The following is a 72,089-nucleotide window of genomic DNA, read 5'->3' as shown; positions in this document are numbered from 1 at the left end:
GAGGTTCATGGCTATCATGGTGTTGTATTTTATTATTGCATGAAAATGTAACAATGATAGCACAACACAAGCATAATAAAATAAAGGAAATACAAAATGATGACCAAAATGGTGGAGTACAATTATGATCAATCACGACAAGGAAGTGATGGGGTCAGAACTAATGAATAAGAGAGATCAGTTGGCCAAGGGGGTGGGAATCACTCTCGAGACTAGATGGACACCTTGGGAAGGTTGAGGGCTGAGGTGAGAAGGTTTAAGGCCAATAATGAGAGGCTAGTAAGAGCCCAATAAAGGAAAGAGGAGGTCAATGTAGTAATCCTGCAAAGTCTCTCAGATTGGAAGAAGCAAAGGAAATCTGAGATGAGGGCCAGTCAAAGAGACTGGAAAAGACTTCATGAGTGAGAAGGAAACATCAAAAAAGAAGATGGTGGTAGGTCCAAAAAGAGGCATAGATGAGGAAATGAGTACATTATGCCAGGAGATGCGCATTTGAGCACTCCGAGGAGAGGAATGAACACACAGGTGCATTATTCTAGCAAACCATCTAGTTTTGTGCCCAGAGGCACAATCCTCATTCTCACCATTACCACTAATGAGCCTTGGTATTGCACCAAGGATGTTGCAACTCCCAAGGGATTCTTAACTTAAATTACCAACTTTAGGTTTGTACAAACTTAGAGGTGACAGTGCTATATGCGCAAAATGTTAAGTTCTACTCATGTCAGCTTCATTCATGAAATTAGATCAACGTGTTCAAAGATCACTGCAACTAATTATAGTGAAAAATTCTTATGAAATCATAATTGAACATGATTCTAACTACAAAGGTGAAAATTCCATTCATTACATGTAAATGCTAATTGAAATTTCATGAAAGGAAAAGGTTGATCTATTTGCAGAAGTAAATCATGCTACTTTACATGAACACTTAATCAAATCAATAACCTACTTGCATGCATCATTTATCTACTCACACTTTCTTGAAAATCACGGATCCAATCTTCAACATACCTATGAAGAAAAATACTAATTCTAACTCTGTTTTTCTATTTGATGGTTCTAGTGAGGAAATAATGAGGTTGGAGTGGTCCTAGAGTCTTCACTAATCATCAAATCATAGTGTGGGGGGCATTATTAAACTTAACTATGGCAGATTCAAAGTATTGGGAAAAACTGGTTGAAGAAAATAATGTTACATGTCTACTACAAGAGGTGCTAAAGGAGGTCCTGTATTGCTACATGAGGCATTGTCTTGCTACAGAAGGAGGGTCTGAGAGTGTTTTGAGGATAGAAATGGTGTCTTGAAGGTAGAGAAAGGTGGATGAAGGTAGAAGTAGGTGAATGAAGGGTGTGGGAGTGCCTTAGCCAAGCCTAGTACCCCTCAAAGGTCTATCTTGCACCAAAGTTGATGCCCACGGTGTCCTTCATTTACCATAACATAGTGAATTCAAAGACATAATTTGGAAGCAAGGTGAGGTGCCTAGGGTGAAGATAGAAAGGTCCAGGTGGATGTGGAATGTTTTTGCCACCCCTATAAATCAGTACAGTTCTTGCAACTAGCAAAATGCATGCATCAAATGATCATTACTGTAGAAAAGTAAATAATCTTGGAAAATATGAGTTGAATTTTATTGAAGTCTACTCTTAACCTACAACACAACTCCAATTGTCAAACCAATGCTGCTAACTCCTAATTTCCATAGATTAAACATGTAGAAAGACTGCAATCTAATACTTAACACTTTCTAAGAAATCATAAGCAAATATTTTTAAGTTGTTAGTGTGGATCTTTCCAATCACTCTCCCCACAAGAGAGGTGTCAGGAAAGCCTATGATTACACATTTTTATGATATAACATCTACTGAAACAAGGAAATAATTACAATACTCTGAAACAAGAATAAGAAATAAATACAACAGAGGGATTAAAGCCTATAGATTGGGCCCAAACCCAAGGGTTTCAGCCCTCCAAAACAAACTCAGATGCAAACCAATGGTAAAATTATCACTAACAAAAAATTATAGTCACATACATCATATGAAAAATAAGACTAACAATGTCAAGAACTAGGCTCTCAGTAGTTACTCCTAGATGCAACAAAATTTCGAATCCTAATGAGCCTCTTGGTGGGTTTATTTATACAAAAAGGTAGCTGATGGAAGCTCCCTTGAAAAGAGGATTGATTCCCTCTAAGATCTCGAGATCTGTGGATCTGGTATTCCTTGATATTCACATGTACTTGGTGTCCCTCATCTGCTAGTGAATTTGAGTTATGAGTGAGGATTCTATGATCTCAAGTCGAGTTAGAGAGTTAATGAGGTGGAAAAGCCCCCTATATTTTCTCTTGGTTGTCTCCATAAAACCCCTGCATAGTAAATGCCTCAAAAAATGCTTATTTTCCTTAAAATTAATCACATTAGGCTATACAATATGGAAAGCACCCTTTAATCTTCCTACTAAGCATATTATGTCTAAAAATGAGAATTAATGTGTGAAAAGGAGAGTTTTAAGGGTTGGAGGATAGCAAAATGAACCTTACAATATATATATATTGATGGGACCCATTATCACCCCCCTACTGAAGGTGTTGCTCACCCTATGAGCAACTAATTCACTAATATGAAGCTTATTCATGGCCTTGGTGGCCTCTTTGACATCCCAAGGCACCTCAGGTAGTGTGACCTCTTGTGGATAGAAACCTGCATTTACCTCTATGTTTGTCCATTATTTATGTTCCTCTATCTGGTTTCTTCCTTCTTATAGGTCTAATAGTAATGGATGTCTGATTTTGTGTTCTATCCATCTAATCTTCAGCCTTTGCATGATTCTTTTGTATAGTGGGGTTCTATCCAAGGCATTCCTTAGTCTTTGTGGGGAGTGATATTATCTTATTTGTAAACTATGAGGCAGGTCCTACCATCTTCTTTTGCAAGCCTAAAAACCTTTTGTCCCCACCATCCTAAAATTGTTCTCAAAATTTAGGATGGATTTATTTGTGGTTCTATGTACTTGGGTGCCAATTCCAGATCAGAGGAGATGAGATTGTGGTTTCTGATGATAGCCTTAGGGCTCGCTAGTTCTGTTATGATATATAAGGGAACCTTCTCTTCTTTTGTCATCACCTTTTTCACTTCTTTAGCCCTTGTCTCCTCATGGGTCAACAAAGAGGCTAATTCCATCAATTTCATGTCTCCCAATCTCGAGTTAGGGTCCCATAAATTCATGTATATGAGGATCAGATTATGCATGTAAAACTCAACCAGTTTGGCTATATCCTCAATACTTCCCCCTTTGCAAAATTCAATGAATTTCTTGTAGTCTTGGAAAAACAGGGATCCATATTGTGCCAATGTGTTAATTTTGAACTATAGCCACTTCTCCTTGAGGAAAATGGCATAGGATTTGGATGGCTACCTGCATTGTATGGCTTCCATAAATAGACTTGCCATAGTAGCAAGTTGTGTCTCTTTTTCTTGCAGATTCTCTCTTAGCATTGTGTTTTATTCCTATCGCTTCTCTTTCATTATTGACTCCTTTAGTTTCATATCATTCGATTATTTTCCCATTTCATTTATTTTCTCCTCCACGAGGCCCACATCTTCTACATTTTTGGATTTTTCAATTTGCATCCATCTATGTGTTCTACCTCTTTCCTTCTCTAAATCAAAGTAGCATGGGATGGAAAATTTCTCAGGTATAATCCTACCACCCTCAACAAATTTATATTAGGATTCTAAATTGGGTTATGGATCAGGCTCGTAGGGCCCTTGGAGGGCTTTTTCATCTTATTTTGGGGTGGTTTCCCCTTCCTTGAGCACCTCCCGTTGCTCTTGTAGTAGCCCCTATTTCTCATGTAGTAGCCCTTGGTTCTCCTATAGATTCTATACTTCTTCTTTTAACAGGGTAGCTTATGTCTTGAGCCTCTTAAAGGTGAAAACCCTAGTGGATGGCTTCCCATAGGTAGCACATGTTGCTTGGTTTTTTCCTTAGGAGAGGTAACTTCTTCAATTTTTCCCTCACTAGGTCCCACTTCTTCCTTCTTTCTTGCTGACTCATCAATAATGATAGGGATTTTTGAAGGAGGTTGTGGCTTCCCTTGCCTTATCCTGGTGCTCTTCCTTATTTTGAAGTATACGAGACCTTGCCTTGACTTCCTTCTTTTTGGATTGATAGGTGTGCCCAATGTGGCCAATGTTGTAGCCACTTCTTGCTCTATGTTCCCCGGAGAGAGACTTGTTTGTTGTCCTTGTTTTTCTTTATGTTGAGGCTTAGATGTCCCCTACGAGTTCTCTTTCTTTGTTCCTTGTTTATCTCCTTCTCCTTCCTTGGTTTCTGTTTCTGCTACCTCCTCTTCTTCCTTCTTTCCTTCTCTAACTCCAATGTTAGAGGCTGGTGTTTCTTCATGTGTGATGGCTTGGGTTTCAATTAATTTTCCCTATCAATGTCTACAAAATTAGTTTATAGCACAAGGTTTGTTAGGAGACTTAGAGATCCATAATAATCATCTTCATGAGGCCATGGTAGGAAATATGTTGGTGCTTCCCTTCCCTCACTTTTTGGTTCATTTCAATGATAAATTGTAGGAGGAAATGGGGAACACCGAGTCTATGTGGAATAGGTAATTTTTCTTTGAATCTTATCTCATGGAGCAACCTAAAATGATAGGAATATAGAATTCTCAACCTCCCCTCACAAGATATGTATTTTAGGATGTTATAGGCCACTTCATCCAAAGAGTAAGGTAGGATCTCTCTTCTCAATCCATTTTTATCTTCTACAAGATTTTCTCTCTAAATGAAGAAGTTCTTCATGGCTGTAACACTCACCACTTTATCCTCCCTGCTCCATTGAATTCCTAAGGGTAAGGTAGTCAGTCTGCTTATGAGTACAACATTTAAAGAGATGAAAATGCCTCTAGCAATAGTAGTGACACTATCCTCTCCCTAAGGATTTAGTGCCATGGAAAATTCCTGAGTTATATCATCATCATACCCCTTCAACTGTTCAAAGAATCCCATCCAATGATGTCTTAGAAAAATATTTACCAAAGGAGGATGTTGATGAACTCTTTTTGCATTTGTGGGTTCTCTTCTGTTTAAACCTCCCTCCATTTCTCCTACTTCTCCTTCTTAGGGTTACATGGGTGTATTTTTAATTTTGGCCTCAGAGCAGTCTGAGGTGAAGAGACAGTGTCATATTTTGTCTTTCATAGGGGGAGAAGGATGCTAATTATATAAAAAAAAAATTATCTATTCCTATATTGCCTTCACATATAACTACTACATAATTTTTTTCTATAGGGTACTTAATTCAAGCAGAGATCTCCATGCAGATGTATGGAAATTAAAGAGGGAGAAGCCACTTAATCCTTTCAATATAACTATGTCATGTGCATGAGGGTTTGAGGACAACTTTGGGTAGTTTTGGTTCCCTTTCTCCTTTCAATTCTCCTGTAGCTTCCTTTTAGGCCTCCTGTAGCAGTTCAAATCCTCCTGTAGCTTCTCCTATAGCTCCTCCTATAGCACCTACAAACACAGTTCAAAGCATCTTGGTGGCACCCTAGGCAATCTCTGATAACACTAGCTCGCCCTTCTCTATATTTTTTCTAGAAATGAACAATTATACCAATGGAGTCATGCCTTGTACTTAATATTCCTTTTTGTGGTAAAGGCTCAGAGCGCTTTGGTGACATGGATCTTGCACGAACTTCCTTTTTTTATCCATTTTCCACACTGCTTGCAATCATCACCCTGCTCCTCATGATCCTCACTTCACTCCTCATAATCAACACCTCACTCCTTGTAATAACCACCTCACTTGATTTGACTTTTCCACGTTGCTTGTGTGACTGAATGAACTTTAGTTTACTAATCAAAGGTGGGCAAATTTACTAGCCACCTCCATCCCATACAAAATTCCTTTCTCGACCATTACACATTTTATCATTATATGCATAGGGAACAGGTGATGGTTTTCATACCTGATCCTACTTGTGATGTAGAATTACTAGAGAATCTTGTATGCTAGAATTGGAATTCATAATATGATCATCTTGAAGGTGTTGATACACTTTTCTTTCTTCTGCAGAGGCCCTTATAGCTTAATGATTCTTGGATTGATAAAATTGTTGTGTGTGTTCAGGTTTCTTCTCAATGTCTAATCTGCATCTAGTGGAGTGGATGAATTATCTGATATCTGCTTTCTAAGGATGGTGTGTCCCTTATCAAATTTAGAAATGGCTTCATAATTCTTAAGGTGGCTAGATCTTCTCCTCTGTGTGTGAGAAAAAAATTGATGCTCAATTCTGTTGTAACTGTACAGGCTGCTACAAGAGGAATCTCCTTCTTGTAGCAGTCACTAAATTCCTCTTCGAGACCTCATATTTCATATGGGATTGAGGGAAAGTCATAAGAGGTATAATGACAATATTAAAATCATTAAGAGGTGGTGTAGGTGGGGGGAAAGTTGAAGACAAATCCTTTTCTGGTTTTTTCTTTTCATGTAGGGTAGAGTGGAATTTGAAGATGACTCTTGTCTCGATGGAGTGGATGAGTGATGAAGGTGATATGGGTAGACCTCTGTCAACATTTCCTAAAGAATACATGACCTTTTTACCTCTTCCTCCAATCAAATCTTCCACATGTAGCATTTCAGGCTACTCCTGTACCATTTTAGGCTGCTCCTGTAGCATTTCAGGATAATGTTGTAGCATTTCAAAAAGGAGGAAAAACATGATTCTATTGCTGGCTAGATGATGGAGAGAGGTAGGTATGTGAGTGAAGAGGGAGGAAATGCAATGGATGGATGGAAAAATGGAGGAATGAATATGTAGAATCTGTTATGTAGCCATGGTTCTGTTGAATGTCTAAAGTCCTGCAAAAGAGAGATGTTAGAAAAATTGGTGTAGGAACTCCTTGTGTTTTTTTTCTTTGGTTGATACATGCAGGCTGCCTCTGCCAAGGTTTTCAACCTGCATGCTTTCCCTAGGAGCCTCAGAGGAAGTTTTCACTTGGGGATCTTTTCATTTTTATTTTATTTTTTTTTTTTTTCTCTTGGGCTGCCTTAGAGAGGTTTTCAATGCTAGAGTTAGCCTTAGATGCCTCACAAAGGTTTTCACCTAGGCCCTTTATTTATTTTTCTCTTTTTTGTCTTTGTTTTTAGAATATTTTTGGATTTAGGACTATGAGACTCCCAATCACATTCAATTCTTTGTTGATTGAACTAATAAATTCTTCCTTGGATAGAGGTCTTTTATACAACTTCAACCTATAACCATTGACAAGTAAGGGTCATTAATTGTTCTGACCTAGATAGACCCAACCATCTTGTTATTTACTTTCTCTTGAAATCCTTCAATCCGGAATCATACATCAAGGCCCAATCTCCTTCTTGAAAAGTATTCTCTTTAATGTGTTTGTCATGCCAAATCTTCCTTTATAGTTGGATTACCTCAGTGTGTAGGAGAGATTGCAACCTAAATTCATCTAGACCATTGAGTTGGATCAACCTCTCCTGTTGTGCTATAGTGAGTTCTAATTCTAACTGAGCTACCATTCTTAAGGTGTTGTATTCAAATTCAATAGATAACATGGAATTCTTCCCATAGACTAGTTGAAATGGAGTGAATCCAGCGATGATCTTCCATGTGGTATTGTAGTCCCAAGTGGCTTCCACATGTCAATCTACCCAACCGTTTCTACTACTATAAACAACCATGGTTATAATGTTCTCCAATTCACTTTTTGTGACATCCACCTACCCATTTTCTTGAGGGTGATAGGAAGTGGATGTCATGTGCATGATGTGGTGCTGCTTCATGAGATATTAAATCAAATTTAATGTAAATTGTGCTCCTTGATCAATGACTAACTCCCTTGAAAAACCAAACTTGTAGAAGATGTTCTCCCTTAGAAATTCAGCCACATTTTTCTCAGTTTCTACCTTTATTTACTTTGTTTCAACCAATTTAGTCAACTAATCAGTGCACATAATGATATATTTCTTCTGTCCTGATGGGGGATCAATAGGTCCAATGAAATCCATGCCCCACTTCTAAAATGGCTCTAGAGTCACTTGATATTATAATGGAATTTCATCCTTGGGTGTGGGTTTACCCATCCTTTGGAACTAGTCACACCTGGTGGTGTACTTGCGTCCTGATGTAAAGTGGGCCAGTAATAACCTAATTGTAGAACTTTGAAGGTTGTCCTCTTAGCAACAAAGTGGCCCCCATAGATTCCATCATGGCATGATGAGAGGATGTCAAAGACCTCCTCTTCCCTCACACATCTCCTCAGGATCTGATCTGGCCCCAATTTGAAAATATTTCCCCCAATCCAAGTGAATGGGGAAATTTTCCTGACAATCTTGGTTTTCTCCTTGGAGGATAGATTAGAAGGGAACCTCCTAGAAACCAAGTAGTTGGATATATCAAAAAAACAAGGAGAAAGCACTGATATGGGAAACATATGTTGATCTAGAAGTTGATCATCCACCATTTCTTCCTTTTCTACAAGCAGGGTTAGTCTTGACAAGAAATCTGCAACCACATTCTCTTTCCCTAGTTTGTCAATAATAGTCAAATCAAATTACTGTAATAATAACAACCATCTAATTATCCTAGCATTGACATCAATTTTATTCATTAAATACTTAATGGTTGCATGATCAGTGTGAAAAAAAGTTTGATAACCAGTGATATAATGCTTAAACTTGTTCAAAGAATGTACCACTGCCAAGAGTTAGTTTTCAGTGATAGTATAATTTAACTCATCTTTAGAAAGGTTCTTATTGATGAAATAGATATCATAAGGAAATTTGTCTTCCACTTTTCCTAAGGCTTCCCCTATAACTTTATACAATGCATCTGTGTGTATATGGAAAGGTAATGCCCAGTTGGGACCCCTAAGGATGGGTGCAGTGGTCAACTTTTCTTTCAGTACTTCGAAGGCTTCTTAACAGTTCTTTGCCCAACAAAAATCTAAATATTTAACCAACAATCCAAACAAATGTGAATTCATTTTACTAAAGTATTTAATGAACCTTCTATAATACCTAGCTAATCCAAGGGAACTCATGACATCTCTTTGTTTTTGAGAGATAGGGACCCTTTTGATGATGGAAATTTTGTTTGGGTCAACATGTATCCCTTCCTTGGATATAGAATGGCCAAGGATAGTCCCTTTTATTTTATTCTTGTTTTTTTTTCTCTTTTTTTCTCCTAGGTTGCCTCAGAGAGGTTTTTAACCCTAGAGTTGGCCTTAGATGCCTCATGGATGTTTTCATCTAGGCCCTATTTTTTTATTTTTATCTTTAGAATTTTTGTGGACTGAGGGTTGTGAGCCTCCCAATCATATTTTATTTTCTGCTGATTGAAATGACAAATTCTTCTTTGGACAAATGTATTTTATAAAACTTTATTCTATAACCATTTACAAGTAACGAGATCCCTTCCTCATCAATTGTTCTGATTTGGACATACCCATTCTCATGACATTTCTCTACTATATAGGGACCCAGACGTCTTGTCATTAGATTTCCCTTGAAATTCTTGAACCTGGAATCATATAGCATGGCCCAATCTCCTTCTTGAAAATTATTCTCTTTGATGTGTTTGTTATGCGAAATCTTCTTTTGTAGCTGGATTACTTCAGTGTGCAGGAGATCTTGCAACCTAACTTCATATAGACCACTGAGTTGGAGTAGCCTCTCCTGCTTTTCTATAGTGAGATCCAATTTTAACTGGACTGCCATCCTTAAGGTGTTATATTCAAATTCAATAGATAACAGGGCCTTTTTCTCATAGACTAGTTCAAATGGGGTAAATCTAGTGGTGGTCTTCCAAGTGGTGTTGTAGGCCCAAGTGGCTTCCATAAGTCTATCTGCAAAATCCTTTTTGCTGCTACTAACATCCTTGGTAAGAATGTTCTCTAATGCTCTATTTGTGACTTCCACCTTCCCATTCACTCGAGGGTGATAGGAAGCATATGTCCTATGCTTGATGTGGTGCTGCTTCATGAGATCTTCAATCAGATTTGATGTAATTTTTCTCCTTGATCAATGACTAACTCCCTTGGAAAACCAAACTTGTAGAAGATGTTCTACCTCAGAAATTCAGTGACCTTTTTCTCAATTGTTTCCTTTACTTCCTTTATTTTATCCCATTTAGTCAAGTAATCAGTGCACACAATGATATATCTCTTATGGGGATCAATAGGTCCAATTAAATCCATGCCCCACTTCTCAAATGGCTCTAAAGCCACTTGAGGTTGTAAGGGAATTTCATCCTTGGGTGTGGGTTTACCCATCCTTTGGCACTAATCACACCTGTTGGTGTACCTTCTTTCATATTGATGTAAAGTGGGCCAATAATGACCTGATTGTAGAACTTTGAAGGTTGTCCTCTTAGCAGCAAAGTGGCCCCCATAGGGTCCATCATGGCATGCTGATAGGATTTCAAAGACCTCCTCTTTCCTCACACATCTCCTCAAGATATGATCTGGTCCCAATCTGAAAAGATTTCCCCCATCCCAAGTGAATGGGGCACTTTTCCTGACAATATTTCTCTTCTTCTTGGAGAATAGATTAGGAGGTAACCTCCCAACAACCAAGTAGTTGGCTATATCAACAAACCAAGGAGACAACATTGAGATGGAAAAGAAATGTTATAATGGAAGTTCATAGGGAGGGTTAGTCTTCCTTTCCCATACGGAGGGTTAGTCTTGACAAGAAATATGAAACCACATTCTCTTTCCCTTGTTTATCAATAATAGTCAAATAATTTTTTTGTAATAATAACAACCATCTAATTATCCTAGCATTGACATTAGGTTTATTCATTAAATACTTAATGGTTGCATGATTAGTGTGAACAAAATCTGGAAAACTAGTGATATAATGCCTAAACGTTTTCAATGAATGTACCACTACCAAGAGTTCCTTCCTAGTGACAGTATAATTTAACTCAACTTTGAAAAGGTTTTTATTGATGAAATAGATAACATAAGGAAAAAAATTTCCACTTGTCCTAAGACTGCCCCTACAACTTTGTCTGAGTCATCTGTGTGTATATGGAAAGGTAATTCCGAGTTGGGACCCCTAAGGAAGGTTGCAGTGGTCAACATGTCTTTCAGTACTTGGAAGGCTTCTTGACAGTTTTTTGTCCAGCAAAAATCCAAATATCTAGCCAGAAATCCAAACAAGGGTGAAGGTAGTTTACTAAAGTCTTTGATAACTCTTGACATCTCTTTGTTTTTTAGGGATATGGACCTTTTTAATGATGGAAATCTTGTTTTGGTCAACCTGTATTGCTTCATTTTATATAGAATGGCCAAGGGCAGTCCCTGCGTTCATCAAAAATTCATATTTCTTAGGACTCAATGAAAGATTCATTTCAATTCATTTCTTTAATAATTTGCACAAATTTGAAGAGCTTCCTGGAAGTCACATCCATAATGAGCTAAATCATCCATGTATATCTCAACAGAGTCATGAACAAGTTCAACAAAGATACTTAGAACTGCCCTCTGGGAAGTAGTAGGGGAATTACACATACCGAATGGAAGGACACTATAAGAAAATGTACCCCAAGGACATGTAAATTTGGTTTTATCTTGGTCTTCATGGCTTATTTGGATTTGGTTGTATCCACTAAATCCATCTAAGAAGGAGAAGAATTTATTTCCTGCAAGGCCATCCAGGACATGGTAAATCAAGGGCAAAGGAAAATGGTCCTTTTTTGTAGTCTTGTTAATTTCTTGGTAGTCAAAACAAATCCTCCACTTCCCATTTTTCTTGGGGGATAAAACAAGAGGTGACACACATTCACTGTCTAAAATGCGGTATATGAACCCTGCATCTAGTAACTTTTGAAATTATTCTTTCACAATGTCCTTAAGACCTGGGTTCATCCTTCTTTGGGGTTGGCACATAGGATTTCATCCCTATTTGATTTAAATATGATGAGTACAGACTGAGGGATGCATACCTTTCATTTCCTTATAATCCCAATGGAAAGAATCCAGGTCTTGCCTTAGTACACTACATAACCATTCTTCCTACTCAAAAGAAAGAGATGGGTTTATATTTATAGTTACGGATGGGCTAATCTCCACAATCTTGGCATGTTCCAGGCTAGATTCAGTGGAGCACAAATCAGCCGAAGGACTACTCTCATATTCTTCCATCAACTCATCAATTGATATGGGTGTGGGAGGCTGATTTTCTAAGATATGGTAATTAAGGTCATCTTCATCAAGATTCCCCTCCCCTATAACAGTATTTAAAGTGCATATAGGGTATAGGGATGTATGATAAAATTCTTCCTCTCTCTCAACCTCTAACCATAAGGGTAAATCATGCTCAATAAAAGGTTGAGTAGGAGAATGAAACAAAGGTTGTTTTGATAAATGTTTGTTCTTAATAGTCATGTTCCCATCCCTGTAACTAATGTAGGCATCATTAGTGGCCAACCAAGGTCTCCCTAGGATGAGAGGATAACCATTAAACTTGGTTTTGGGCTGGAGGACCAGGAAATCAGTGGGGTATTCTCAGGAGTCAATGGTGACCATCATATTCTAAATAACTCCCTCAGGAGCTACTGTGGATCTGTTTGGAAGCTACAACACTGTAGTGGTCTTGCTAAAAATCCCTTGCATGTTGAGCTTCAACATGGTTCCCACGGTCATTACATTGATTGCAACCCCCAATATCAATCAATGTATTAGAGATAAACATGCCATCAATATTCACATCCACTACTAGGCTACCAGGATGAAAGTACTTTGGAGAGATCAGCCTCCTAAGCATTAGATCAGATAGTTGTCCAACAAAATTGATTGTGGGCGTATATCTTCCTCTTTTCCTAGGGATTTTGAAATATTCATCCTTGATAATCTTGTTGTAAATGGGAACATATTTGATGGCTTGGAGAAGGGGTATCTTGACACACAAGCTCTTCAATTCTCCCAGAAGTTTAGCCTCTTCTGGGGTGTGTTGTTTAGAGTGGACAAATCTTTCAGGATAAGGAGGTGCATTTACTTGAGGGACACTCTCTTCCTTATCTTATTCAAGCTCTTTACGTGGAGAAGGTGGGGGATTATCTAGGAGTACCTTCCCAGACTGAAGGTTGATTTCTTGGATTTCCACAACATAAGTAGGATAAGATGTCTCCCCATTGTAAACATGTTGTACCTGCTTATTGTTTGGGTTTAGATTGGGTTGAGTAGGCATTTGAGGTTTCTTAGGTGGATTTTGGTAAGGATCTTGTTGTTGATGTTGAGGTCAAGGTGGAGGCAGTAAATTAAGAGGTTGGGTTGTTTGAGGCCTCCACCCTCGTGATGGATTACCCCATTGGAGAGGTTGGGGTGGATATGGCTAAAAGGGAGGGTTTATAGGCTGAGGAGGATATTAAGGAGCATAAGACCAAGGAGGAGGTGTGGACCATGATGGATGAGTGGAAGGGTACCAAGGATGGAAATTTGAATTCTGATTTGGATTGTAGTGAGGATAATGTGCACCTTGCATGCCTTGTTGATATGGTCGAGGACCAAGGGATCTCCTTTGGTTAATGAAGCATAGCTGCTCTGACCCACCTTCTACCCCTTGTTGGTATACAACCTTTAGGCCTGGCAGAGAGGGACATTTTTCTATTGCATGATTCTCTTCACAAACTAAGTACACTTCTATGACATTCAGTGGGAATTCATTCCTAGGATGTCTTTCAATACATCTAGGGAAAAAGATAGCCAGTGCCTTTTCTGCTTCCTCTTGTCTCCTTTTGATTTTCATAGTATCCATTTTCAAGGAAAGGGTATGCAACATTTCTCTCTTAAAATATTCCAACATACTTCTTATCTCATGCTTGATGGTTTTTGTGGAGGGAGAGGAATTGACCAAGATTTGGCTATGACTACCCTTCTTCCTAGTAACCCTATAGTGATTCTTAAATATAGTTTTGATGTCATCATAATGCAAGTTGTAGATATCTCATCCAGATAGCATGTTGAGGGTTTCCATTACATCCTCCCTGATCCCTCAGAGAAGAAATATCTTGAGTGACTCAGGATCAAGGGTACAATTGTCCCTTCTATAATTGAGTTAAGACATTTCCTCATAGTCCTCTAAAGATTCATCAGGTCCAAGGGTCATCCTGAAGATTTCCTCCTTTTTTTTGGACATACAGTAACCTTGTTATTTTTCATTTAAGGTTTATTGCATTTGGGCCCAAGTAGTAATGTTGCCTCCAGGTAGAATCATAATTCAGTGCAAGGTTGCATATGTAGGTTTTAACCCTATACAGAAATTACCTGCATATGAAATCTAAGAACAGAAAATAAACAATGCGAGAGCATAACACATAAAACACATATACACAGAGATTTTCCCCTGGATCCCAAAATGATCCGGATTTAAACAGGAATGCAACAAATTACAGAGATAACCATATACATAAAGATGCAGCAGAAATAATACTTCATTTCATTAATGGAAAATATTGAAATATGCTTACAACCAAAAATGGAAATAAACCGGCTAGGGCGATGGTAGCTTATCTCTGAGAAGAGATGTGGTGGCTACATGCCTCTGAACTGTGTTACAATGAGGCTCGAAGGCCTATTTATTGTTGAGAAACAATGGAAAACCCTTCACATTCCAAAACCTAACCCTAGGAGATGAAACGCCAAACTGTGGGCCCCGTTTGGGTAAATTGGTACATCAACTTCCCGGGGTCGTAACTTTGGCATACGATCTCCGTTTGACGCGTACAATAGCTCGTTAGAAAGATCTATCCGAGCACTACCACTTTGGGAAGGGAAACATCGGTCCATGGACCCATGTTACCCCAAATTTCCCAAAAAACGTCGTTTAGGGCCTCAAAACGGCTCCAGAAGTTCAGGACCCGAAAAACTGCTAAAAATAGTAAGTTGTGCTACAATTAAGGAAACTGAAAATGTTGAGAGAAACAATGGTGGGGGTCCAGGTGGACTTGGCAGGTGGCCACCAATATCCACCTGGATCATTCCTCCCCCTTTAGGAACAAATGGTCCCCATTGCGTTGAGTTCCTCCATGAGATGAGGAAACTTTTGCTGAACTTGTTCCCTGGTGAGCCACTTGCCCTGCTGAAGGAGTTGGCCTGCTTTGACAACTCGATACAGTTGGATATTCTATTGGCAAGTGTTCTTGATCTATGTGTCCATGATCCGACCAGTTGCAGCTTGTTCCATGCAATCTAGATTTAATTCTGTGGGTTTGAGTTGTTCTGCAATGTCGGATGTGTCTAGCAATGGTGGAAAGTATGGCCGAAGGCGGTCCACATTGAACACTGGGTGCAGGCCAAGGAATGGGGGAATGCTGAGCTCAAATGCATTGTCTCCCATAGCCTTAGTAATGGTGTAAGGACCATATCGGAGTGGTCTCAATTTCCGATAGGCTCCAGTAAGGCGTTCCTTTATCAAATGCAACCAGACTTTGTCGCCCACCTGAAACTTGTGTGGCACCCGATGTTGATCATGTCACTGCTTGTACTTGGCATTGATTTCTCAAGAATGTCATGGACCTGCTAGCGAATATGTTGGATGCGCTCAATGAAGCTAGTGGCCTTATCTGTTTCGGACTGGACATGAGCTGAATTTATGTGAGTAGCTGTAAGTGGCATGGCCACATCAATGGGGCATAGTGGCTGGAATCCCAAACCCACTTGAAAAGGGCTATGGCCAGTGGAGCTGTGAAGAGCTCGGTTGTAGCTGTGCTGAACATAGGGGAGGCTCTCGTCCCATGTGCGTGGATGCTTTGAGTTATACATGCGTAGAATGTGCACAATCATCCTATTGACAACCTCTGTCTGGCCATCAGTTTGAGGATGGAAGGTTGTGGACTTCGTGAGTTTGGTGTCCAGCATTGACCAGAGACTGGACCAAAATGTGCTGAGAAACCGACTGTCCCGATCTGAGATGATAGACTGTGGGATCCCAAAGTGCACCCACACTCGTTCAAAGAAGAGTTTAGCAGTGGCTTCTGCTGTGATATTCTTCTTGCAGGCCGCCATAATGGCCATCTTCGAGAACCTGTCGACGACCACAAAAACACAGTCATTTCCATGCTTAGTGGAAGGAAGGCCTGACATGTAATCCATGGAGATGGATTCCCAAGGTCGACTAGGGGTAGGCAACGGGGTATAGAGGCCGTGCTTCTTAATGGTCGGTTTGGCAATGGCACAGGCAGTACATGATCTGATGTACTTCCCAACATCCTGTCGAAGATTCGGCCAATAGAAATAATTTTGCAGTACTGCCACTGTTTTCTCGACCCCGAAATTCCAAGCAGCCCAACTGTAGTGTGCTTCCCAAATCATCTTGGCACGCTCGCTTGAAGGAACATAGAGGTGACCCAGGTGGCATAACAAGGCATCCTGGAGGTGAAAATCTGGAACATGCCGACCCTCCAAGAGTGTCTGGTATGTGTGGCCGAATTCTGGGTCGCTTTTGTAGAGAAGTGGCCAATCAGAAGTCTCGTGCCCACAAGAGTTGAGCACGGTGGTTAACGCCATGATCGTTGGTCGACTGAGGAAATCTGCAACATTATTGGTGCTGCCCTTCTTATACTTGATATTCAAGTGGAACTGTTGCAGGTATGTAGACCACTTCTGATGGCGATCATTCTGCAATTTCCGTTGGGTCTGTATGAACTGCAGGGGTTGGTGGTCTGTGTGGATGACCGTTTCCTTCCCCAAAATGTAATGCTTCCATTGTCGGTAGGCCTGTACAATGGAATACATCTCTTTATCATAAGTGGGGTACTTCCGGACTGTGTCTGAAAGTGTTTCACTGTGATATGCCATTGGATGCCCATGTTGAGTAAGGACTGCCCCAATAGCATAGTCAGAGGCATCTGTATCGACCTCAAATGGTTGTTGTAAATCTGGTAACGCGAGCACTGGTGCCGTGCAGAGGCGATCCTTCAACTCCATGAATGCCTTCTTTTGAGATTCAGACCAAAAGAATTTTCCTTTCGCCCCTCCCTTGGTGACTTGACTCAAGGGCCAAGTAATATGAGAAAACCCCAACACGAACCTGCGGTAGAAGTTGGCAAGACCTAGAAAGCTGCGGAGCTCTGTTAGAGTGGTTGGAGATGGCCAATCCCGAATGACTTGGATCTTGGCTGGATCGACATGCACCCCCTGTTCATCAATGATGTATCCCAGATACTGAACCTGGGTCATGCCAAAAGTGCATTTCTCCAAATTGGCACATAGCTTGTGTTGCCGCAGTGTTTGGAGAACCTATCGGATGTGGTGGAGGTGCTCTTCCCAACTCTGGCTGAAGATCAGAATGTCATCCAGGTATACTACTACAAAGGAGTTGGTGAATGGCCACAAGATGTCATCCATTAGCCTCATGAAGGTTGTAGGAGCATTCGTCAATCTGAAAGGCATAACCAACCATTCGAAAAGGCCCTCCTTGGATTTGAAGGCAGTCTTCCACACATCAGAGGGTTCAATTGGTACCTGGTGATATCCTGACTTCAGATCGATCTTGCTGAAATATTTCGCCCCCTTTAGTTGGTCCAGGAGGTCATCAATCCATGGGATCGGGTACCTATTACGGAAAGTGATCTTGTTCAATGCCCGATAGTCAGTACAGAGTCTCCACGTCCCATCCTTCTTCTGTACCAACACGATCGGGCTCCCACAAGGCGATGAACTCGGACGGATGTGACCTTTCTGCAAGAGCTCCTGAATCTGCCTCTTGATTTCATTGTTCTCCAAAACGGAGTGCCGATAAATTGGTCCATTGGGTAGTGGCGCACCTGGGGTTAGATCGATGGAGTGCTTGACCTGACAGTGTAGAGGAACCCCTGCAGGGGAGGTGAAGATGTCCTCCTACTCCTCCACAACCTTGTCCATCTGTAGTTGTCGTGCAGAGCGACCCCGTTTGGATGTCGCGGCCACCGTCTTCTTCTTTCCTTGAGGGCGTATCATCAGGAAAACAAATTTCCTAGTTTTGGAAATGATCTTACTGCATTTTTTTGCAGTAATCAAAGAGATGGCGGTAGGTGGTGCTACCTCTGGTATCCTGTACAACTTATTTCCCAATGTAATAATAACAGTACGGGGCCTTGATTCATACACAGCATGTCACTTCCACAAGTATGGTTGTCCTAATAATACATCACAAACTTCAAGGGGAGCAATGTCACACAATACCTCATCCGTGAAGGGCTTGATGTTGTATGGAAGGCAACACTGCTGGCTCACACGAAGATCACGTCCTTGGTGAAGCCACCCAATAGTGTATGGTTGTGGATGTGTTGTGGTCGGTAAGCCCAACCGCTTCACGACCTTTGCCGAAATGAGGTTCTTTTGACTCCCGCTATCAACAATGAACTGTATCGGGGAGCCCTTTACCCACATCTGGGAGTGGAAGAGACGCTCCTCCTCCTCTGGATCTTCAGGTTCATTTTTCTGGATCTTAGTGGTAGCAACAGTGGCATTGGGATCCGCATCAATGATCTGCTTCCCTTTTTCATTCCCCTTATCGGGTTCTGACTCAGAGTCGGAACCTGCATCTGATTCTGAAACCTTTAGCTCAGCCACCAGTGACTGCTTGGCCCGACACTCACTTGTGTTGTGAGTGGAACTCTTATGGAACTCACACCATTTTCCAGTGTCCTTTTTCGGTTTTGTGGCGCTGTTCTTTGCTTGCAGCTTCGGTGGGTTGTCTTGGGCTGTCTCGCTTTGGCTTTGTACTTTGTTCTATGGTTTAGGGGCACCTTTCCCCTGCTTTGGATTCGTAGATCCAAAGTCTCGCTTCTTTTGTTTAAACTTCTGCTCGACCTTGACGGCATATCGATATGCTGCGCCAAGCGAGGAGATGTTCAGGAATTGTATTTCTTCCTGGATGTACTTGTGCAGGCAGCCACGGTATTTGAGTATCAAATGTTGCTTTGAATCCTTGATACCCAACTTTGTGCGAAGGGTATGGAAAAGATTGGTGAACTCCGGCACGTCTTGGTCCCTTCCCTGCCGCAGCGTGGTCCACTTTATGTATTCATCCTCATAGCTTCCGACAGGGTAGTACTGCTCCTTGATGGCATCCCGGAATGAATTCCAGGTGGGTGCGGCTGAAAATAGTGAGCCAGTACTTTCATCCTTCTGCTCGCAGTAGGTTTCCCACCAGTCCTTGACGTGGGGGGCTGCTTTGAGAAGAGCGAAAACAATATTTTCCCGACTCAAAAATTCATGAACAGAAAAATAACCCTCTAGCAGATTTAACCATTTATCTACGGCATCTGCATCTATCTGACCCTCGAATATGGGGATTTCAAAATTAACTTGTACCTTAAAGGGCGCGGCGTTTCCAGAGTAGCTGCTGGAAGCCGATGCATCGCTTCTGGGTAGCCCCTGAAGGATCTGGGCAAAGCTGTCCATCATCACATTCCGTTGTCGCTCGAGGGCTTCTTCGAGCAAGATTTTGATGGGATCTCCTGCCCCCTCATCTTTCTTCTCATCCGCCATGGGAGGCCGTCGGGATTTGCGAGGCTGGTCTTGCAAAGGTTCAACCAGTTCAAGCCCTAACTCCTTATATGCCGACCTTGTTGGGGACATGCAAAGAAAAACAGAGAAAAAGTAGACCGCTTTGATACCACTGATCCGGATTTAAATAGGAACGCAACAAATTACAGAGATAACCATATACACAAAGATGCAGCAGAAATAATACTTCATTTCATTAATGGAAAATACTAAAATATGCTTACAACCAGAAATGGAAATAAACCAGCTAGGGCGATGGTAGCTTATCTCTGAGAAGAGATGTGGTGGCTACATGCCTCTGAACTGTGTCACAATGAGGCTCGAAGGCCTATTTATTGTTGAGAAACAATGGAAAACCCTTCACATTCCAAAACCTAACCCTAGGAGATGAAACGCCAAACTGTGGGCCCCGTTTGGGTAAATTGGTACATCAACTTCCCGGGGTCGTAACTTTGGCATACGATCTCCGTTTGACGCGTACAATAGCTCGTTAGAAAGATCTATCCGAGCACTACCACTTTGGGAAGGGCAACATTCGTCCATGGACCCATGTTGCCCCCAGATTTCCAAAAAAACGTCGTTTAGGGCCTCAAAACGGCTCCAGAAGTTCAGGACCCGAAAAACTGCTAAAAATAGTAAGTTGTGCTACAATTAAGGAAACTGAAAATGCTGAGAGAAACAATGGTGGGGGTCCAGGTGGACTTGGCAGGTGGCCACCAATATCCACCTGGATCACAAAACCGGGACTACCAGCTTGACTTTTTATTATGTTCCTTTCAATGTTACAATACATATTTATACATGCTGAAGCATCCAATACCATGGATCAAAAACCATCGCGTCCAAAACCATGTGTGAAAATCATGCAAAAAACCATAGGTAGGTCTGCCTAACCTAACATAAGGTCCAAAACCAAAATTTTCTGGGGCGCTGCCCTGAACCCCATAGAGTGGGGTTACCTACACCCCTCAAACCCCTTGTGACTCCCCCCACTATGCAATCAGCGCAACGAAGGGGGGGCTCCGCCCCCCTCCTAACCCCTCAGTTAACTACGTGGGCTAGTCATGGAAAGAATATAACACAACCCAACATTCTCCCACTTTTTGTTTTCTTTCCATAGGGGGCCACAAGAGATCTTAGTCATTTATCCATCACTGCAATGCCCATTATTTCTCTACAACAAGAGGACTTCTTAGAGCTCACAGATTTTGTTAATGCATCTGTAGTATTCTTCAAAGTGTCCACCTTTACCAGTAACACCTTTTTGTCTTCTATCATATCCCTCACAAAGTGATACTGAACATCAATGTGCTTTATCTTTGAATGATAAGCAGGGTTCTTTGCCAAGAAAATTGCACTTTGGCTGTCACAGTCTATCCTTATAGCTCCCTGTACTAACCCCATACTTGAACACAATCTTTGCAACCAAACTGCTTCCTTGCTTGCATTAATGGCTGCCATGTATTCTGCCTCTGTAGTTGATAATGCCACTACATATTGTTTCTTACTCATCCAACTGACTGCACCTCCAAATAGGTTAAACACATACCCACTTGTAGATCTTCTCTGATCCATATCTCTAGCCTAGTCTGCATCAACAAAGCCACGAATGTCCAAAACTCTGTCCAATCCTGGTCTTCCTTGGTAGCACAAACCATAATCACTAGTGCCACGCAAATACCTGAAAACCTTCTTCACTACTATCCAATGCTCCTTCCCTACTTTTGACATAAACCTGCTCAATACTCCCACTGCATGTGCAATGTCTGGTTTAGTATAGACCATCACATACATCAGGCTACCGACTGCACTTGCATATGGAACACGGGACATATCCTCTTCCTCTTCTTGTGTCTTGGGACACTGTTCAACAGATAACTTTACATCTACAACAATAGGAACCTTCACTGGTTTACTATCCTGCATATTAAACCTCTGCAATATTGTCTCAACATACTTCCTCTGGTTTAAACAGAGCTTCCTCTTTGTTCGGTCTCTTTTAATTTCCATGCCCAAAATATAGTTTTCAGCACCAAGATCTTTCATGTCGAATTTGGAGGACAATTGGGTCTTCAAATCCTAGATAATTTCTTTGTCATTTCCAACCAGCAACATATCATCCACATATAAGACCAGATAAATAACACGGTCACCAATTAAATTAAAATACACACAGTGATATGCTTTGCTTCTGGTGAAGCCAAGTCCCCATATAAATGTATCAAATTTTTGATACCACATCCTTGGTGACTGTTGTAACCCATACAGAGACTTCTTTAACTTGCATACCAGTTCTTTCTTACCCTTCACCACAAAGCCTTCAGGTTGCCTCATGTAGATATCCTCTTCCAAATCCCCATGAAGAACTGTTGTCTTCACATCCATCTGTTCTACCTCAAAATCAAAAGCAGCAGCAACAGATAAAAGTAATCTAATAGAAGCTACCTTAGCAACAGGAGAAAAAATATCACCAAAATCAATTCCCGGCACCTGGGAATAACCTTCTGCTACCAACCGAGCTTTTTATTTCTCCACCTTCCTTCTGCATTTGTCTTCTTCTTGAACACCCATTAGCTGCCAATGGGTTTCCTTCCAGCCAGCAACTCCACTAGATCCCAAGCCTCATTTTTGTGCAAAGATGCCATTTCATCAACCATGGCCTCTTTCCAGAGTTTTCCATCCTCTGAATCTACTGCTTCCTTCACAGTTCTGGGATCATCATCAGTAATACATAAATCAAAATTTGAACAGAAAGAAGATGGACTATACCTTTCTGGCTGTGTTCTTTCTCGAACTGATCTTCTCACACCCAGATTTTGTGGCTCTTCAACTTCTGATTCCTCCTCTGCTGTAGAGTCTGATTCTTCCTCCTTTAGCTCAAACTCTATCTTCTCAGGTTCTTTTGGTTGGACTTCATGTTTAATAACATCTTTCACCTCTCTGAACACCACATCTCGGCTGTACAAAACCTTCCTTGTTACTGGGTTCCAAAGCTTATAACCCTTTAAATCATCCTTATACCCAATAAAGATGCACTTTTCAGATTTACTATCCAACTTGGTTCGTTTCTCCTTTGGAACATGTACATATGCATCACATCCAAACACCCTCAGATGTGAAAGAGAGGGCTTCTTACCAGTCCATACCTCTTGTGGAGTCTTATCCTCCAACGCTAACGAAGGTGATCTATTGACCAGGTAACATGATGTCTCCACCGCCTCTGCCCAGAATTCTTGTCCTAACTTGGCACCACTGAGCATGCTTCCTGTCCTTTCCATCAATGTCTTGTTCATTCTTTCTGCAAGTCCATTTTTCTGAGGTGTATATGGAGTAGTCTTCTGCCGTGCTACACCACACTTCTTACAGAATTCTTCAAATTCCTTACTGCAAAACTCTCCACCATTATCTATCCTCAGCACCTTTGTCTTCTTCTCTGTATATTTTCCCACCATAGCCTTAAATTCTTTAAACCTGTCAAAGACTTTAGATTTTTCTTAAGGAAATATATCCATGTATTCCTTCAGAAGTCATCTATAAATGATACATAGTACACAGACTTACCCAGTGATGGAACCTTCATAGGTCCAAGCACATCACTATGCACAAGCTCTAATATCTGTTTCGCCCTCTTACTACCAGAGGGGAAACTCACCCAATTCTGCTTCTCATATACACAATTTTCATAGAAATCAAAATATATAGAGTTATTATTCATACCTTCTACCATACCTTTACCATGAAGTATTCGAAGGCCCTTCTCTCCAATATTTCCAAGCATTTGATGCCACAACATGGTCTTCTCTCCAGAGACCACTAAATTTTCTGCTCCACTTTTGTGTTCCACAGAACTGTTGCACCCATCAACAACAGTGCTACCTTATAGCTTGTACAGAGTTCTAATCCAAACTCCCCACATCAATACCAGTGCTCCCCAAACCATCTTGCAGGGTATCCTTCTCGAACACTTTTTTTACACCTGCATCATCCAACTTGCTTACAGAAATCAAATTTCTGGCCAATTCAGGAATATGTAGAACACCCGGAAGTGTTCTAACCCTTCCACCTTGTAACTTCAACTTTACTTTTTCGTGACCAATGATTCTAGCCTTCCTATCATCCCCTAAGAAGACATCACCACCATCGTATTTCTCAAACTCGTAGAACCACTCTCTATGGGGAGTGAAGTGAAAGGATGCACCTGAGTCAATCAACCATGCCTCATGATCTATATGTGTACTTGAAGAAGCCAAGTAAACATCCCCACCTTCATCTGAGCTGGTTTTCACCTTTGTAGAAGGAGCATCATCAGATCCCTTTCCTTTGTCAGGAGCTTTAGATTTACAGCCCCTTTTGTAGTGCCCTTCCTTTCTGCATTTCCAGCACACCACCTTTACAGGTTTTCCTAGAGATTTAGATCTCCCTCTAGATTTATATCTCCCACTCGATGACTTATTTTTGTTTCTGTTCTGGGACTGTCCTCGTACCGACAAGGCATCACCATTCTGGCTCTCCATATTTTTCCGTCTCATCTCCTCCATCAGCAAGGAAGAGACTATTTCATCAAACTGCAAGGTAGTTGCATTGCTACCTATTGCAATAACCAGAATATCCCACGAATCTGGTAGAGAACACAACAAACTAATGCGATTATCTTCATCTGAAATTTTGATATCAATAGACGATAACTGACTTACCACGGTATTAAACGCATTCAGATGCTCTATCACCGAGTCTCCATCTTTCATCCTCAGGTTATACAATTTTTTCTACAGGAATAGTTTATTCACCAGAGAATTAGATTGGTAAAAAGTGCCTAACTTGTCCCACAAAGCCTTCGCCGTAGCTTCCCCTGATACATTCAACAATAGTGAATCTGAGACACACAATCGTATTGTGCTCTTTGCCTCCAACTTCTTCCATTCTTCATCAGTCACTCTCGTTGGTTAAGTACCTGGATCTACTATGATCCACTGATCTTTATACACCAACAAATCCTCCATCTTGAGTTTCAACAACTCAAAACTATGACCATTAAATTTCTTGATCTCTATCTTTCCACTGCTCGCCATCTTCTTTCACCACCAGAATCGATCTCCTAGATATCCCAATGAACAGGGTCTACCACAAGCTCGAGCGAAACCCCTCAGTAGGAAAGGCATCCCCTTGAAGCCAAAACTACTCCGATACCAAATGTAGTTTTTAACCCTATACGAAATTTACGTGCATACAAAATCTAAGAACGGAAAATAAAGAATGCGAAAGCATAACACATAAAACACATATACACAGAGATTTTCCCCTGGATCCCAAAACCGGGAATACTAGCTTGATTTTTCATTATGTTCATTTCAATGTTACAATACGTATTTATACATGCCGAAGCATCCAATACCATGGACCGAAAACCATCGCGTCCAAAACCATGTGCGAAATCATGCACAAAACCATAGGTAGGTCCGCCCAACCTAACATAGGGTCCAAAGCCAAAATTTTCCGGGGCGCTGCCCCAGACCCCATAAAGTGGGGTTACGGGTGCCCTTCAAACCCCCTATTAACTACGTGGAAAGAATATAACACAATCCCATAGAGTGGGGTTACCTGCACCCCTCAAACCCCCTGTGACTCCCCCCACTACGAAATCAGTGCAACAAAGGGGGGGCTTCACCCCCCTCCTAACACCCCGGTTAACTACGTGGGCTGGTCGTCGAAAGAATATAACACAACCCAACAACATATTTGAGAGTATAAGGAAACGACTTCAACTATTGTTCACTAGAGGCATATTCATAGGCCCTACAAACAACAACAATCTCAAACATGAAGGTGTCAGTGTCCTCAAAGGTTAGGACTTAGAAATGTGGAAGGGAAGCATGGATTATATTCTTCATTCTGGCCTCTCCATTGGTTTCTATGATAAGGAAAATCTCATTGTTTCTATTTTCATCCATGGTTTAGGTAGGTGAGGTAGGTTCTTTTTCTCCTATAGCTTCTTCAAAAATTTTAGGTTGCCCACCTAAACGGTTTTATAACTCCCTTGTAGTTAGAGAGGGAAGTTCACAATCACCAATGAAGAATGAAGGTTGGCTACTTAAGGGGGTGGCAGTTTTTGGTAATAATGTTGCTTGGTTATCCCTACTCCTACAAGGCATGAAAGAATTAGTTTTTTTGGATTTTACATTTTTTTCAAAGCGCTAAGTTTGATGCAAAATAGAAAGAAAAATAAGCAACTCTTAAGTAGAAACAACACCTACATAGACACCTCCTCGACAATGATGCCAAAAAGTTATGAGCCCTAGTATTACACCAAGGATGTTACAACTCCTAAGGGCTTCTCAACTTAAATTATCAACCTGGGGTTTGTACAAACATAGAGGTGATAATGATAATGCTATATGCATAGTAGGTTAGGTTCTACTCATGTCACCCTCATTCATGAAATCATATCATGGTGTTTAGAGACCACTCCTCGAACTAATCATAGTGAAAACATCTTACAATAGCATAAATGAACATGATTCTAACTACAAAGGTGAAAATTCCATTCATTACATGTAAATGCTAATTAAAATTTCATGAAAGGAAAAGGATGATCTATTTGCAAAAATAAATCATGTTACTTTACTTGCACACTTAATAAAATCAATAACCTTGTTGGGCATGGAATCCCCCCCAAGGCATGTTTTGGGGCTTAAAGCCCAATTTTTGACCAAGTCCATTATAAAGACTCCACGATTTGTGGGCACGGAGCGCAAAGTCATAATAGAGTCACAGGGTTGTCCGCCCTTGTTTTTGTAATCTAATGTTGGCTTGAAAGATCTACCCATGGTCCATGGACCATGGGATTGTATAAATAGAGCGAGGCTCTAAGTGTAGAAAATAGAAAATAAAATAGAAGCATGAGGAGTCTAAGGGATTGAGTCGAAGTGTAAGTTGTGTCTTTGGGGCATAGAGTAGGAGACGGCTCGGTAGCTGAGTGCGTAGAGGCCTAGTAGTCCGCAGCTAAATGCACGGACCCCTGCAGCTGAGTGTGCAGGGAAGGTCGAGTCTGTAACCATTGGAAGCATTAATAAAGAGAAGTTATATCATATTTCTGTGTATCATTTCCTATTTTATGTATTATTGGGTATGAATTGCAAGTTTACTTTTTATTTGCTGCACAGACTCATATGAATGTGTTGTATAAATAAATATAACATAAGACATCCATTTACGTGAAGATAATTAGCCAGTGTAAGAAGATAAGTAAGATATCGGGCGTGACTTAGGGAAATAGCGTAGAGCGCTGTTCTTGTAGCACGGAAGTCCCAGAGTCCCTGGTTAGGGCTGCGTGAAGGACAGGGAAGTGCGCAAAGTAACCTGCGCGTAGGGACTAATAGTTGGACCGAATCAACCTCTCAGACATCTCAAGGGTGTGGAAACCTGGTTCCAGCACCCGCCCATACTACTTCGAGTGAGAACTCAGTCCGTGCTCCGTGGATTGTTGCCGAAAGGGCCAGTAGTACAGGGTTTTGTTTGGCTAATTAACTCCCAACCTGGGTCAAGCCCCAACAAGCCAACAAATGGTTCCATTGTCGGGACCAGGATCTGCATAGAAGATGTCCAATTTCATATCACTAGAATCCAACTAAGAAAGGAATTGAGGATTAGTTGGATAGGAAGATTCACGAGTTCACGGCACAGGAGAACAAGAATCCACAACTATCAAAAGAAGAGTGGTTAGACTGCTACTTATACACAGAGATCCATGAAATTTTCTTTACATATTTCCTTATTGAGCTATATGAGTGGATCGCGAAGCTAGCTGATCCAGGTGGCTCTAGGGACACACGCAGGACAAAGAGGGCTTATGAAAGCTTGAAAATCAAAGTGATCAGAATGATTTCGAACTAGGACCAGAGCGTAGATCTCATCGTTCTAATCATAGTGATGTGAACGGTTCGTCAAACCAAGTCTGTATGCGAAAGTTAGAGGTAGTCAAAGTTTGGTTTGACTTTTTCTCATTGGGCAGGCTTAAGGAGGCCACAATTTGGACAAAATTAGGCCACCAGATTCTGGCCAACCCGGGCCAGATTTCAGGCAAATTTGTGGCCTAATTAATTTGTCTCCTTTGGCCTAAAATCTGAATATTTCAAAGTGGCCTTTTTATTATATATATATATATATATATATATATATATATATATATATATATATATATATATATATATATATATATATATATATATATATATATATATATATATAGATATATATAGATAGATAGATAGATAGATAGATAGATAGGAGGTGGTGGGCCACCACCCCTACCACCCCACACCTCATAACCCATACATATTAATTTGGGGAGGCCGATGGGTACCGACCCCATGTTAATGTGCCATGCCAAACCATATAACAAATGACCCTAATATACGCCATTAAATGCAAAAAAAAAACACGCCATTCAAATGTTGTTACATGGATATGGGGAGGGCTGCCCAATGTGGACCCGACACCAATACATTTTGGTTTAAAAAAAATAGTACAACTATAATGTAATAAAAATAGGGAGGGGCGGTATTTGATCCACCGACCCTTCCTCAACCATTTTCCTAACTTTACCATTGCGCCAACCAACCCCACATGGGTTAATCCACCAGGGATTTAATATAAACACTCATTTGCACAGTGTGCGCAGGTAGATGGAGGAACCAGGAGCGGGCACAGAAATCGAGGCGAGATATTTTTTAATTAATTTAATGCAAGGGGAACCATCACTGAGCAAAATTTCCAAGGAGAGTGAAATTTTCGCAGTGTCCAAATTGGACAAATTTTATGTCGATCTTACACCTCTCAGTGACACGAACCCGATGGTGCAGTCAGTTTCCTGATCTGAGCAGTCGATTTGTAGAGGACACAGAGGAGGGAATCTTTGAGGAATCTAGGGGGAATCTAAAAGATTCCTTGAGCCCTAGATTCTCACTTTCTTAGAATTTAGAAATTTGGCCATTGATTTTGCACTATTCAACACCACAAATCTAATGGTGTATTCATATTTTCCATTTTCTCATTTCATTTCTTGGCCACTTTTCTAAGTGGAGTGTAGGTGTCACCATTCATGTGCGAGCAATCATTTCCATGTGATTCGATGCCGTGAGATCGATGGTATGAACAGCTTCAGTAGTTTGACATCCTCTTCTTCAGATGGCCCTGAATGTGAGGTATATGTAGTGTGTTCATGTAATTCTTTTGCTATGCATTGTGCTGCACATATCCATGTTTGATGCTTGATGTGGGATCTTGTTTCTTACTCGATTTCATGATTCCTGCTTGATGTGATGCGGAATCATCTGTGTGATGTACTTGTTGTCATGATTCGTCATGTTGTGTTATGATATCCCTTTGTTGTGTGTTGATGGGATACTCATGTTTTCGTCATGCATGTTTGCATTGAGATCCCTTCTATGCCATGTTGGCGGGATGCTCATGATCATCATGCATGAGTTTATGTCACACTGATAGGACTCCTGTTTGATGGAGAGTTCTGGTAGTGGAACATCTCTTGGAGCCACTCCTGCGTGAGGGCATTTTCCTTGTATGATAGCGACATCACCTCTTATGTTAATCCTCACTATTGACAGCACTTAATGTAGCAGCCTACACTATCTTGACACCGGGGCCCGGAGACGTAGTCCCTCCTGGACGAACTCCATTATCAATGACTTATGTTTTCATGTGTTGATGATTGACATGTTCTCTTCTTTACAGCATGTACATGTATTCATTTATGTTCTTTTAAAAATGCAGTTTAACACATCACGAAAGTAAAAGGTCTTGGAAGGGTCCTTTATCACACCCAGACCTGGATCAAGTGGTATTAGAGCAGTCTTTACATTGATGTGAATTGCAAGCGTGAATAATGGAACGTGCAGCGACATAGGATGAAAAAGTGATGTACGAGACCATGCTCAAAATTTCCAAAAGAGTAGAAAAAATGTATGAAACTCTACAGAAAGAGACAGAGGAAAAGGAGCGATTGCAGCTTCAGTTGCGAGCCATGGAAGAGGCTCTGGAACAACTGAAGCACAAAAAACATAATCTTCAAACAGAGAACGTCGAATTGAAGATGCAACTACATGAAGAGAAAGAGGAAAAACAAAGTTTGCTATGACAGCTGGAAGCAAAGGACGAGGCCTTGGAAAAGCTGCAGCATGACCCATGTGAGGTAAAAAGTAGTTCTTTGAATTCATGTATGTGTCCCGATGATGATTTTGTTGTTTTTGAAAATCATACCACAGGAATTGGCTCCAAACTGTTGAAGAGAATGGGGTATGAAGGAAAAGGCTTGGGCATTAATGGCCAAGGCATTGTCAATCCCATCAAAGTAGAAGAATTACCCCGTCAGGCAGGACTTGGGTATGTTAGAAAGGAAGTTGGGGAATGCGCCGTGATAGCTAGTGAACCACCAACAATAGATGATGAGAAGCCCTCATCAGTTCTTCCCAAATCGACAAAGGAGGTAAAACATGTTGATTTCCTTTTAGTTTCATCTTCACATAGTATGATTTATGTTGGAGATTTGGAGATCCTAATTACAGGGACAAACATGAGGTTCCTTACAAGGACGAGGCACGAGGAGGAAAAAGAAATTGGTGTTAATAACCAAGGCATAACTTGACCATTGGAGGTTATATACAGACCTCAATTTGCAGGCTTGAGATACACAAAAGGAGAATGCTCGAAGGTGTCAGAATCTTCCGAGAAATCGTCGAAATCGTCAAGGAAAGAGAATGATGGGAACACATCCCCATCATCCCATGGTAGTGCCCATGGGAGGGAAAGAGCTGAGGCAAGCTCTCATCACCATACTTACACCAAAGATAGCAGGGAAATGTATAAACAATCTCAACATTTGAACGTTCATTTTGATTATAATCATGTTTTTAACGGTGAACGTAAACCATAGAATCAAAAAACATGTACCTTTTGTGGATTATATAACCATCCATTTTTTAAGTGTTGGGAAAGAATGGTAGCACACAAAAGGATGAGGCGTGAAAGACCCTCTCAACAGCATGTAAAGAAACATGTTAAGCAAATCTAGAGAAAGAAGATGTATTGTAGTCATTGCGACAGAAGTGGCCATCAAAGAGCCACTTGTTGGAGGCTCCATCTAGAGCGGCACCTTAAAGACAAAGTGTCAGTGTAGGAACCAAGTGAATCAGTTATTCGATAAGCAAAACCGCCACAGGGAGGCAACCCATTCACCTTGATAAGTGAAAAATGGTTTCTAGATATGTTAGCGTTTCATGGTCATGATTTTGTAAATCATGTGTTGCTATTTCAAAATGTAAAAGTGATGATGTGTTTTCCATCAGTTGTTAGGCAACAATGATGTCTAGTCTTATTTTGAGTTGCATGTTGAACTCTGAAAGTGATGTCGTGTTTCCATCACTCGTAAAACCAAAAATAGTGTTTGGCCTTATCTTTGTAAATCATGTGTTGCAGTGATGATGTGTTTTCCATCACTTGTTGAAGCAACAATGATATGTTGGCCTTGTTTTCATAGCTAGGGTATTGCATCCATCTTGATGTAAACTTGACCACTGAGTATGTGTTATAAACTCATGGCAAGTGTGGAATGCTTGGGTCATTAGTTGGTCATGAGAGTCAAGCATGTAATTTGCAAAACAATGTACTACAGGTTGTAGAGATGGCAGGTGTCGGCTCATCGCTTAAGGCTCCTAAGAACAAAGGTGAAGGAGATGAAAGCGAGACCTTTCAGGATGCTTGTGATGCAGACAAGGTACAAAGAAGTTGCAGATTATTTTTCATGCTTTGGGAGGACCAAAAGGTCCCCAGGGGAGAGGATTGATCCAGGTGGCTCCAGGGACACACAAGACAAATAGCACTTATGAAAGCTCGAAAATCAAAGTGATCAGAATGATTTTGAACCAGGACTAGAGCATAGATCTCATCGTCCCGATCATGGTGGTGTGAATAGTTCATCAAACCGAGTCCATATGCGAAAGTTAGAAGCAATCAAAGTTCGGTTGACTTTTGCTAACTGGGCAGGCTTAAGGAGGCCGCAATTTGGACAAAATCCGGCCACCGGATTCCAGCCAACCTGGGCTAGATTCCGGGTGAATTTGTGGCCTGATTAATTTGTCTCCTTCGGCCTAAAATCCAAATATTTCAAAGTGGCCTTATTATTATTAAAAAAATATAAATATATAAATAAATAAATAAATATATATATATATATATATATATATATAGGAGGTGGTGGGCCACCACCCTCACCACCCCACACCTCATAACCCATACGTATTCATTTGGGGAGGCCAGCGGGTACTGAGTCCGTGCCAGCCATGTGGCTGGCCCGCCACCATGCGGTGGCCCCATGTTAATGTACCATGCCAAACCATATAACAAACGACCCTAATATACGCCATTAAATGCAAAAAAGAAAAACGTGCCATTCAAATGTTGTTACGGCGGATATGGGGCGGGCCGCCCAATCTGAACCCGACCCCAATACATTTCGGTTTTAAAAAAAGACCAGTACAACTATAATATAATAAAAATAGGGAGGGGAGGGATTTGATCCCCCAACCCCTCGTCAACCATTTGCCTAACTTTACCATTGCGCCAACCAACCCCACATGGGTTAATCCGCCCGAGATTTAATATAAACACTCATTTGCACAATGTGCGCATGCAAATGGAGGAACTAGGAGTGGGCATGGAAATCAAGGCGAGATATTTTTTTAATTAATTTAATGCAGGTGGAACCATGACTAAGCAAAATTTCCAGGAGGGTGAAATTTTTGTAGTGTCCAAATTGGAAAAAATTTATATCGATCTTACAACTCTCAGCGACATGAACCTGACGGCGCAGTCAGTTTCCTGATCTGAGTAGCCGATTTGTAGAGGACCCAGAGGAGAGAATCTTTGAGGAATATAGGGGGAATCCTTGAGCCCTAGTTTCTCACTTTCTCAAAATTCAGAAATTTGACAGTCGATTTTGCACTATTCAACACCACAAATCTGATGGTGTATTTAGATTTTCCACTTGCTCATTTCATTTCTTGGCTACATTTCTAAGTGGAGTGCAGGTGTTAGCATTCATGTGTGAGCACTCATTTCCATGCGATTCTATGCCATGAAATCGATGGTCCGAACAGCTTCAGTAGTTTGACATCCTCTTCTTCAGATGGCCCTGAATGTGAGGTATATGCAGTGTGTTCATGTACTTATTTTGCTATGCATTGTACTACACAGATCCCTGTTTGATGCTTGATGTGAGATCTTGTTTCTTACTCAATTTCATGATTGCTGCTTGATGTGATGCAGAATCATCTATGTGATGTACTTGTTGTCATGATTCGTCATGTTCTATTATGAGATCCCTTTGTTGTATGTTGATGGGATACTCATGTTTTCGTCATGCATGTTTGCATTGAGATCCCTTTTATGCCATGTTGGCAGGATGCTCATGATCATCATGCATGAGTTTATGTCATACTGATAGGAGTCATGTTTGACGGAGAGTTCTGGTAGTGGAACATCTCTTGGTGCCACTCCTGCATGAGGGAATTTTTCTTGTATGATAGTGACATCACCTCTTATGTACATCCTCACTATTGACAACACTTAATGCAATGGCCTACACCATCTTGACACCAGGGCCCAGAGACATAGTCCCTCCTGGATGATCTTCATTATCAACAACTTATGTTTTCATGTGTTGATGATTGACATGTTCCTCTTCTTTACAACATGTACATGTATTCATTTATGTTCTTTTAAAAATGCAGTTTAACACATCACGAAAGTAAAAGGTATTGGAAGGGTCCTTTGTCACACCCAGACCTGGATCACTAGCAGCTAGCCAAGGACGGTGCAAGCTTGATAGACCTATTGTGTGGACTCCAGAGTTGGTGCGCAGATTGAAAGCATCAGAGGATAAGATCGCACACACTGTTGATCACTAGCTCGATCGAATTATAAGAGGATTCATCACTGAGTTCACGGTAGATACTTCAGTCAGCTATAGCGAGGCAGAGCGAAACTTCCTCAAAGGACCGCGAGGTAAGTACATTAAGTCTTTGAACACTTGGATTAAAATTCTACTGTGTGAAAAGTGGGTTATGTGAATAAATTGATGTTTAGGGTACAGAAATGAAGGTAGTGCCGAACTAGAAACTAGCCCCTTGATTTCACGTCCACGAGGGGACAAGGAAGAGCTCGTGAAGGTCTCACAAAGAAGTGTGATCAATTTGATAAGGTATAGAATTCTCCGCATACCACCCCCACCCACACCACCACCAGTTTCACTGTCTTGACCCCATCTTCACCCATACCACCTCTGCCCCCACCACGAGTCAATATGGCAAGTGCGATAAAGTTGCCAATGATCAAGGGAGTAGGAAATGAAGATCCAGTCTAGTTTTGGTTCGTGATAAAAGTTGTATGGGAAGCGAAGGGAGTTACAAATGAAAATATAAAGAAAGCAACGTTGGTCAGCACTCTACAGGATCGCGCGCTGACCTGGTACATTAAGCATTCCAATGACAATCCAAATGTGGGGATCGCGGATATCCAAACTGCGCTAAACAAAGAATTTAGCAAGCCGAAGTCAGAGGCGCAGTCGATCATTGGGTTCAAGGAAATCAAAATGCTACCAGGCGAGACCCCTTGGGAGTTGGATCAGAGATTGAAGTGCACAATTCGCGAAGCTAACATGACATTGACGGATGGACAACACTACGAATGGTTTGTAGCATCGTTAACACCGCATCTAAGGAACGTGCTGTCATAACAGAGGCTAAAAACTCAAGCTGAGGCCTTGGAGATCGCGATGAGACTGTATGAGACCCTGATATAGGATCCCAACCTGGGAGTTTAGTAGATTCATGCGCAATTGAAAAACTTGTGCCTTGAGATGCAGAGTCCGAAACAAGACAGGACATCTCGCCTAGAAGTGCACGATGAGGTATGGTGTGTAAAGTGCAAGGGTCAGGGAAATGACAAGGACCACTGCTCAGTGTTCGTTAATTACCTCGTGGGAGGAGGACCAATGGCATTGAGACCAGAGGCACAAGCAGGACCTAGCGCAACGCCTGCATTATTGTGTGCAATTTGTCAAATAGGAGGAAAGCATGCTATGGACAACTGCCATCTATTACAGAAGTACACAGAATTTAGAACAATTTTCTGTAATTTCTGTAGATTAGTGGGACATGATGAGCGCACCTTTCTGTAGATCAGTGGGAGATGATGAGTGCACCTATAGAAGTTATGAGCTGATGATGGATAGGACTCCTACCTATAGAGTTTAGGTCGAAACACTACCCCTTGACCAGAATGCAAGGATGGTGCGAACTAGATTTCAAGGGCACAGACAAGGCCGAAGTGGAGGAGGACCTAGAAGAGGTCACAAACCACTGATATGTTACAATTGTGGAGGGCCAGGACATTATGCCTGCGATTGTATGAATCCAACGCATCCATCATGCTTGTATTGTACATTGTTTGATCATGAGATGGAGGATTGTCCCACACTAATAGCGTGGCTGCGTGATAAAGGAGCGCTCCAACCTCCCTCGACTCAGAACCTGCAAATGATGAGGTTTGAGCCGTGCAAGGAAGACCCTAATGTGAATATTGTGCTCCAAAGTGGAATTACGATAGGGGATGACAAAGGCAAGTAGCCTGAAGAGAGTACTTTGGTTCATAAGGCTCTGACGAAAGAACCAGAGTTTGATTTGGAATGCACTAAGGAAACCTTCATGGAAGCTAAGAAGATCTTCACTGATACCTCCACTTCAGGAAGAAAAGATAGATCGGAGCCAGAAATGGACCCATCGATGCTCACAACATTCCTTGAAACATGCATGAAGCTACTGTGCGACAACAAGGCTATAAAGGGGCTGCAGGAACTCATAAATAGATGTGCTGGGACCGCGCCAGGAGAACTCTGCGTAGTCCGAAAAATTGGAAAGCACACGACGAGGACGGGAAGGGAGATGAGATTGACTGCACAGATTGGAGAATATGAGATGGAGCAAGTGATTCTAGACCTAGGATCAAACGCGAACATTCTGCCAAAGCAAACATGGGAGTGCATGGGAAGGCTTACATTGCAATGGTCTCCTATCCAATTGTGAATGGCGAACCAGCGAAAGATCCTACCAATGGGAAGATTGCCAGGAATCATAGTGGATATCGAAGGAGCAAGCATGCTAGCAGACTTCGAAGTGATAGATATTATTGATGACAGGAATCCCTACCCTGCACTATTAGGAATAGATTGGGCCACTGACATGAATGGGGTGATAAATTTGAAGAAGCGCAAGATGATTTTTGAGAAAAAGTCTTTGTGCATAGTTGTACCTTTGGACCCTGCAGAAGGACCACGCTACACGGAGCTAGTGCACGACTATGAAAGCGATGCGACTTGGACTACTTCTACAAGATAACCATGCGAGAGAAAGACTGGGTAAATCCAACCGCGGATGGACAAATCTCATGGGAGTGCAAAAGCTCATGCACATCAGATTCAGATGAGGAGATAGAACGATGGAAGAACCAGTTACTCAAGGTAACCACGTTGAACTGTAACATGATGATGAGATCACTGCGATGCATATCAATGGAGGTAAGGGATCTGCCTACGTATGGTGGGTTAAGTGAGGTAGATGACTTCCTAAACAGATTTAAAAGAGAGGTGTCGTAACATCAATGTTTCGAACCTTTGAAATGGGTACTGCGCGCTATGCCCACGAGGTGGTGGGGTACGCACCAAGGAAGCTTCAAGGACTGGCATGAATGTAGGAGAACAATGCACATACGGTTTGGGAAGCCTCAGATGTGATTCACAGACAAAAAGGCCAGAAGGAGCGATCCATGCGTGCACCTTTCTAGATGGGTGTAGGCATATGTTACAAAACCTATGCGAATACATACAGACTCCGTGATAAGAAACACGATTGGTAAGCATGCGCAGGCAAGGCAATTACGTGAACAACCTCTCAGGTTGGAACATTAGAGTATGGAAAGAGTGGTTGCCCAGAAACTTATCCATGTAGAAGCCTTTGACAAAGTATGCAAAGCGCTAAACAAGCTACACTATGTGCAGTGAACTGATTGGGACCTCCACGTACCAGCAGTTCTATGGGCTTATAGGATAACATGCAAGAAACTGATGGAGCAGGCACCTCCAAGGCTGGAGTCTGGAGCAAACACTATAATCCCCATATAATATAAAATGCCTTGTCTGTGCATAGCAACACTGGTAGATCCAACGGTTCGCGGAGCCTTGGAAGAAGGGATCCCACAGCTGAAAGAAGAAAAATGCTTGGGAGCTGAGGAAGAAATCCGATAGGGTGGTCTTAGGCTCCAAGAACTTATGAAAGATAGGGTGTGATTAAGAGAGAAAAGTTCTCTGCTGGAAGCAGAAGCCAAGAAACTTGAGGACGGGATCAAGAAGGATTTTCTCGATAAATAACCCAGGGTGATAAAACAAGGTGTGCATGATCACATCGACTAATTTGGGGACTATCGCTGAGAATTGATTAGTGTAATGGCTTGGATTGGACCGCATATTACTAAATGGATCAACCATGGTGGTGCAATGCCGATGATAAAGTGCGCGATGCAGCCAGTAACAATAAAAGGTGGGTATTTTCCAGGAAAAGTGATGGATGACTAGATGAAACCCTATACAAGTGGCACAACCACTTGACTAGCTATGAGAAGTACAGTCTCAATGCTCTAGGCAGTTGAAAGGAGGCACGAGACTATAAACTACTCTACTCGAGAGCTACATGATGTTGGAGTTGTGTGCAGAAGCAAAGTATCACAAGGTCCGCGACTGCTCGAGGTGGGCTACGTTGTCGCGTGGGTTCGCTGGAAAGTGACTGTTGGAGTCACTATTCATGATGTGATGCTCGACTTGAGACCAAAGGGAGCGGGTGGCAGACATTTAAGACATGATTTATGGGTAAGATTTGGGGAAATCTACTACCAAGGGAGAATTATTGAACCAGATTTGGGGGGAACAGTCAAATTCAAATTCAAAAGGTGCTATAAATTACAAAGGGTTACCTAGCAAACAACACTTTGTCATTTGCAAATTGAGTTGTTGTATGCCCCATGTATTTTGAGCCGAGATCTATTTGCCTTGTGCCGAGCATTGATTGAGCCCCTGATTACGCAATAAAAAAAAATTTGGACCAGCAAGATGGCAACATCACAAGAAGTTATGGAAATTGTAGAGATGACCACTGAAGAGGTCGCGCAGGCCCTAACTGTGGGGGATGCCCCTGAAGGCACCAGGATTGTGGTGAAAATCCCTAAATCATCATGCACGCCGAGGCCAAAGAAAGACAAACAACTGATGATTCTTGTAAGTGTGTCCCCTGGAAACCTGCTGCGCACCAGGTTAACAATGGAGGAGAAAGGGAAAGTAGTTAACTTGGAAACTGACGAGGAGGAGGAAGACCTGGAGGACCTTATAATTGAAGAACATGAGGAAGAAGGCATGGAGGAAGAAACTGAGCCTGTGCACCCTCCAAAAAAGTTGCCCGCCTACATCCCCCCACAGAAGGGGAAGGCAAAAGTTCCCAAGGATCTCGAAGAGAGCAAGAGCTCTCTCCAGACTCTGCTCCTCCCAGACGCCATCATCTTTAAGGGCATGCACCTAGGGCAGGTGCCTAACTTGAAATTTGAAGATTGGGATCTCGCTGACCATGAGAAGTTCCCTCATCTAGAGACGCGCAACTCATGAAGCCCAAGCAGAACACTGCGGTCGGGGTTATTGAATTAGAGCCGCGAAAATGGTTACGCGGAGTGGAAAAGGCAGGGTTATTAAACCTACTTTGGGTGCCACATTTCCACCGCACCTCAATAACGATATTCGTCATCAGGAATTTGCTCTGCCTAGTGCATGGTGGGTGTTTGTGGCTGGAGGAGCCCATCCCCATCATGGACCACTTAATCCACCGCATTACTCAGCACCCATGTAAAGGAGAGGACCTTGCAGACATCTCGGAGGGGAAGAGTAGTGACTTGGCCATCGCGGAAGCCATGAAGAATAAATACAAGTTGGAGAAGAAGAAAAGGGCCTACGCCATATCCAACATCAACAACAAAGCAGTTAAAGTGGAGACCCAGATACTGGCAAGTAAAGTTATGTGCAAGTGCTGCATGGATGAGGTACCCGCGCCAGTGGTGGCACTTGCTAAGTAGTGTGTGGAGGGGGTCTAGTTCAACTGGTCTGAGTTCTTATGTAAAGAGTTCCTGGAAAATTTCTGTGAGGCCCACGGACAAGGAAAAACGTTCCACTATGCATGGCTTCTGCTGTCCATAGTGCTCGTGGCAGGAGAATTGCCAGAGGACAATTAGTTCCCCACAATTGATAGGTATCTGTTGAAGGCCACGAAGTACACTTCGTTGTGGGCCACGAAAGACGTGAACCAGATCTGTGACAGCAAGATATTCTGGGTGTTCATGGAAATTAACATTAGAATGGGGATTAACCACAAGCCGCGGTTATCACCCATTGTCTACAACAACCTGCAGAGTTTTGCAGAATTTAAACCGGACCTCAATAGAATATATATCAGAGCACGAAATGAACTGGCTAAGAAATGGAGCGAGCTACCCTTCATATCCATAGATGATGTAATTTTTGATGTACTGGAGACATGGCCGTCAGAGTGGTGCACCCTAGACATCATGACAGTAGAGAAGTCTGCGGCGCAAAAGAAGAAATAGGAGGCCAAACTGTGCATGGCACAATTGGCAGAGAAGAGAAGGCAAGAAGCAGCAGTAGCAAAAGCGTAGGAGACATAGGACGCTGTGCAGACAACAGCATAACAGAAAAAGTCCGCAGCAGCAGCAGCAATACAGGAGGCAGCTGCGAAGGCACGCGAGCACCAGGAGTCACCTTCGCATGGGTAGGAAAAGTAATGGAAACAGAGGAAGAGGTGGGTGGCATGGACCCACAAACCACGTCAACACAACTAAAGCACCAGCGCTCGAGCGAGTGGACGAGGCCTCACAAGAAGGGCAAGGCATCAAAGTTGTTTATCGACCTGATCACCCTTACCCGAGGGTTATCTGCACGACATCAGTGAGACAGTGGACAACGTCACCTCTGAGGCCTTCCAGAGCTTCGCACAAGAGAATCAGATTGTGTTGGGGGCCCTCAGAGCATAGCTTCAGGAGTTGCAGGTGCGCACTCCTTAGGCTGGTACCCTTTCGACCAGCCTCACAGTAGGGACAACTGCAGCAGAGTAGATGTTGCACGCTCGAACAACAAACACAATAGTGTTTCCAGAAGGGGCACTGGTTACAACAAATGAGGTCAACAGGCCTACGATTAGCGCACTGAAAGGTATCAGGATCAACATCGCTGCACTCACACGGGAGATGCTATATTTTCTGCAGGATGGGATTATTACAAAACTGCAGGTTAGGGAGAGCCGCGCGCTACAAGTACTGAGCAAGAAAAAGATCAACATGGAGCAGTTGATATTGCAGTATGACGAAGTGGTGTCGCAGAACAGGAAGATGGTACAGGTACTGGAAGAAGCCTGTCAAATGGTCCCTGAGTTGGCTGTCCCAGCAGATGCACCAGCAGAGGTGCGCATCCACAGACTAGCAGCAGGGGTGCATGAGGCACGAGAAGAAATGACTAAGGTTCAGTTGGAGCTGAACCTTCAGATAATAAAGTTGTAGTTGAAGGCGCAGCCGTCCACCCCTCCAGAGGTAAGAGAACAGCGCGCCGGCACTATTACATCGGGGATGGAAGAGATCAACAGTGCAGTAAAGGACTGCACCAAAATGTTGGAGGAGTCATTTGAGGTCCTCACTAATTTGCAGGAGGACCCTAACGTCCAGTTCTTAGAGACATAGGTGCATGAGCTCTAGCAGCAATACAACAACGTCAAAGGGACTGCACAGACGGTGGCCCTCACTCAGAGGCTCGCGTGAATGCAATAGGCCAAAGCGCTGAAAGAGCAAGTGGACACCGCATGACACAGAGAAGCAATCTTGAAGGCGTGCATTCAGCCTTGGATCGATGAGGCACTTGTCATAAAAATGATAATTGAAGCCAAGCTCATGCAAATGAAGGGGATGCAGGAATAGGCCTAGGGAAGTAGTCCCGACACTGTGGTCTCGGAACAACTGGTACAGGAGATTCAATAGGTAGTCGCTCAATGTGCTGCCAACCTTGCAACGGTTCGAGCAAAGTTGGAGGGACACTGTGCAAAGATCTTTGTATCGACAGAATGACTTGAGGGTGAGTCACAATGTTTGTGTTGGGGGCCTGTTGGGCATGGAATCCCCCCCAAGGCATGTTTTGGGGCTTAAAGCCCAAGTTTTGACCAAATCCATTGTAAAGACTCCGCGATTTGTGGGTGCAGAGCACGAAGTCATAATAGAGTCACAGGGTTGTCTGCCCTTGTTTTTGTAATGTAATGTCGGCTTGAAATATGTACCCATGGTCTGCGGACCATGGGATTGTATAAATAGAGAGAGGTTCTAAGTGTAGAAAACAGAAAATAAAATAGAAGCATGATGAGTCTAAGGGATTGAGTCGATGTGTAAGTTGTGTCTTTGGGGCGTAGATTAGGAGAAAGCTCTACAGCTGAGTGCGTAGAGGCCTAGTAGTCCGCAGCTAAGTGTGCGGACCCCTGCAACTGAGTGCGTAGGGTAGGTCGAGTCTGTAACCATTGGAAGCATTAATAAAGAGAAGTTATATCATATTTCTATGTATCTTTTCTTGTTTTATGTATTATTGGGTACGAATTGCAAGTTTACTATTTATTTGCTACGCGGACTCATATGAATGTGATGTATAAATAAATATAACATAAGGCATCCATTTACGCGAAGATAATTTTCCAGTGTAAGAAGATAAGTAAGATCTTGGGTGTGACTTAGGGAAATAGTGCAAAGTGCTACTCCAGCAGTGTGGAAGCCCCACAGTCCCTGGTTAGGGTTGCCTGAAGGTGAATATATCAGGGCGCGAAGGATAGGGAAGTACGTGAAGTAACCTACACGCAAGGACTAATAGTTGGACCGAATCAACCTCTCAGACATCTCAAGGGTGCAGAAACTTGGTTCCAGCACCCTCCCATACTACTTCGGGTGAGACCTCCATCCATGCTCCATGGACTATTTCCGAAAGGGCCAGTAGTACAGAGATCTTTTTGGCTAATTAAATTTGAAGTTGGGTCAGGCCCCAACAAGCCAACAAACCTACTTTCATGCATCATTGATATACTCACACTTGCTTCAAAATGAGGGATCCAATATTTAAAATACCTATGAAGAAAAATACTAATTATAACTATGTTTTTCTATTTGATGGTTGCAGTGAGGAAAGGATGAGGTTGGAGTGGTCCTAGAGTCTTCCCTAACCATCAAATCATAGTGTGGGGGTCATTATTCAACTTAGCTATGCCAAAGTCAAAGTATGGGGCAAAAATGGTTGAAGAAAATAATTCTATAGGTATGCTATAAGAGGTCTTGTATTGCTATAGGAGGCCCTCTTTTACTATAGGAGGAGGGTTCGAGAGATTTTTGAGGAAAAAAATTTGTGTCTTTAAGGCAAAGGAAGGTGGAGGAAGGTAGATGGAGGTGAATGAAGGGCATGAGAGCCCCTTAGCCAAGTCTAGTACCCCTCAAAGGTCTATCTTGCACCAAAGTCGATGCCCACGGTGTCCTTCATTTACCTTAAGAGTGAATTCAGAGAAAAAACTTTTAAGAAAAGTGAGGTGCCTAGGGGGGAGATCAAAAGGTCCAGGTGGATGTGGAAAGATGTGCCCAGCCCTGCAAATCAACACAGTTCCTGCAACTAGCCAAATACATGCATCAAATGATCATTATTACATCAAAGAAAATATTATTGGAAAAGATGAGTTGAATTGATTGTGACCACACTTAACCACTTGAAAACACAACAATATAGATAATCCATGACACATATACCACACATTTCCCTCAGTGTGTGTTGGGATGGGCTCCCTGGGGTCAATTTTGTTGAGTTTTGAGTCATTTTTGTAATATATTTTTGTAGTGAAGGTAAATTCTCGGTGAAATGTGGAAAACTAAGTGCGAAGCTATGTAGAGTCAAAGGGGATTTATTCCCTTAGTTGGGTAGGTGATATAGTTTTTTTGAGACCTGCCCATGGTCTGAGGACCATGGTATTGTAAAGAAAAGGCTATATAAAGTTGAATGATGGTGAGTCTGAGGAGAAATAACTTTAAGTGAAGAATCATTTTAAGGGCAAGGTGCTAAAGCGGGAAAGGTATGTTTCCTGTACTTAGGAAAAAGGGGAAGGCTCCTGCAGCTAAGTGCACAGATACCTTGGTAATTCCGCAGTTGAGTGCACGGGCCCCTAAAGCTGAGTGCATAGGGTTAAAGAGTCTGTATCTGAATGCTTATACTTAATAAAGATTATTTTGCGCTGAAATTGATGCTTGTGTTCTTCTATTTACTTCTGTAAAGCTTATGTATATGTGCTTTGTAATTTGTTTAATATGAATTAATGCTTATTTACTGCGTGGAACTGGTAGATCTGTAATATTTTTGCATGATAAGTACAATTAATCGCCTTTGCAGATATATGGATGTCATTTAGGTAAAGTGCAATAGTCTTCTGTTCGGAAGGATTAGATCTGTGTGAAGGCTAAGCTTTAAGAACCTTAGGAGACCATCACCTAGGCCTTGGATGTAGAAACTGGGTTCTAGCATCCCCCAATACTGCTTCGGGTGAGACTACAGCCTGTGCTATGCAGTTTTTTGCCAAAAGGGCCAACAGTTAGGGTTTTGTTGGTTGGCGTAGTTAAAGCTAAACCTGGGTCAAGCACCATCAAGCCAAAAAATGGTTCCCTTGTTGGGACCAGGATCAATATGAGGAATGTGTGAAATCAAATAAGTCCTTCCCTACTAAGAAAGAAATTGAGAAGTGGCTCGACCGAAAGGAACACTCATTTGTAGCTTAGGGGAATAGAAATATACGGTTATCTAAGGAACAGTGGTTGAATAGATACCTATACTCAGACGAAACTAATTTTTTTTTGTATTTCTTTCCTTACGAATTGCACGAGTGGCTATCTAGATTAGCAGACAGTCAGGGTACGTGGAGACTTGACGACCCTATTGTGTGGACGCTAGAGCTGGTAAGGCGCTTGGAAGCTTCAGAAAGTAACATTGCGTGGGCTATTGATTACTGGATTGATCGTATCATAGGAGGATTCGTCGCTGAGCTCACGATTGATACGTCCATTAGCTATAGTGAAGCAGAGTGCAGGCTCTTCAAGGGACCGTGAGGTAATTATTTAAAATCTCTAAAAACTTGAATTAAGATGTTGTTGTGTGAAAAATGGGTTATGCCATTACCTTGATGTTTGGGACTACGCGAAGCAGAAAACCCTTTAGAAGGAACAGAGAACCAAGCTCTGAATATAGTTCGTTATTGGGATCCTCTTCAAGTGACGACAAAGGAACTATTCTAAATACATTGTGAAGTGCATTTTAGTTGGTAAGTTAGGGTATCTTGCAGATACCTCATCCATCCACTCCACCTCCACCTCCACCTCCACCACATACACCTACACCTACACCTCCACCTCCACCACATACACCTACACCTACACCTCCACCTCCACCTCCACCACATGCACCTACACCTACACCTCCACGTCCACCTCCATCTCCACCATTCAACATGGAAAAAGAAATGAAGATGCTGATATTTAGAAGGGTAGGGAGTGAAGACCCCGAGAAATTCTTGTTTGTTACAAATGTTGTGTGGACAGCGTAGCAGATCACTGATGATAATCTAAAGAAAGCACAACTGATCACAATAAATTGGTATATAAAGTACTGTCAAGACAAACCTGGCGCAACATTGGCCGAGACTTAGCATGATCCAGGTGGATATGGGTGGCCACCCACCAATTCCACTTAGACCCTCACCATTGTTTCTTTTAGGTTTTCAGTTTTTTTAATTGTAGCATAGTTTACTATTTTTGGCAGTTTTTCAGGTCCTAAACTTCTGGAGCCATTTTGAGGCCCTAAATGAAGTTTTCTTGGCAAAATTACCCCAATGATTTCTTAAGTAATCATGTTGGTAGTTGTATTCCTCGGAGAGACCTTTCCAATGAGGTATCATATGCATCAAATGGAGATAATATGACCAAGTTACGACCCTGGGAAGTTGGCTGCCCAACTAACCCCAACAGGGCCCATAACCTCTTGGTGTTACATCTCCTCGGGTTAGGGTTTTGGTTGTTTAGGGTTTTCTCTTATTGTTTAATAATAAAAAGGCCCTTGAGCCTCGTTGTAACTCAGTTCAGAGGCATGTAGCCACAACATCTCTTCTTAGAGATAAGCTACCATTGCCTGAGCTATCTTATTTGCATTCTATTTGTAAGCATACTTCAATATTTTTCTATTAATGAAATGAAGTGTTATTTTTGTTGAATTTCTGTATTGATGGTTATATGTGTAATTTGTTATATTCCTGTTTAAATCCAAATCAGTGGTATCAAAGCAGTCTACTCTTTCTTTATTTTTCTTTGCAATTCCCCAACGAAGTTAGGATATAAGGAGTTAGGGCTTGAACTGGTTGAACCTTTGTAAGACCAGCCTCGCAAATCCTGACGGCCTCCCATGGCAGATGAAAAGAAAAACTAGGGGGTAGGAGATACTATCAAAATCTTGCTCGAAGAGGCCCTCGACCGACAAAGGAATGCGATGATGGACAACTTTGCCCAGATCCTTCAGCTGCTACCCAGGGGTGACACATCTAGTTCTAGCAGCTACTCTGGAAGCACCACACCCTTTAAGGTACAAGTTAATTTCGACATTCCCATATTTGAGGGTCAAATAGATGCAGATGTCGTAGATAAATGGTTAAATATGCTAGAAGGATATTTTTTTGTTCATGATTTTTCCAGCCGGGAAAAGATCACTTTTGCACTTCTCAAAGCCGCCCCCCATGTCAAGGACTGGTGGGAAACCTACTGCGAGCAGAAGGATGAAAGTACGGCCTCACTGTTTTCAGCCACATCCATTTGGAATTCATTCTAGGATGCCATCAAGGATCAATACTACCCTATCGAAAGCTATGAGGATAAATACATAGAGTGGACCATGCTGCAACAGGAAAGGGACCAAGACATGCCAGAGTTTACCAATATTTTTCATACCCTTCGCAAAAATTTGGGTATCAAGGATTTAGAGCGACATTTGGTACTCAAATACCGCGTCTTCCTACATAGGTACATCTAGGATGAGATGGAGTTCCTGGACATCTCCTCGCTTGGCACAACGTATTGATATGATGTCAAGATCGAGAAGAAGTTTAAACAAAAGAAGCGAGACTTTGGATCTGTGAATCTGAAGAAACAAGGACAAGGCTTAAGCGGGGTGACCGAAGACAACCTGCCAAAGCTGTAAGAAAATAACACAACCACGAAGTCAAAGAAGGAAACAGGAAAGTGGTGTGAGTTCCATAAGAGCCCCACTCACAACACAAGTGAGTTTCAGACCAAGCAGTCACTGGTGGCCGAGTTGAAGGCTTCAAAATCAGATGCATGTTCCGACCCTGAGTCAGAACACGACAAGAGGAATGAGAAAGGGAAGCAGATTATTGATGCGGAGCCCAGCTCCACTGTTGCCACTGACAAGATCTAGAAGAATGAGCCTGACGATTCAGAGGAGGGGGAGAGTCTTTTCTGCTCACAAATGTGGGTGAAGGGTTTGCTGCTACAATTCATTATCAGTAGTGGCAGCCAAAAGAAGCTCATTTCATGAGAGGTCATGAAGTGGCTCGGCCTATAGACCATTCCATACCTGCAACCATACAACATTGAGTGGCTTCACTAAGGACAAGATCTCTGAGTCCGCTAGCAGTGCCACCTTCCCTACAACATCAAGCCCTTCACATATGAGGTATTGTGTGATGTTGCACCTCTTTATGTTTGTGATGTATTATTAGGCCAACCATACTTGTGGAAGTGACATGTTGTGTATGATTCAAGGCATCACATCGTTATTATTTCTTTGGGTAATTCATTATACAGGATACTGGAGGTAGCCCCACCTACCGCCACCTCTTTTATCTCTGCTAAGAAATGAAGTAAGATCGTCTCCCAGACTAGGAAATTCATTTTCTTTCTAGTTCACTCTCAAAGTAAGGGAAAGATCGTAGACACATCCATGGACCCCGGGAAGGTTTACTCCACATAGCAGACGTAGGTCGACACAGTCATGAAAGAATGCAGGAACATCTTGTCCTCACCCACAGGGGTACCGTTGCACTGTTAGGTCAAGCATTCATTTGATCTGACTCTCGGAGCACCTCTACCTAATGGGATGATATATAACCACTCCATTATGAAAAATTCCAAGCACAAGCAGTGACATGGTCAACATCGGGTGCCACACAAGTCTTAAGTGAGCGACAAAGTCTGGTTGCATCGACAGAAAGAACGAATTACAAGAGACCATCGGAATCTTAGACCACTCTGATATGGTCCTTACACCATTACCAAGGCTATGGGAAACAATTCTTTGGAGCACCACATTCCCCCATTCCTTGGGTTGCACCCAGTGTTTAATGTGGATTTGCTTCGGCCCTACTTTCCACCATTACTAGACACATCCAACATTGCAGAACAACTCACACCAATAGAGTTAAATCCAGACTGCATGTAACAAGCTGCAACTAATCGGATCATGGACACATAGATCAAGAACACTCGCCAGCAGAAGATCCAACTATATCGATTTGTCAAAGGAGGCCAACTCCTTCACTAGGGAAAGTGGCTCACCAGGGACCAAGTTCAACAGAAGTTTCCTCATCTCATGGAGGAACTCAACGCAATGGGGACCATTTCTTCCTAAGGGGGGAGGAATGATCCAAGTGGATATGGGTGGCCACCCGCAAATTCCACTTGGACCCTCACCATTGTTTCTTTCAATTTTTCAGTTTCCTTAATTGTAGCATAGTTTACTATTTTTGGCAGTTTTTTGGGTCCTAAACTTCCAGAGCCATTTTGAGGCCCTAGAAGACATTTTTTTGGAAAAATTCCTCCAGTGATTACATGTGTAATCACATTGGCATTTGTATTCCTCGGAGAGACCTTTCCATCGAGGTATCATGCGCGTCAAACGGAGATAATATGACCAAGTTACGACCCCGGGAAGTTGGATGCCTAACTAACCCCAACGGGGCCCATAAACTCTTAGTTTTATATCTCCTCGGGTTAGGGTTTTGGTTGTTTAGGGTTTTCTCTTATTGTTCAATAATAAAAAGGCCCTTGAGCCTCATTGTAACTCAGTTCAAAGGCATGTAGCCATGACATCTCTTCTCAGAGATAAGCTACCAATGCTCGAGCTATCTTATTTCCATTCTGTTTGTAAGCATACTTCAATATTTTTATATTAATGAGATGAAGTGTTAATTTTTCTGCATCTTTGTATTTATGTTTATATATGTAATTTGTTGCGTTCCTATTTAAATCTGGATCATAGCAAGCATTGAACAGTGAGTTTAAGAAGCCTAAGTCTCAGGTGCAATCTATTACAGAGTTTAAGGAAATACAACAAATGCTAAATGAATCCTCGTGGGATTTTGATCAGAGGCTAAAATGCTTGATCCGACAGGCTAATATGAACATCACAGATGAAAAACACAAAGATTGGTACATTGCTTCACTGTTGCCTCACCTAAGATTACCATTATCATAACAGAAGATAGCAACGCAAGCAGAAGTTGTGGAGATCGCGATGAGGTTGGAAGCCTTGCCAATACAAGATATGAACATTGGAGTACAACAAATTCACTCACAGTTGGCAAGTCTGCACCTAGAGTTGCAAAGCCTAAAGAAGGGAAGGAAGCTTAGCTTGAAGTTTGCACAGAAGTTTGGAGGTTGAAATGCAAGGGCCACAGTCACAATAAGGACCATTTTTCGGTTTATCAAAATTATATTATTAGGGGGGCTATCCCTTAAAGCCAAAAAATATCATTGGGTCGAGCAGAGGAGAATCATTGTGGTGCGCTATTTGTCAGATTATAGGACAACATGCGATAGACAATTGTCATCTACTACATAAATTTGTATAGAACCCCCAACAAATGTTTTGCAATTTCTGTAAATCTCTCGGTCATGATGAGCGCAATTCTCGAAGTTATGAATTAATTATGGAAAGAACCCCTATGTATCGAATGAAGGTGGAAACCTGATCAAGATCAGAGCACAGGTGTAGCGCGCGGAGGATTTCAAGGTCGTGGAAGAGGAAGAGGAATAAGAGGGGTTGGTAGAGGTCGTGGACAAGTTATTTGCTATAACTGTGGCGAATCTGGACATTTTGCACATGACTGTCCGAACCCAACACATCCATCTTGTAATATTGCAGACAGTTCGACCGTGTGATAGAATATTTCCTGATACTTATAGCAAAGATACAAGAAAAGAAGACACAGACCCAATAGCCTACACAGAATATCTAGATGATCAGGGTGAAGCCTCGTGAAGAGGATCATAACATTAATATCGTAACGCACAATGGTATGGCCATTGGTGAAGATAAGGGAAAGCAGCGAGAAACCGAGGAATGGGTGTGCAAGGCTACTGAAAAGCAAGTTGGGTTTTACCTTAATCAGGCTAAAGAAAATTTCATGGAAGCTAATAAGAACTTGGCTGAGGCTTCTACATCAGGGAGTCAAGAAAAATTGGGTGGAAATAGCGAAGTGCAAGATGTGGATCCTTCACTATTAGCCACATTTCTAAAAACTTCTATGAAGTTGTTAAGGGATCAAAAGGCGGTAGAAGGGCTCCAGGAGTTGGTCAACAATTGCATGGTAAAAATAAAGATTCCTTCAAAGCAACACACTGTGAGGAAACTACGTAAACACAAGAAGCAAATCGAGTGCGAGGTGGGATAACCACGCAAATCAGAGAGTATGAAATGGACCAAGTCATCCTAGATTTGGGTTTTGATGTGAAAATACTCCCAAAGCAGACATGGGAAAGGATGGGGAGACCTACTCTACAATGGTCTCCCATACATCTACGCAGGGCCAATCAGCAGAATATCATTCCTGTGGGGTAACTGTGGACATTCAAGGAGTGAGTGTGTTGGATGACTTTGAGGTAATTGAAATAGTAGATGACAATAATCCTTACCCTGCACTACTAGGAATTGATTGGGCCTTCGACATGGATGCAGTTATTAATATGAAGAAGTGGAAGATGACATTTGCGAAGAAGGTGCTCAGGTTTACTATGCCACTGGACCATGCTGAAGGAGCACGGTACACTAAACTAGTCCGCGACTATGAGGAGGACGATGATTTGGATCAAATTTACAAAATTACTGTGCACAATGAAGATTGGATCAATCCCACTGTAGATGGGCAGATCGCGTGGGATAGAGACAACTCATGTACCTCAAATTCAGATGAAGAGTTCGAACACTAGCAGAATAGGTTACATGAGGTCTCTATGCTACGTTGCAATATGATGACAAAATCGTTGCATTGTGTATCTACGGAGGTAAGGAAAGTTCTGCATTATGATGGCTTAAATGATTTTAATATTTTTTTGGATGAGTTTGAAAGGGAGGTGCCCAAGGAACATTGTTTCCAGGCACTTGAATTGGAACTTTGTGCTATGTCTACCCGTTGGTGGGGTACGCATAAGGAAAACTTTGTTGACTGGAAGGAATACAAGAAAATGATGATGCTGAGGTTTGGCTACAGTAATACCCAAATGACTGAGAAATATAGCGGAAAGGATGATCCGCACTAACACTTGGCATAGTGTTATAGACATTTTTGGGCACTGCAACCCCAATCATATATGTCCATAAACCAAGGGCTCCTAAGTCCCTAAAAGTGTTGTTCCAACCCCTAAAAGAACAAGGTCAGCTGATTACATCATCTCCCAGAAGTTCTCCATGAAAAACTACTCAGAACTGGTCAAAGCTGGACCATCTCACCTGCTCCATGGTCAAAGTGCGCTGCATCCCACCTAAATGCACACGGGAGGTGCGATGCATACTGAAAAGCCCTTCTATGGGGTGAAATGGGCGAGAGTGGACAAATGGCAAAGTCAATTTGCGAGGTGGATGATCATGGAATCTTCCAGAAACTTCTCCTGTGACACTTGCCTCTCTGCATTCGCCCAGGGATGAGTAAGAGATCATCAATCTCCAAGTGGAATCAAGAACTATCAGAGAGAGGACACTAATCAAATCTCAAAAGTTGACTCACCTCCCTACAATCATCTATATATGGATCCCTCATCCCAGAGATCCAGAGGTTGGAATTTTGTATCTTGTAAGGAAGTGCTGCTGGTTTCTTGGTGTAACATCATAGTGTTGGGTGATCTAAGCTTTTCATGAGGTGAAGAAGGGCTTTCTTACTGAGAGGATGAAGTTGGGTCAGAACAATTGGTTGTAGTCCTCTTTGCTATTCTTGATATTAATAAAGCTATTCAAGTTTTCCTCCACATTCTTGTATGATTGATGATATATGCATTTGTGTGGTCAATATATATCTGGTCCTATATTGTTTGTGATAGTAGATCTCTGTTCTTGGATAGTGTTATGTTGCTTTGATTCCACAGGTGCTCTTTGAAGCTAGGTAGACGAGGAAGCAAGTAGCAAAGATCTATCAAAAGGCAGAGGGATCAAACAAGGAACCAAGCGCAAGACAAAGGTTGGTCTCCTTTGTTCCCCTCTTATCTACTTCTCATAAAGGAAAACGAAAGTAGTTTTAGTTTGTTTGTTTCTAAGATAGCTACCAGTCTTAGTGGGACTAGCAGCTCTGCATGGACACTAGATTTCCCAATAAAAAAATGGTGACTCCACTAGGGAGCGAATATATTGTTTGTTTGTCTATATTTGTTTGCTTTATAAACTTACAGATGGAGACTGAAGTCAAGCCAGCTAGCCTTCGAACTGCATTTGCTATGCAAGTGAAAAGTAGATCAATGTTGCTTCAGTCTATCTCCAGGTTTTGTTTATGAACTGAACAATCGATTTACAAACTCTCTAATTGCCCTTGTGGCGGCTCTAGTAACCTCCTTAGATCTAACCCTATGATTTATTTAGTAATTATCACTTGCTCGGACTAAATCCCTGAACTGTGCTGCAAACTGCGATCAAGAACTAGATCAAAAGTCTCGCACTGTACCATCGCACCCTCTCTTCAAGGATATTAGTATGCATCACACTTCCCGTGTACTGTAGGTGGGATGCATACTGGAATCCCCGTGTAACAAGTGCGCTGGTCAGAGAAGGCTAATTTTGCCTCCAGACTTTGGTTTTTCTTCACTCTTTTCAGCTCTATTCAGGAGTTTTGCTGTTTGTAGTCGGTATACCTCTGTGGAAACCCCCTTCCTTGCCATTATTCCACCTCCATTGTGAAAAGAACTATATTTTTTTTTATGTATTATGAGCCATTTTCAGTTCTCTTTTACAAAAAAGTTGCGTAATTGAACTGTCGTTCCTTGATTTGAAAGTGTTGCAAGTGTCATTTCAGTCATAGAAGAGAATCTGATTGTTCTTGATAGTCGATTACACTGTTACTCTTGTATTTGATTTGAATTAGTAGTTTTTCAAGTGTCAAAAGTAGGTTTCCCATTCCAAATTGCAAAGTGTCGTCATTGTCTTCATTTTGTCTTGAAAAGAAGCTTGTTAGTAATGTCGCTTTGAAAAATAATTTAGATTTGTGCTTAGCTTTCTTTTTATCATTCACACATTAAGAAGGCTGAAAACAAATACATGCATGTGCATTTTCATTTAGACTATTTGTTGGTTTGATTTATGACAGTGCATATAGTGTGCGCTCTCTGCTCTATGTTGAAAGAATATCATCTCTCTTTCTTTAGTAGCTAGGATTTTCATTGCAAAAAGAAGATTAAACGATTGTTTATCATCTTAGATTGCATTTTAGGAATTGTATATCTACATCACGTGGTGAACCTGAAAGGAAAATTTCTTAAACAAGATCAACTATAAAATAAATTTAATGAATCTAAAAACACTTTGGAACCTAACGCACAACATTTAGAAGTCTAGGCTAGAGACGTATTCCGGCGTCGTAAAGCCTGGTAACTATTGTTTTCGTTGCTGGTTGGGTGATTCCTCCACTTTGAGACAACAAGTGCTAGTACGGACTTGTGCTCCCACGTACAATTGAGTATATATTGGGAGACCACAATAGGCTATGTCCTTTATCCATAGGAAGCCGTGTCTGCTGCCCTATCGATTGCAATGCACTGAACACAGCATTCGGGAAGATTGACTGTCGTACCATAAAAAGTATTCTGCAGTTTTGCGATTGGTTTGGTAATCCCTCTATCTAGATTTCCAGAGTAGTCTCCTTCGTTCCTTTTCAAACTCCTTAAAGGAAAAGGTCCATCTGAGCACTTGTCATTTCAAGTTCATTAAAAATCGAAGGCGACTAGAGTCATCTTTTGTTTTTTCTCGACTCTTAAAAATTGAAAAAACAAGTTGTGTCGAAGCGTCTAAAATTTATTTTAATCGGAATAAACATCACCTTTCCTACATTGTTCTTAGGTTGAGAAAAATGGAGTCCACCAACCAAGGATTTCCCCTTGGAGGAAATCCTAGTCCTTTCTCCTCTTGGGGAGATGTTGGTGCACCCCATATGGCCACATTGTCACTTCCAGGATTGAAAATCGGCCTATCCGTATGGCTCTTCTCGACCTCTGTCATTCAGAACACCGTGATTCCTAAGCAATCAAGTAAGAAACTAGACGATACCAAAGCTACCCCCCAACCTTCTACTTCGTCCGGTTCTCCCTCTCCTCCTTCCTCTTCGCTTGATGAAGCTGGTAAAGCCAAAAACCAAGTAACTAAGAAGGAGAAGAAGGGAAGGAGAAGAAAGAGAAGAAGAAGAAAGAGCCAAAGGCGAAAAGGGGCAACCAGGCATCATCTAGTGAAAATCCACACACTGCACTGTCAAAGCCTAAATCTCCATGTGTCATTTGCAAAGGAGATCATTATCATCGAGATTGTCCCTGCATCCGTCGAATCTTAAGCGACTGGTCTCCTTGTTTGCACAATCCGGTGTCAACAACCTCTGATGATCATGTTGAAAGCACACCGTCAACTAGTGAAAGCGAACCGTTGGGATAGAAAAGGAAAAGTAAATTCCCTTGTAAATTGTGTGAAGGCGATCATGCCATTCACCGTTGTCCCTTCCTAGACGAGGCTAAAAGAGTTCTGGACGACCGTCCGGTTTCACCGTTACGACTTCCTCCTGGATATAAGAAACTCTTGCCAAGTCCATCACTAGTTGAAAATCCGACTGACACGCCATTGTGGTCGGTCAAAGCATCTATCATTGAAGATAAACCATTTGAATCCACACCAGACGAAATTCTAAAGGTCGAGGCAGCAGTTGACCCGGTCTTGCCTTTAGAGGGTCCATCTTCAGATGATACAGTCACCGAAGAGAACAAGAGCGACACCGTTCAAATTCTCTTCGTAAACATAGACTTTGATGAACATGGGGGCAGTCTACCCGTTCCTTTACCGCAGGAAGGAAGTTCGTCAGAGTCATATCCGGCTGTCTATTTGGTCCCACCTCCAAGCAACCTAGTTGTTTCCTTCGATTGGAATCTACTAGGCAAACCCCTTTTACCGGCTAGTGTACCATTTCGAATCATTGCACAAATATACAGGATGGTCATGGCCGGTACCATCATAGATGAAGGGGCTTCTGTGAGTATCCTTTCCTCAGCTGCTTGGAAAGCGCTTGGTTCGCCATCGCTTTTAATTGAAGTGAGAAATCTAACGGGCTTTGATAAAGGAACTAGTCGACTGTTAGGGATCCTTCCCAATGTATCGATAACATTGAGAAGGAAAAACGTTCACATGAACGTAATGGTAGTCCAAGGACCCCTAGATGATAATCTACTCCTTGGACGCGACTATATTTATTGCATGGGAGCCATTTTCTTCTCGCTCTTTAGAGTAATGTGTTTTCCGCATGAAGGAAGAGTGGTCAAGCTCGTAGACCAACTTTCATTTCTTGGCTCACACATAGAAAATAGTCAAATACCATCCCTGAATGGTCTTTTCATGCAAGGAATGTCTCATTAATCCCCAGTCCATCCACTTGATGAGCACGAGTGATTCGGGAGGACATGACTGAAACCCAGAGGGCATGCACCCTAGTCTATTTCAGCAGGAAAACCTTAGGCATAGGGTAGGTTTCCGCAAAGGATATATGATTGGTTTATGAGATTAGACTGGAATAAGATTCCTTTGTCAAAGTTATGTGAGTGGAGGCAAGTTGCGCCACTCACCTTTGTCTATTTCGGTAAACATCGCCGAGGAAGTGTTTTGTCTGCAGTGCAGATGGAAAAATCTTTGGTAACCTGGAAATTTTTCACTATACCTGGGGGCATGCAAACCTTTTGGCATGCAAGTGAATAGCAACCATTTATTTTTTAAATTTGTAGGTCCTCTAACCCTTTAAACTCGTAGGATTGGTCGTTTCCTAACTTGCATAAAGAAAGGATGCGGGGCAAAGCTTTGTAAGGTGCAAACTCCATAAAAAATGGCATCTTAGATGAGACATCCTTATTATATGACTGGATCGAGCAATTTTTATGTGGAGTTCAAGCTCGTTAAAAAATAAACATAAGCAGTGAGTAAATGTTTCCCCCAGAGTTTAAGCTCATTCATTAAAAATGAACCAATTTCCGGTAAATAACCATCATGAATGCATTATCATCAGCCTTTGAAGCCTTGGTCGTGTTCTTGTCATCACCTCCACTCTATTTTGGCCGATCATTCACCTCCATTTGATTGTTTACCCATTTTGAGGAACAGCTGCAAAGAGTGATCCTGTTAGCCATCCTTGTGACACTGTCGTGATTGGAAAATTCCAAACCTTACCTGGAATTAGCTGCTACCCGAATTTATCACTCGTTCCTCGAAAAACGAGTCTCCTTTAAGCTCTTTTCATCTGACTCGTAAAATATGAAAAGATTGCCGAGTAATTGGCCTCTCCAGCTCATTAAAGTGACCGGAAGTGTTATCCCTCTATATTTTAATCTTTTTGGACCTGAGGGATTATTACACAAAAATATCGAGCACTTGTTTTGTTCGGCTCGTTAAAATTACCGAAAATTCATCCCTTTTGTATTATTTTATACTTTTTCAGACTTAAGGGATTATATGACGAAAAAGGATTGTTGGAGTTTTCTTTACGTCCCTTTCAGACTCTTTAAAATTGAAAAGGACCGAGTTATCTTTGTCGTTAAACTCATTAAAACCGAATAGCAACAAACTTGTACATATAGACAAGAACGAGTTTCACTATCACTAGGCTCGTTACAACATAGCGATGGGTTTGCCCGAAGGGAAAATTATAGAACAAGCATATGTTATCCTCCTCAAGCTTGATAAAAATAAAGAGGTACTGGTCAACAATGACTGGGGAAAAATTGGGAAGAAAACTTGAAGAAACTTTATTGGTAGCAAGTCGCTCTTGAACATGACACTTTCACTCCGCATCCGAGTCGGGTTGGGTTGTTCCATTCACCGATCATATCACCATTGTTCCATCACACCATCCATATTTGTGGTTAATGCTACCAATCCATCATGTCAGTGTCACCGGTATGTTCAAGAGAAGTCGCTCAGAGAATTCACCTGTGTCTCATCCACTGCAATACATTCACGCTCCATTCTTTCATGACCGCCACCCTGAACCTTATATCATCAGATCGTTTTCACCTCCATTAAAATCATTTACTCCGTTCCATGCCGTAGATGTGGGATTCATTAAGGACCTCCTACGGTGGGTTGCTTCTTGTCGACATCAACTCATTATCCAAGAAGTTGACTTAGGGACAACCCTTTCAGTACTTTGAAGCTTGCATGCCTCAATGGCAAGTTTCTCACTTTCGGCGACAAGTTTACATCAGTGGCCTTCGACCAGAAGATTTTGCGTGGTGTTCGACACCAAGTCCCTTATTCACACCACGTGAATTGTACTGTAGTACCTTGAGGGTCATCATCATTATCGGTGATTCCTCTCGCGCTTGTTAACAGCTTACATCACTGGCTGGTAATCAGGCGATGTCTTTCCATGTTCGACTCCAGAACATCTCTCACATGGATCGACTTGTACTTTGAGTGAAGATCGAACGAGATTGAAGACCCCGGATCTAGTTTCATCCATCCGGACTGCGATATATATTCAGGAAAATAAAGACATCAAATGTACATCATTGCTGCACAGATAATCATCCAATCTAAGGGATGATGGATCTACCAGAATCATCAGTCTGCACACAGACGATTGTCTGTATTATGTACATGAAAATGAATTTATAAAGCTGAGCATGGGAATGCCTGCCTCAGCTAGATCATGAAAATATTATGAAGATAATGTATTGTATTGTATCTTATTACAGGTCGCCTTCCAGCTCGAAAAAACTTCGGATCCTCATGATAAAGCATTTCACTCGACATCAAAAGATTAACGACCTCATGCTTTAGGGGGCAACTGTTATAGATATTTTTGGGCACTGCAACCACAATCATATATGTCCATAAACCAAGGGCTCCTAAGTCCCTAAAAGTGTTGTTCCAACCCCTAAAAGAACAAGGTCAGCTGATTACATCATCTCCCAGAAGTTCTCCATGAAAAACTACTCAGAACTGGTTAAAGCTGGACCATCTCACCTGCTCCATGGTCAAAGTGCGCTGCATCCCACCTAAATGCACACGGGAGGTGCGATGCATACTGAAAAGCCCTTCTATGGGGTGTCATGGGTGAGAGTGGACAAATGGCAGAGTCAATTTGCGAGGTGTATGATCATGGAATCTTCCAGAAACTTCTCCTGTGACACTTGCCTCTCTGCATTCACCCAGGGATGAGTAAGAGATCATCAATCTCCAGGTGCAATCAAGAACTATCAGAGAGAGGACACTAATGAAATCTCAGAAGCTGACTCACCTCCCTGCAATCATCTATATATGGATCCCTCATCCCAGAGATCCAGAGGTCGGAATTTTGTATCTTGTAAGGAAGTGTTGTTGGTTTCTTGGTGTAACATCATAGCGTTGGGTGATCTAAGCTTTTCATGAGGTGAAGAAGGTCTTTCTTGCTGAGAGGATGACGCTGGGTCAGAACAATTGGTTGTAATCCTCTTTGCTATTCTTGATATTAATAAATCTATTCAAGTTTTCCTCCACATTCTTGTATGATTGATGATATATGCATTTGTGTGGTCAATATATATCTGGTCCTATATTTTTTGTGAGAGTAGATCTCTGTTCTTGGATAGTATTATGTTGCTCTGATTCCACAGGTGCTCTTTGAAGCTAGGTAGACGAGGAAGCGAGTGGCAAAGATCTATCAGAAGGGAGAGGAATCAAACAAGGAACCAAGCGCAAGACAAAGGTTGGTCTCCTTTGTTCCCCTCTTATCTACTTCTAATAAAGGAAAACGAAAGTAGTTTTAGTTTGTTTGTTTCTAAGATAGCTACCAGTCTTAGTGGGACTAGCAGCTCTGCATGGAAATGTTGTGGCCACCAACAACCCCCCTCCTTCTTTAGTATTAACAATAACACTAAACAAGTGGGGACCCTTAGTAAAAAATTCAAAAAAATTTATAATTTTTTTTTTTGTATTATACTCCTTAAAAATACATCGCAACGAGAAGAGTAAAACATTTCTTTATGAGCACAATAAAAAACTGCGAAAAAGCGATGCAAAATTCATCGCATCGCATACATTAAGAGGTGCCCATAAATGAAGATCTTAAGAAATCTCCGATGGCCGATATGCGACATCGCATATCGCAACATCACATAAACAGCACACAATAACTTAACAAATTGCAACGATCTGCGGTCTGCGATCTTGCGATAAACGCGATGCTGCGATCTTGCGACAATGCAATAACGCGATTCTGTGATAAACTAATCAGGAAACTCTACGATGACACATCTTGATAATGCGATCCACGATGTTGTGATGCGAGTCGCAGAAATCACCCATCGCAAATTTTCGTCGGCTCAGCATTCAAGAAAAGCTGTCCCTAAACAAAAAATTGGGTGCGTGCCTTATAGGAAATTAATGAATGTACGCCAAAGTATTCATGAAGGACAGTTTTGTGTTTTTCAAAGAGTGAGTTCACTATGGGTGTCATGATTTTATACATTCGTAGAGCTTAGGGCTTTCGTGTCAAAATTTATTATCATTACTCTTTTCCTTTGTATGAACTGCAGGAATGAAAAACAGGAAACAACATGAAGCAATGTGCAGGAAACATCTAAGGAAAAAGGGAAAGCATCAATGCTCGGAGAACAGAGAAGAGATGTCCTCATAAACGGATACCGCATGCAACAGAAATGCAGATTTCAGAGTATTACTGAACAGATGCTGATATCAATAGGCAATTCGACACTCAAGGTCAAAAGCTCACAAAAGCAGCATGTTTACAAAATTCTGAAGCTTATGCTCGGTAAAGGAAAAAGCGCTAAAGGCAGAAAACGCACCAGAAAGGCCCGGATCAAAGAATGGAGGCATTTTTCGATGCGCATCGCTAAGAAAATTGTTCAGAAAGCAAAGTCCCTAACTTGCTTAGTCATCCACGAGTCCGGAAATTGAGATAGCAAAAGCAGAAGCAATTTGAGAGAAATTTGGGTTGTTACCAAGTATATACGCAGTAAATTCACCAATCCAGAGGATGATTCCCAAAAATATCTTCTAGTTTACTAAAAAAGTGGTGCCATCCCTTGCCATTTCTATTTGCGTAGCTCAAGCAAAAGCAGAAAACAACCAGCCGACTCTTCCCAAGCAAATGTTGAATGCTCGCAACATTAAGGAGCAAATGCAGAAATAGTTAGGAATTAGATTCAATTTTTAGAAATAAGTTTTCTTAGATAAAGGGCGGTCATTTAAACCGTATCCTAAATTTATGTAATTAAGTTATTTAGTTAGCAGTATTTAAACCCTTCTCATGCATTTAGAGAAGGGTCCAGAAATTTGTCAAAAACTTGTCCTCAGAACATGCACTTTTGCACCCTCAGAGGAGGTTTTGGTGAATGAATGGATCAAGGTTTATTGATGTTTGCATTTGATATCTGCTACTGATGTTGCACTTCTGTACTCTTGGTAGATATTTAAACAAGGAGAGATAAATCATTGTTGCTTGAAACTTATGAGTAGGACCAGTCATAAATGGTACTTTTATCTCTTGACCATTTCTGCTTATATTCTTAAAGTGATATACTGTTTTTTAGTTGTTTATATGTTATTGCATGAATGTTTGAGTTACCATTTGGCACTTTTGTATGGTGGAGCCATTTATTTATGTTTGATATATGAATAACTTATTATGCGATATGCTGTTCACAACTGTTTTGCCTAACTTTTTATGCAAAGTGGTTCATCTTAATTGATTTCCATTCTTATGATAGCTGAATGATCTTTATTACCAGTTATTATTTTAAATCTCTTTAGATCGCATAATAGAAGAAATACGTCTTGGGTTAGCATAGATTAGATGTGTTTTTTTCATTAGATTACAATAACATAGAATTAGATTAAAGTAGCTCAGATTAGAACTCTTAGATCAGCATCATCCAACTCTGCACACACACACACACCCTTAGATTGGGAAACTGGTCCCATTATCCCCAGTCGGACCCGCTATACCAAACGGATAAGGAGCTGCCAACCAAGGTCCGGACCGGGCGGGTATCCCCCTTGTTGTCGACCTGATTTTCGGGGCTTCAACATATTTGGCGCTAGAAGGAGGGCCTGAACTATGAATGGCACCTAAATCAAAATCTAGATACCATTCTGAGAGTAAATCGCTCTCATCATCTCCCCCGACTTCTCCAGTATATTTAAATCTAGAGTCAGAAGTCGTTCAAGTATCAATCGCTGCTACACACCCTGATATTTCAGACCAATCTACCATTAAACCTCCTGGAGTTGAATCTCTGATTCACAAACTTCAAGGATTTTCCATTTCTCCTCAGAGGTCTAATAAATCTCAAAGCAGTGTGACTTCGCAGTACAATCCTGCTCATCCCCTAACCAGGTTAAAGAGTGAAAAATTTGGCATCCAGCCAACTGAGTTGCCTCTTCCCACCAGGAAAAGAGCGAGGAAATCACCACAAGAGTCTGACAGTGAGACTCTTTCGTCTACATCGCCCATTTCAACTACCTCACCACGAAGTCAACCACCCACACCTCCATTCCAAACCATCATCCATCCGTCTACCGGAACTCCCACAACCCCTCTTCAATCATCTACGATCATAGTATCCTCATCTTCCCAGCCACAGAGATCATCTTCTGCACTTTTCTCTACTAGCAGCTCAACGATGGCCCAGTCTCCATGGAACAACCCTAGGGCAGTTTTAATGCCTGCACCCTTGAGTCAAATACCGGCCCATCCTGAGAAATGGCTGCCCAAATTCAATCCATAAGCAGGCATGCTAGCAGAAGAACACATAAACAATTTCATGCTTTCTATCAATCTCAACGGAGTTACTAATGAAGATGTTGTTGTTCGGCTTTTTCCCTATACACTGCAAGGGACAACCGGGTCATGGTATTTTTCATTACCCTCCGAGTCTATCACAAGTTGGGATATCTTCCAAAATCAATTCCTTATCAAGTTTGGTGATGACAGATCAATGGCAACATTAATCAATGACCTATCCAATCTTAAGGCCCAAGCTAAAGAACCTATCAAAGATTTCGATTTACGGTTCAATAAAATTCTCAACAAAATTCCCATTGCTTCCCAACCCAGCGAAGAAGTACGATGTGAATGGTATATTACTGCTTTACCATCAAACATAGCAATCTTCGTGGATAGAGAAAATAAAACAACCTTAGTTGAAAACATGACAGAGGCGATAGTAGTAGAGAAACGCATAATAGCCTTGGAAAAGAGATCCGCGATAGAGGAACGCAAGTCTAAAAAAGTCACCTTCAAGGAAGACTCCAAGAAGAAACAAACAAAAGACCCTTTTGATTTGGAAGGATTGCAGAAAGTATTAAAGACCATGTCTAATGAGATGGTTGACATAAAAAAACAAGTAGCAGAAACTTCTTTAAAAAAGCCCTACAGAGCTTTTAAAAGAGGTCCTTCAATGGATGCAAAACCACCCAATGCCATCTCCAATGCTGAAACTGAGGAAGAGGAAGAAGAAGAAAGTGCCACTGAAGGGCAGACTGATGACGAAGAAGTTGTGGAATTACAAGGAATGTGGGATTTCATTCTCCCACAAGAAGAAGATCAAGAAGTATTTCCGGTTAGCACACGAAGCAAAAATCAGCTTGATCCTCCCCAAACTACCCCTAAGCAAAAGAGCGCAAGCCCTACAACAAAAGATAAAGTCGCAACAATGAAAACAACCACTAAAGCGACTCAATCTAGCCCAGTCCAAGCAGATCAAACAACTCCATCAAAAACACTGATAGTGTCGGATGAAATGGAGTACAATATTATTGATGACATGAAAAAGACTAGGGCTAATATTACCCTTTATGAATTGAGCAAATTGAAGCATCAACAGAAGATAATGATGAAAGAATTACATGCCGTGCCTATTGTACCTTTGCCTACCGTTGTACTCTCTCAAGCTTCCCACAACATGGGAAGACCTCCAACTAACGCAATCAATAAGATTGATCCAAATGATATCGCCTTGATTGGAGGAAGATCAAGATCTCACACTCCCCCGTTTCTTCTCACTTATGAAATTTTCAATAAAAATGTGCACAATTGTTTGGTAGATTCTAGTGCTTCATCGAATATTTTACCTAGATCAATATGTGCTAAGTTAAATGTTCAACCACAAAAATCCACAGTGCGCATAGTTCAGCTTGATCGATCTCAAGTCGAAGTAATTGGTGAAATTAATCAAGCAACCATAAGATTGTCATCTAACCCGAAGGTATGTCAGGTTATTGACATTCTAGTGGCTGATATCCCAGAATTCTATGGCTTAATTCTTAGCAGGGATTGGTCCAAGAAACTGAATCAAATAAAGGTTGAACGAGAGTTACACCAGAAGTACATAGTAACGGAATTAGAGGGAGAAAATGAAGCAGTATCATATAACAGCAATATCATAGGCAATTACTCAGTAGATTCTTTTCTTGGTAATTTCAATGCTCACACATCACCTTACTTAGAAAATTCAGTTTTGTCCCAAGTCGAAAATTTTTCCCAAACTGATAGTTCAAAGTGTGTTAATTTTGTAGATAAACCTATAAATACATCTTTGTTTTGGAAATTATATTTTGATGGCTCTAAATCTAACGAAGGAGCAGGAGCAGGATGCATTCTGATTAGTCCAGAAGGAAACAAGAACATGCTTACGTGCAAACTCGAATTCAATTGCACAAACAATACAGCAAAATATGAGGCCTTGGTGCAAGGCCTATACAAAGCAATCGGGTTAAACGTCAAGTATCTTCAAGTCTTTGGAGACTCTTAGATTATCGTCAAACAGGTACGTAACACTATACATTGCCTATCAGGTCATTTAAAACACTATCAATCTTTAGTACAAGATCTGACTGAGCATTTCATAGCATTTAATATTTATTCAATCTCGAGACTCCGAAACGCAAGCGCAGACCTTTTGGCTAACATAGCCTCTAGGCTTATTCCCTCCAAAGATTTTAGTCCAAATAGATTCTCAATAGAATTAATCTTTAGACCGTCCATACCTAAAAACATTACAAATTGGAGAGTATTCAATGACGATCCTGATATTGTAAATTTCCTCACTTTTGAAGGATCCTACTCCAATCAGATAATTGACGAAGACCATCACGATCGACAAATACAACAAAATAGCACTGATAATGCTATACCTAAATCGGTGGTTAAGTTAGAAGACTTATACGATTTGAAAAATCAGTTTAAAAGGTCTACCAATTCAAAGCTCTACAGTCCAACTCTGAACTATGAATTAGTAAACCTAGGAACCAATGATAAACCACAAAACGTTAATCTAGGCATCGGCCTAGTCCCTGAAGAAAAACTAGCGTATATTCGTCTTTTGAGACAATATAAAAATGTTTTTGCCTGGAATTACGATGAGCTGAAGACGTACGACACTTCTATCATTCAGCATACTATTCCTATGATTGACAACGAAAAACCTGTCCAACAGAAACTGAGAAATATCCACCCCAATTTAGAAAATCAGATAAAAACTGAGCTAAATAAGTTATTAAAAGCCAGAATAATTTTCCCCGTCAGACATTCCAAATGGGTCTCCAATATGGTACCCGTTAGAAAGAAAAACGGAGATATTAGAATCTGTATCGATTTTCGGAATCTTAACAAAGCCTGACAAAAAGACAATTTTCCTCTTCCACCTATGGAACAGATATTACAGGCAGTAGCAGGCTCAGAACTGATGTCTTTCTTGGACGGATTTTTAGGATATAATCAAGTGCTGGTGCATCCTGATGATCAGTTGAAAACCACATTCAGAACTAAATGGGGCACATATGCATATTGGAAGATGCCATTTGGTTTGATTAATGCCGACGCTACATTTCAAAGAGCCATGGACATCGCATTTAAGGGTTTAGTCAATAAATCTATAGTAATTTATTTGGATGATATAACAGTGTACTCCAAGAAGCGAAGCGACCATCTCAAAGATTTAAAACAAATATTTCAACGATGTTTAAGGTATGGGATTTCACTTAACCCAAAGAAATCTTTTCTTGCATTAATTGAAGGAAAACTTCTAGGATTCATAGTGTCAAAATCCGGTATTCACGTTAATCCTGACAGAATCAAAGAAATCTCTGAAATATCTCTATCTCATAATAAAAAATCCATGCAATCTTTCCTTGGTCAAATCAATTTTGTAAAGAGATTTGTCCCAGATTTTTCACGAATTGTGTCTCCTTTTCAAACCATGATTAAAAAGAATTCAAATTTTAAATGGGGTCAAGATGAACATGAAGCATTCAACCTGATCAAACAAGCTATTATTAATGCTCCATCTTTAGCAACCCCGAACTTTTCAGAATCTTTTGTTTTATACACATTTTCCTCAAAGAAATCATATGATGTGATTCTAACTCAAGCAAATCAAGAAAAAGCGGAAGCTCCAATTGCGCTTTTTAGCTCAAATTTACAAGGTGTTGAACTCAATTATTCAGACGTGGAAAAACATGCATATGCTGTTTTCAAAGCGGTCAAATATTTTAGACCTTTCTTACTTAAAACCCATACTAAGATCATAGTACCGTTTCCAGCGGTAAGAAATCTTCTAGTACAGAAGGATATGGGTGAGAAAAGAGCAAATTGGATCACTGCTTTACTGGAATACGACCTTGAGATCAAACCAGCAAACATTGTAAGAGGTCAAGGCTTCTGCAAAATGTTGGCTGGAGCATCGCAAATCTCTAAAATTTCATCTGAAGAGATACAATGTATGAGGTAAGCCTAAACGATGCAGAATCATTGTATGATGATATCATTTATTATCTTAAGAACGGGTATGCTCCATCACACCTGGACCACCCTAAGAAAAGAGCTCTGAGATTGAAAGCTAAACAATATCAGCTCATAAATGATATTCTTTTTAGAAAGAATTATGATTCTGTTTTTCTTAGATGTCTTAAAAAAACTGAAGCTGAAAAAGTTTTGCAGGAACTCCACGATGGACCAGCAGGCAGACACTATGCTGGAGATGCTACTGCACATAAAATTTTACGTGCAGGATATTACTGGCCTACGCTGTTCAAATATTCACACAGTTACGTGAGGAAATGTCAAGTCTGCCAAACTACTGTTGGAAGACAAAAGAAGCCGTCCCTGCCACTACAACTGGTAAACATCGAACAACCATTCAGTCAGTGGGGCTTGGACATAATAGGTGAGATCGTTCCTCACTCTTCTAAGCAGCATAGATACATCCTCATGGCAACAGATTATTTTACTAAATGGGTAGAAGCAGTTCCTCTCAAGACAGCTAATTCTGAAAATATTATTGAATTCATAGATCAATTTATAATCACTAGGTTTGGATTGCCAATGGCTTTAATGTTTGATAATGCATCATACTTTTCTGGAAATGCAATGGCTGAGTTTGCACTTAAAAGAGGGTTCAAACTAAAATATTCGGCCAATTACTATCCGTAAGGTAATGGGTTAGCTGAGTCAACAAATAAAAACCTAATCAGGATTATTAAAAGAACAGTTGACCAGAACCAAAAGAATTGGCATAAAGCTTTGGTAAATGCTTTATGGGTAGATAGAATAACGAAAAAAGCTTCGATCGGCACTTCCCCCTTTAATTTAGTTTATGGGAAAGAAGTGGTTCTTCCAACTCACTTAGTCATTCCCTCTTTGTCTTTAATACAATACATTGATGAAGTACCTACTTCCTCCATACAACTAAGACAAATGGAAATAATTAAATTAGAAGAGCAATGAGAACAAGCTAAGTAAACCCATGCTCATCATCAAGCGCTAATAAAATCTTCTTTTGATTCAAACATAATGACCAGAAAAATTTTTCAGATGGGAGATTTAGTTTTAAAATGGGATAAGGCTCATGAAGTAAAGGGCAAACATACAAAATTTCAAAAGATGTGGCTTGGTCCTTTTCAGATTGTTGAAGTCATAGGTCCATCAATGTTTGTCTTACAGGATTTAGCAGGTAGAAGGGATTCTTTTCCTGTTAATTGACAAATCCTTAAAATATATTTTCCATAGAAGATTATTCTTCTATTTTGTAGAATAGTTTTATTTTCATTTTCTTTTTCATAATAAAACCAGTTGTAAATGTTTACTATCGGTATTCACGAAAAGACACCAATTCTCTTTTAGATTTTGAGCTTTTCGCTTGTATAAATAGAAAATTTTTGAAAATCTGATCTTTATTATTGACAGATACAGTTAAAAGCTTTAGCCTAGATATGATACTAGTTTCAACTTCAAAAAATTTGATGAAAGCAACCTTTAGCGAAGAAATTGTTTTATATCAGCACAATGAAAGGTATCAATAACAAAATAAAGATTCTCTGTAAAACTGCTGTTTTCAAACTCTATTATTGTCGTCCAGAGCTTTCTTAAGGAAAACAATGATTTCCTCCATGTTAAAGAAAATCGCAGCATTCAGAGGAACAATCCAAGAAACACTATATCTCAAAGAATAAAAGGTCTCATCACGAGCCGGCTTATCATGATCACAGATATTATAACTTTGCTGACTTTGCCAAACACTGTCCATCAAAACAGGGCAATGACTCAAGATTGTTGAAATCAAAAGACAAGGGGTCTCATCACGAGCCAACTTGTTCAGCAAAAGTGTAAATCAAGTGAATGACTGTGTCATAATTTGGCTACCAAACCAAGACATTGTTCCTTAAGAATAAAAAAGGAAAAAGTGTCAATGTGGATTTTTCTTTGAAGGTTGTAGATAACCTTAAGCAGGATAAAGGATCATTGCTGGGTAACAGGTAACCCTATCGAGGCTATGGATGCCTGCTAGCAGCAAAGGCTCTACCTACGACAAAAGAGCATATGTTAAAGCTAGCACATAGAGAAGACTTTATTTTATCTTTACAAGACCAAGTAATGGCTGGTATAAATACAAGGACAAGCATGAGGAAGCAAACAATTATAATAGAAAGAGGTTGAAACAAAATATCATTGATAGAATAAGGCATAATGTACTCTATCTGTCCATAACAAAGTTTAGATTTATGAAAAATTTTCCGTTTTGGAAGTTTAAAAAATTCAATAGAAAAGCAGAGATAACTGGTTCTTCCAAGTGAATCGCCATTGTTGTGGCCACCAACAACCCCCCTCCTTCTTTAGTATTAGCAATAACACTAAACAAGTGGGGACCCTTAGTAAAAAAATTCAAAAAAATTTATAATTTTTTTTTGTATTATACTCCTTAAAAATACATCGCACCGAGAAAAGTAAAACATTTCTTTATGAGCACAATAAAAAACTGCGAAAAAGCGACGTGAAATTCATCGCATCGCATACATTAAGAAGCGCCCATAAATGAAGATCTTAAGAAATCTCTGATGGCCGATATGCGACATCGCATATTGCAACATCGCATAAATAGCACACAATAACTTAACAAATTGCAACGATCTGCGGTCTGCGATCTTGCGATAAATGCAATGCTGCGATCTTGCGACAACGCAATAACGCAATTATGTGATAAACTGATCAGGAAACTCTGCGATGACACATCTTGATAATGCAATCCGTGATGCTGCGATGCGAGTCGCAGAAATCACCCATTGCAAATTTTCCTTGGCTCAGCATTCAAGAAAAGCTGTCCCTAAACCAAAAATTGGGTGCACGCCTTAAAGGAAATTAATGAATGTATGCCAAAGTATTCATGAAGGATAGTTTTGTGTTTTTCGAAGAGTCAGTTCACTATGGGTGTCATTCCTTTCTCACATGCTTTCCCACGCAATGTTATTAACTACTTGTATGCCACTTGTTATTATTACAAATATTTCATGGTATAATATTTATCTTACTTCATTTGATTTCCTTGTCTTATGGTATCGATATCGCATCTATTAAAGGAGAAGCAAAAAAAGAAATATACATGATTTTAATTTTTAATTTTTCCCTCTGGACATGTTCCTTCTAATTAGTAATCATTTTTTCCTCTCCTTATGCAGGTTTTCTGTTTCATTTGACCATGAACTGGCACTATGAAATTATAGTTTCACGAAGTAAGGGGAAAAATAAAAGCTTTACTAGCATGTGTATCTTTGTAATCTACTATCGTTAACAATTATGTATAACTATTAAACATAATTACTACACTTGTATAGTGTTCTCTTTTGAAATCATGACATTCCAAAAAGTAGAAATAAAATTTTTTTGAAGCATAGTTTCTTACATGCCATATATTTTGTACATTTAAAGTTCATTTGATACACTTTCATTAAATGGCTTTCATATGTAGGAAATGTATATATATTCAATACAATGAATCATTGATAATAAATGTAGGAGGGATTAGGGAAATATAGTGTAAGAAAAAGAAACATAATTGAGTGAGGTAATATGTATGTAGTATTGAACCCTTTGTTTCATATTAAAGTTGGTTATGCAATTTTTTGTGATCACCAAGTTCATTATGGCTATATGGTGTGGCTCACATTCTTTGTGAGAATTGTGTATTCCATATTACATAACGATAAAGATATTGACCTATCATTTTTTAATGTTTTTTTTACACCTTATAAATTATGCTTAGTACTCCATGATTTTCATCCATATGCTATGTTTCTTTTTCCATTTTTTTAGGTGCATGAATTCTATAAAACAATTCTAGCTAGCTCTCTATATTATGTTGTCTCTTCTTGTGCAATGTAATTTTTTGCATTGTCTTACTCTGCTACCAAATTTTAAAATCCTATAATTGGTTGAACAAATTGTGGCATAGTTATTTTTTGTCTTATCAAATGTCAAAACAAAATTACAAATCATGGTATAAACGTAGGGACTAGTTGCTTTGCAACTATTACCCTCATTTAATGATGGAATCTCTCTATATATATGTGTGTGTGTGTGTGTGTGTTTGTGTGTATGTGGGTCTATATATGTACACACACACACACATATTAATGTACATATTTTCTATATTTTGAATTTATTTGTCTATTTATATTAAATTGGTGTATGAGACCTCCTTTTCTGTAAGGTTTTATTTGTCTATAAATATCAAATTATTGTATAAGACCCCTTTGTTTATGATATTTTATTTGTCTATAGACATCAAATTAGTGTATGAGACCCACTTGTTTGTGCTACAAAGGATTTGAATTCTAAATTCTATGATGGTGTACATACTCTATCCCTTTGGATTTGGACGAGACCCCCTTGTTTGTGAGACAAGGGATTTGGCTACTAAAGTCTATGAACGTGTATGTACTATACCCTTTTGGATTTGGATTTAAACATATGATCTCTTTTGAAAAATTTATATAATTTTAACTCTTAAACCTACTCAAATTATACACCAATGCTTCATTATTTTATTATAAATAATACCTTTCAATGACAATCCAATTTGAAAATTCTACATTATGCAAATTCCATGCAACTTTCATACCTTGTCAAAATACTAGCATACATAACAGCACGTGAAACATATGTTGTAAAAACAAGAGGAATTATTAAATTACTAAAACATATAAATGAAAAAATAATTATTATTAAAATGAGAATAAATCTTAATTCATTGTTATCGTGAGATCCCATGCTCTTTGGAGCCCTCCTATATAAAATACCTCTTAAGGATTGAGTGGCATGTTTATGGATACACTATTTCCTAAAGATATCAACATTAGTTTTATGTGCCCAAGTGTTTCATCTTTCTCTTTCCTTACTATTTTAGTGTTTTTTTTTTAAATCATCTACTCGAAGTTCAGGCTATGGATAGTTTAATACTAATGCAAAAATGATTTTTTTATTAATGGGACATTATGATGATTGTGTAAGACTAAGTACAATACCCCTTGATATATTATATTTCCCCTACAAGTGGTTCCCACCCTCAATCCATCCCCATGTTATCGGGATTGTGCAATACTTGGTAGAATACCACTTGAGATATTATATTCCCCCTACAAGTGGCACCCACCCCTCATTCCCTCACCATAATATTTGAACCTCACACACAAACCAACTAATCTACACCTCATGGAAAAGCTCTACAAAACCCTAGTTGGTTTATCTACAAACCCTAATTATTGTAGAGGATTTTCCATTTCCATCTACTCTTCCTATGGCTAATGGAAGTGGAGGGAGCAGTAATCCCTCCTACAACATGATTGTGTTTGAAGGAAAAATACTAGAAAAAATGGTACCTTCCATTCCCAATTCTTTAGGTTGAAACTAGCAAAATGAGCATTAGTTAGCTAACCATATTGGGAAATGGATACCAAGAAGTTTATTTCCCAAAGAAACTATAGCACCCAAATTTGAGGTTTGATCAATGGAGAGTACATACAATATATGCGGGGTCATACACTTATAGGATGCCTAAAAAATATTTATCACACTGGGTTTAAACAAATGGAAACCTAAGGGCCATATCAAGCTCTAATTGGGAGCCAACAACTTTTTGATTATTTCCTTCATCAATTTAAGATCAGAACTAGGTGTTTGGGAATGGGATATAATTTTCTAATTCATGTGAGCTCTCTCTTCAATTTTGAATTGATCACTTCATACCTAACAAGGAGGATTTCATGGTATCCCCTATATGGATCCAAATGTACTCACTATTGGGGGAGTTTTGGGATGAGGAGGCCCTAGCTGGAATAGGGAATTCCCTTGAGATTTTTGTTAAAATATATGAAGCGACTAAGAAAGCAATGTATATATCCTATGCCCACATATGTGTGTACATGAAAAATTTTTACCCTCTCCTAGAATCAATAGATATCTATTACAAGGATGAACTATGGAACATATGTTTAATTATGAACATATTCCTTTCTAATTCTGGATGTGTCATGAATACAGTCACTTATATTTTAATTACCCACTGATAACCTTAAATTAAATCCCTAAATCATCATGGACTCAAAATAATGATGGATTTACTAAGCTTGAGAGTAACTATCACAACCCTAATCTCCCCACCCCCTTCATGAAAAAACTCTCTGGAGAAGAAAGGAGTGGAAATGAATAGATGAGGGTTGCTTGCTCCATCGGATTCATTGGATATCAATTCTACTAAGTAGCCACCTAACATTGAGATCAAAGACCCATTCGTTCCCCCCTCTTACTCAAATTTTCCCCTATCCTCTTTTATAATCCTGACACCCCTATTTGTAACCCCTTTGTCCTTTATCATGTATCCCCCTGACTCCTTAATCCAATTGCCTTTTCCCCCTTTTTTCTCCACAACATTCCCAAGGGAGCTAAATATTTCTCTGATCAAGCTGAGGATATGGATTTGGATGCACTCAATTTTTGGAAATAGTGAAGGCATGAAAAGGTAAAGATCCTTTCACCCTCCTAGAGCATCAAGTTTGCTTATTAGGTCAATTTGATTTGAATTATAAACATGTCTCATATATATTGAACTCAAGTATTGGAAGCATTGGACCTTTTGGGGTCCAAGTGTATTCATTAAAATATACAATAGAGTTTTCATAGGGAGGAGAAGAAACAAATTCGAAAGAGTAATTTGCGATTCTCGGATGAATTGGGAGACATATTGGTTAATTCAAGGTGAGTTAGGGTTATCATGGAAACATTCCATTGATCCAATAAGTCTCAACCATTAAAATAGTTTCATGGAATATGAGGGGCCTTAGCAGCAAAGGAAAGCAAGCCTCTTGAGATATAAATGGTTTTGGGAGAGATCATCTATAATGAAAATCCATTAAACAAAAATATTAAGTGAGGCTTTATCTAGAATAACTAGTAACTGGAGTCGAAAATGTCAAGTAGTGGAAATAGATGTCCAAGGGTACT

The sequence above is a fragment of the Pinus tabuliformis genome, chromosome J (assembly GCF_031772625.1).
Source record: "Pinus tabuliformis cultivar Carrire ecotype Pingquan chromosome J, CPIR1, whole genome shotgun sequence".
Lineage (NCBI taxonomy): Eukaryota > Viridiplantae > Streptophyta > Pinopsida > Pinales > Pinaceae > Pinus > Pinus tabuliformis.
This window is presented reverse-complemented; position numbering follows the sequence as displayed.